The 72,089-nt window shown below is 44.4% G+C and overlaps 1 protein-coding gene across 1 annotated transcript; it reads left to right on the forward strand.

The window, feature by feature from the left end:
- The first annotated feature begins 16,602 nt into the window (after positions 1–16,602).
- LOC123411637 (PTI1-like tyrosine-protein kinase 3) lies at positions 16,603–20,799 on the forward strand. Its single transcript, XM_045104600.1, has 9 exons — positions 16,603–16,925; positions 17,025–17,155; positions 18,017–18,252; positions 18,353–18,479; positions 18,620–18,893; positions 19,144–19,276; positions 19,714–19,800; positions 20,226–20,417; positions 20,523–20,799. Exons 2-8 carry the CDS (start codon positions 17,068–17,070, stop codon positions 20,367–20,369), a joined length of 1,089 nt encoding a protein of 362 aa, XP_044960535.1. The 5' UTR covers positions 16,603–16,925; positions 17,025–17,067; the 3' UTR covers positions 20,370–20,417; positions 20,523–20,799.
- The last annotated feature ends 51,290 nt before the right edge of the window (positions 20,800–72,089 follow it).

The following is a 72,089-nucleotide window of genomic DNA, read 5'->3' on the forward strand; positions in this document are numbered from 1 at the left end:
CTTGCACCCAATGCTATGAAGAGGTTGTCAATCACTTATCGATTTTTTGCAAAGTGAGAATTGAAAGCAAAAAGTAAACAAAGCAAAGTAAAAGTGAAAGCTGAGATGATAGTTGTGAATAGACCCGGGGGCCGTAGTGTTCACTAGTGGCTTCTCTCATGAAAGCAAGTAGACGGTGGGTGAACGAATTACTGTCGAGCAATTGATAGAACCGCGGAAAGTCATGACGTTATCTATGGCAATGATCATATCTATAGGCATCACGTCCAAAACAAGTAGACCGATACTTTCTGCATCTACTACTATTACTCCACACGTCGACCGCTATCCACCATGCATCTAGTGTATTGAGTTCATAAGAACAGAGTAACGCCTTAAGCAAGATGACATGATGTAGATGGACAATCTCAAATTTATGATGAAAGCCCATCTTGTTACCCTTGATGGCAACAACATGATGCATGCCTTGCTGCCCCTTCTGTCACTGGGAAAGGTCACCGCATGGTATGAACCCAAAACCAAGCACTTCTCCCATTGCAAGAATCATAGATCTAGTTGGCCAAACAAAACCCAAGACTCGGAGAGACTTACAAGTATATCAAATCATGCATATAAGAAATCAGCAAAGACTCAAATATAATTCATAGATAATCTTATCACAAATCCACGATTCATCGGATCTCGACAAACACACCGCCAAAGAGGATTACATCTGATAGATCTCCATGAAGATCATGGAGAACTTTGTATTGAAGATCCAAGAGAGAGAAGAAGCCATCTAGCTACTAACTACGGACCCGTAGGTCTGAAGTGGACTACTCACGAGTCATTGGAGAGGCAATGATGTTGATGTAGAAGCCCTCCAACTCCAAAGTCCCCTCCGGCAGGGCACCGGGAAGGGTCTCCAGATGAGATCTCGCGGAAACGGAAGCTTGCGGCGGCGGAAAAGTGGTTTCATGGACGCCTTGATTTTTCTGGGATTTTAGGGAATTTATAGGCCAAAGAGCTAGGGCAGGGGAGCGCCAGGGAGGCCACAAGCCTGGTCGCCGCGGGCCCCCTGGTCGCGGCGTCAGGGCTTGTGGGCTCCCTGTGAGCCTCCTGCCTTGGCCCTCAAGTCCCCCGATCTTCTTCTGTTCTGGAAAAATTTATTTTGGGGATTTTATTCCGTTTGGACTCCGTTCCAAAATCAGATCTGAAAAGAGTCAAAAACACAGAAAAAACAGGAACTCGCACTTGGCACTGAGTTAATAAGTTAGTCCCAATAAATATATAAAAGGTATATAAAACATCCAAAGTTGACAAGATAACAACATGAAACCATCAAAAATTATAGATACGTTTGAGACGTATCAGTTGACACCCACTGAAATTTCTCTGCAAATGGCCGACAAATCAACTGCTTTCCCTGTTGGCATTTGCGAGGATGTGCCTATTGTGGTTGCTAACGTTACTATCTTGACAGACTTTGTTATCCTGGATATTCCTGAGGATGATGCCATGGCGATCATTCTTGGAAGACCATTGTTAAACACCGCAAGGGCTGTTATAGATTGCAGCAAAGGCAATGTCACCTTCCATGTCAACGGTAATGAGCATACAGTGGACTTTCCGTAGAAACGATATCAAGTACATTGCATCAATGCTATCGAAAAACTTCATCGATTCTTATTGGGAGCTTTGAATGCCCTAGTCCTCGTGTTAAGATGAAGTATGATTTGCTTGTTGGGGAGATTCATATCCCCATTGAGGTGACTTAGTGGCTATTCGACAATTCTCCGTTTCCTTTTGCGATTTGAAGAAGTTTTGTTGAGGGGATTTAATCAACCCCATTGACGGATTTCTTTCGATGACCATGAAATGGATGAATCAAGGAGTCACATACCTCTGTTTTAAGCTTTCACTTTCTGTTGCTTAGAAGGAAAATGATAGATTTAGTTTAGTTTATCCTGTTTTCTGTTTTAGCGTCCCAGAGAAAAGTACCCCAAAAATAAAAGTTCTCCGATGGTCCTGAAAATCAAATATGATTTTTTCTGGATTTTTTTTTAAAGATACTGGGACTGAGAGCTGGCCTGGGGGCCACACAAGTGGGCCACAAGCCCTGTAGCCGCGGCCTCCCCCCTGGCCGCGGCTACCAAGCTTGTGGGGCCCACAGGGACCCCCTCCACTCATTACAGCTCCCATCCTCTTTTTCTACCTCCAGAAAAAATCGTTTCGCAGCTCAAACCCGTGTTCTTGCTCATTTGGCTGTGATTTTCGATCTCCTTGCTCAAAGCACCATTCTCCGAACCGTTTTGGGGAAATTACTCCTTGGTAAGTGACTCCTCCATTGGTCTAATTAGTTTCTACTCTAGTGCTTTATCCTTCGCTTATTTTTGCTACCTTGGTGACCCTGTTCTTGAGCTTGAAATGTTGATTTTAGCTGGTCCCAAGTAGTTTTAGCGCGTGATACGGTCTCTAGGCACTAGTAGGAGTAGTTGCTACGAGTTGGGTTAATCCTTACTCACTTTTCTTTCGAAGTCTCTAAAAATTTCGGAATTTTTCAGAGTTAGAAAAGGGAAAAGATGAGGAGGTTCTTGAGAGGCTCTTCAAGCCGTAACCCCAAGGAGGATGAGAAAAACCACCCCAAATACGTGGTTCCTCGAGTCACAGAAGTTTGAGCGTGTGAGTGGCCAAGTGATGAATTTTTCGCGCCGCTGGGCTTTATGAAGACTTTTATTACTTGGTGGAGAACGCAGGTCTTACCGCGTTCATTGAAGATAAGTGCCCACAATACCTCCTTCTCACCAATATTTTCGTTCAAAGCTTCAACTTGTATCCGAGGAAGAATCCTCCTATGGTTGAGTTCATGTTATACGATATCCCCCAGCACATGACGCTACAGGATTTTTGCAATGTTTGCAAATTACCTTATGTTGGGAATATTCATGATCCTCGTCCACGGGACCTCGAGGCTTTCATAGATACTATTGCTGTTGGAGAGGAGAGAGGAGTGTCTCACGCTCGAATTGCTAGCATACATTTTCCTGTGCTTCGGTACTTCTCATTATTTGTGGGAAAATGTTTGATTGGCCGTGGGGAGGCTGGATCACTTAGCTCTCCCGACCTTGCGGTTTTGCGCGAAGGCCTTTATAACAATAAGAATTATAGCCTAGGTGCTATAGTAGCTCAGCGATTGAACACAAACTGTTCCAAAGGTGTCGTCTATGGAGGTATCTATGCTACCCGTCTTGCCAGACACCTTGAGATACCCGTTAGACTGGAGGAGGAAGAAGAGATGCTTCTTCCTGAGAAATATATGGATTATGACAGCATGGTTCGCCATGATTTTCTAGATAGAGATGCTAGTAGACGGATGATTTATAACCTGTTATTTAGTCAGGGTACTCGAGAGACTATTACTTTGCCTGCTCCTTCTTTGTTCGATCTTTATGCAGGCAGGTACATTATTATGCCCTCGGACATCTACGCGTATTGGGGCTTGGCCCAACCACAGGTGCCCGTGCCCGAGCCGCTAGTTGAGTACCAGACGCCAGTTTATCAGTGGGAGCCAGAGGACCTCACAAAGCACTGGCATCCATAGTCCGCTTCGGAGTATCCCGGAGCTGGTTATTACCCTCCTTGGAAGTAAACCAAGCTAGGCCAAAAGCCTAAGCTTGGGGGAGTACGTGTTTGCACCAACTTTACATTCATGCTTATGCTTTCACTTTGTTAGTCGGTGTTTATACTTTGCCACTGTATTATCCATGCTAGTTTATTTTCGTTTTCTTGTTTTCCTGTTTTGTGTCCTTTTGAGAAAACCCAAAAATATTTTCCTTTCTTCTTTTGCTTGTTGGGAGATTTCCCGTGTAAATAGTTTTGTTTTTCTTTGAGTCGAGGTAGAAGACCATGGTTACAATGTTTAGTGGCTCTCGCATGTATACCTGTTCATTTGTTAAAGAGCCATATTACTATGTCTTCTCCTTTGTGTTTGCCTGCAGATTCAGCTTAGTCCAATGCACGAGCACTCTTATTATTGTTCACATCGTTCGATCGTGCAAGTGAAAGGCAATAATGATGATATATGATGAAGTGACTGAGACTGGAAAAGCTGGTATGAACTATATCTATTTTGTTTTTGTAAATATGACTAGCTTGTCGTCCCAGGTTCAGCTTTGTTGGGAGAGAACCATTTTTGCAATGACAACTTAGAGATCATAGTTTCTGATGCCATTCTTAATTAGCTAGGAGCTTATAATGGTTTGTCTTGAATGCCAACATAGATTTTGATATGACTATGATGTAGTATGATAGGATGGTATTCTCCTTTCAATGATTCAAGTGGCTTGACTTGGCGCATGTTCATGCATGTAGTGGAAACAAAATCAACATAGCCTCTATGATGTTCGTGTTCATGGTGATTTATATCCTACTCATGCTTGCACTCCATGTTAGTCAAACTCTTTGCATCTTGATGACTGTTGTCGCTCTCTAGTTGGTCACTTCCCAGTCTTTTGCTAGCCTTCACTTGTACTAAGCGGAATACTGCTTGTGCATCCACTTCCATAAACCCAAGAGTTTTTCCATGAGAGTCCACCATACCTACCTATTTGCGGTATATACCTGCCGTTCCAAGTAAATTTGCATGTGCCATTCTCTAAACCTTCAAGAAATAATCTGTTTTGCATGCCCGAACCGCTCATGTGGTGACGGGGGGCTATTGGTATCTTCCATGTTAGGCGTGTTATCCTCGACATGTGTTTATTCACTGTCATTCACGAGAAAGGGGCCGGTAATTGGAATGCCCAGTTCCACGCTTAAATCGAAAACATAACTGTAAAACAAGACTCCCCCCGGATTGATGTTAGTATGGACGGTACCCGAGGATTCGGCTAGCCGTGGAGTGTGATTGATTAGTGGTGGGGGAGTTAAAACTTTACTTTTCTGTTTGGGAACCGCCTATAGCACGAGTAGCATGGAAGATATTGAGAACTCTTGGTCATTGCGTTGACAATGAAAGCATGCCACCCAAAATTATTATCTCTGTTTTCAAAGCTTGAGCTCTGGCACCTCTGCAAATCAATGCTTCCCTCTGCGAAGGGCCTGTCTATTTATTTTCCTGTTGAGTCATCCTCTTCTTATATAAGCACCAATTAGAGAGCACCTCTATCATTTTTATGCTTTGCTTTTGATTGATATTAAGTATGACTACGACTGGATCTTCGTTGCTATGAATTACAATGTTTAGTCAGCCCTTGATCTTTGAAAGTGCTCTGCATTTATGTCTTGCGGTCTTAGAAAGATCTAGCGAGATACCACCTATTCATATTGCTGCATGCTTGTTTTGATTGAATTGTTGGTATTTGAAACTCATTATTATTTGCTCGCTAGCTGATTATGCCATTGATATTAGTTTACCGTGAGACCTATGTGTCACTTGTTTATGTGGTTAACTTGTGATCTTGCTGAAATTCTGGTTATGAGTTAGACATAGTTGCAACAACAAGATCAAACAGAGTTTGTCAAAGTTTTTCTTTATCTCTCAGTTTGTCAACTGAGTTGCTTGAGGACAAGCAAGGTTTTAAGCTTGGGGGAGTTGATACGTCTCCATCGTATATACTTTTCCAAACTCTTTTGCCCTTGTTTTGGACTCTAATTTGCATGATTTGAATGGAACTAACCCGGACTGACGCTGTTTTCAGCAGAATTGCCATGGTGTTGTTTTTGTGCAGAAATTAAAGTTCTCGGAACGTCCTGAAAATTTACGGAGAATATTTCTGGAAAATATGAAAAATACCTGCGCAAAGATCCACCGGAGGGGACGGGCCAGTGGGCCACAAGCCCTGTAGCCGTGGCCTCCCCCCTGGCCGGGGCTACCAAGCTTGTGGGGCCCACATGGCTCTGCCGCCCCCAATTCCAGCGCTATTTATTCCCTTTCGTCCCGGAAAAAATCAAGAGAGAAGAGTTCATCGTGTTTCACGATCCAGAGGCGCCGCCACATCCTATTCTTGCCCTGGAGGGCAGATCTGGAGTCCGTTTTGGCCTCCGGATCAAGGAGATCGTCGCCATTGTCATCATCAACCTTCTTCCCTCTCCGTTCGTAGGCTCGCTGGGCGATGATGAGTAGGATGATATCTATCATGTAATCGAGTTAGTTTTGACGGGAATTGATCCCTAGTATCCACTATGTTCTGAGATTGATGTTGCTACTACTTTGCCATGCTTAATGCTTGTCACTAGGGCCTGAGTGCCATGATTTCAGATCTGAAATTATTATGTTGTCACCAATATATGTGTGTTTTAGATCCGATCTTGCAAGTTGTAGTTACCTACTATGCGTTATGATCCGGCAACCCCGGAGTGACAATAACCGGAACCACTCCCGGTGATGACCATAGTTTGAGGAGTTCATGTGTTCACCAAGTGCTAATGCGTTGGTCCGGTTCTTTATTAAAAGGAGAATCTTAATATCCCGAAGTATCCATTTGGACCCCGCTGCCATGGGAGGGATGGACAATAGATGTCATACAAGTTCTTTTCCCTAAGCACATATGACTACACACGGAATGCATGCCTACATCACATTTGACGAATGGGAGCTAGCCACATATCTCTCCGTGTTATAATTGTTGCATGATGAATGTCATCCAACAAATCACCGATCCATTGCCTACGAGTTTTTCCCAGTGCTACTGTTACTTCATGCCACTGTTACTTGCTCTGCTGTTACTACTATTACTGCTATTGTTACTTGTTGCTGCTGTAACTTGCTTTGCTCTCCTGCTGTTACTACTGTTGCTGCTACTGTTACTTGCTGCTACTGTTACTTGCTTTGTCCTGTTGTTGTTGCCACTACTGTTACTTGATGTTGTTGTTACTTGCTACTGATGCTACTTGCTACTGCTGTCACTATTGTTGTTCCTTGCCACTGTTGTTACTCGTTACACTGCTACTACCTGCTACAACACTTTTCTGGCGCCATTGATACTTCAGTTAGGAATAATCTGCCGTCAACAGATTCTTTCCTAGCACCGTTGCTATCATACTACCTTTGCTGCTTATATCCTGCTTGCAAATACTAATATTTCAGGTGTGGTTGAGCCGACAACTCAACTACTAATACTAGAGAATATCCTTTCACTCCCATCGTGTCGAACCAACAAATTTGGGTTGAATACTCTACCCTGGAATACTGCCGCGATCCCACACGCTAGTGGGCCATTGCAAGACAATTGCTAATTGCCAGGGGACTGCCAGCAAGGGCCTCTTGGGCTGTCCCACCAGCACCCCTAAGGCCTATGGGCTTCCCCCGGGTGGGCTGCCCCGCCCCCCCCCCCCCCCCCGGTGAACATCCGGAACCCATTCATCACTCCCGGTACATTCCCAGTAATGTCTGAAAACTTTCCAGTAATCAAATGAGGTCATCCTATATATCAATCTTCGTTTCCGAACCATTCTGGAAACCCTTGTGATGTCCATGATCTCATCCGGGACTCCGAACAACATTCGGTAACTGACCATATAACTCAAATATGCATAACACATTGTCGAACCTTAAGTGCGCAGACCCTGCGGGTTCGAGAACTATGTAGACATGACCCGAGAGACTCCTCGGTCAATATCCAATAGCGGGACCTGGATGCCCATATTGGATCCTACATATTCTCTGAAGATCTTATCGGTTGAACCTCAGTGTCAAGGATTCATATAATCCCGTATGTCATTCCCTTTGTCCTTCGGTATGTTACTTGCCCGAGATTCGATCGTCGGTATCCGCATACCTATTTCAATCTCGTTTACCGGCAAGTCTCTTTACTCGTTCCGTAATACAAGATCTCGTGACATACACTAAGTCACATTGCTTGCAAGGCTTGTGTGTGATGTTGTATTACCGAGTGGGCCCCGAGATACCTCTCCGTCACACGGAGTGACAAATCCCAGTCTTGATCCATACTAACTCAACGGACACCTTCGGAGATACCTGTAGAGCATCTTTATAGTCACCCAGTTATCCCTCTGGTATTCCTCCGGTGCCAGTGAGTTATATGATCTCATGGTCATAGGAACAAATACTTGACACGCAGAAAACTATAGCAATAAAACGACATGATCAATATGCTACGTTCATAGTTTGGGTCTTGTCCATCACATGATACTCCTAATGATGTGATCCCGTTATCAAGTAACAACACTTGCCTATGGTCAGGAAACCTTGACCATCTTTGATCAACGAGCTAGTCAACTAGAGGCTTACTAGGGACAGTGTTTTGTCTATGTATCCACACAAGTATTGTGTTTCCAATCAATACAATTATAGCATGGATAATAAACGATTATCATGAACAAAGAAATATAATAATAACTAATTTATTATTGCCTCTAAGGCATATTTCCAACAGTCTCCCACTTGCACTAGAGTCAATAATCTAGTCCACATCACTATGTGATTCTAACGAATCCAACACCCTTACAGTTCTGGGGTTTGATCACGTCTTTCTTGTGACAGTGGTTTTAGTCGACGGTTCTGAACCCTTTCATATCCGAGTGAGATTTGCAAATCTTTATGTCATCTTATAAATGCTGCTACTACGTGCTATTCCAAAATACTCCAAATATCTACTCTACTATATGAATCCATTTCACTACTCATAGTTATTCGGATTAGTGTCAAAGCTTGCATCAACGTAACCCTTTACGACGAACTCTTTAACCACCTCCATAATCGAGAAAAATTCCTTAGTCCATTTAGTTACTAAGGATAACTTTGACGGCTGATCAGTGATTCAATCCTGGATCACTTTGTGTACCTCTTAACAGACTTGTTAGAAGGCACACATCAGGTGCGGTACTCAGCATGGCATACTTTAGAGTCTACTGCCGAGGCATAGAAGATGACCTTCGTCTATTCTCTTTATTCTGTCGTGGTCGGGTTTTGAGTCCTACTCAAATTCACACCTTACAACACAGTCAAGAACTCCTTTTTTGATCTATTTTGAACTCCTTCAAAAAATTGTCAAGGCATGCATCTTGTTGAAACTTCTATTAAGTGTTTCGATCCATCTCCATAGATCTTGATGCTCAATGTTCAAGTAGCTCAATCTAGGTATTCCTTTGAAAAACTCCTTTCAAACAACCTTTTATGCTTCACAGAATTTCTACATTACTTCTGATCAAAAATATGTCAACCACATATACTTATGAGAAATTCTATAGTGCTCCCACTCACTTCTTTGGAAATACAAGTTTCTCATAAACCTTGTACATACCCAAAAATCTTTGATCATCTCATCAAAGTGTATATTCCAACTCCGAGATGCTTGCACCAGTCCATTGAAGGATCGTTGGAGCTTGCATACTTGTTAGTATCCTTAGGATCGACAAAACATTCTGATTGTATCACATACAATCTTTCCTCAAGGAAACCGTCGAGGAAACAATGTTTTGACTTCCTATGTGCAATATTTCACAAATAATGCAGCAACTACTAACATAATTCCAACAGACTTTTAGCATCGCTACGAGTGAGAAAGTCACATCATAGTCAACTCTTTGATCTTGTAGAAAACATCTTTGCGACAAGTCGAGCTTTTCTTAATAGTGACTTATCACCATCATCGTCTGTCTTCCTTTTAAAGATCCATCTTTACTTAATAGTCTTACTACCATCAAGCAATTCTTTCAAAGTCTACACTTTGTTTTATACATGGATTATCTCTCGGATTTCATGGCCTCCAGCCATTTGTCGGAATCTGGGCCCACCATTGCTTCTCCATAACTCGTAGGTTCATTGTTGTTCAACAACATGACCTCCAAGACAGGGTTACCGTACCACTCTCTAGTAGTACGCGACCTTGTCGACCTACGAGGTCTGTAGTAACTTGATCTGATGCTCAATGATCACTATCATCAGCTTCCACTTCAATTGGTGTAGGCGCCACAGGAACAACTTCCTGCGCCCTGCTACACACTAGTTGAAGTGATGGTTCAATAACCTCTTCAAGTTCTATCACCCTCCCACTCAATTCTTTCGAGAGAAACCTTTCCTCGAGAAAAGACCCATTTCTAGAAACAAACACTTTGCTTCCGGATCTGAGATAGGAGATGTACCCAACTGTTTTGGATATCCTATGAAGATGCATTTATCCGCTTTGGGTTCGAGCTTATCAGACTCAAACTTTTTCACATAAGTGTCGCAGCCCCAAACTTTCAAGAAACGACAGCTTAGATTTCTCTAAACCTCAGTCTATACTGTGTCATCTCAACGGAATTACGCGGTGCCCTATTTAAAGTGAATGCGATTGTCTCTAATGCACAACCCATAAATGATAGTGCTAATTCAATAAGAGAAATCATAGCATGCACCATATCAAATAGGTCGCGGCTATGACACCATCATACCATGGTGTTCTTGGTGGCATGAATTGCGAAACAACTTCCACATTGTCTTAACTGTGTACCAAAACTCGCAACTCAGATATTCATCTCTATGATCATATCGTAGACAGTTTATCCTCTTGTTACGACGAACTTCACTCTGAAACAGAATTGACCTTTTTCAACATTTCAGACTTGTGATTCATTAAGTAAATACTCTTGTATCTACTCAAATCATCATTGAAGTAAGAACATAATGATATCCACTGCGTGCCTCAGCACCCATTGGACTGCATACATCAAAATGTATTACTTCCAACAAGTTACTATCTTGTCTCATCTCAATGAAAACAAGGCCTTGCTCATGTGGTATGATTTGCATGTCACAAGTGATTCAAAATCAAGTGAGTATAAAGATCCATCAGTATAGAGCCTCTTCATGCAATTTATACCAACACGACTCAAGCGGCAGTGCCACAAGTAAGTGGTACTATCATCATTACCTTGTATCTTTTGGCACCAATATCATGAACATGTGTAACACTACGATCGAGATTCAATAAACCATTGAAGGTGATTATTCAAGCAAATAGAGTAACCATTATTCTTTTTAAATGAATAATCGTATTGCACTAAACACGATCCAATCATGTTCATGCTTAACGCAAGAACCAAATAACAATTATTTAGGTTTAACACCAATCCCGATGGTAGAGGGAGCGTGCGACGTTTGATCATATCAACCTTGGAAACACTTCCAACACGTATTGTCACCTCGCCTTTAGCTAGTCTCCGTTTATTCCGTAGCTTTCATTTCGTGTTACTAATCACTTAGTAACCGAACCGGTATCCAATACCCTCGCGCTACTAGGAGTACTAGTAAAGTACACATCAACATCATGTATATCAAATATACTTCTGTCGACTTTGCCAACCTTCTTATCTACCAAGCATCTAGGGTAGCTCCACCTCAGTGACCATTCCCCTCATAACAGAAGCACTTAGTCTCGGGTTTGGGTTTAATCTTGGGTTTCTTCATTAGTGCAGCAACTGTTTTGCCGTTTCACGAAGTATCCCTTCTACCCCTTGCCTTTGTTGAAACTTAGTGGTTTCACTAACCATCAACTATTGATGCTCCTTCTTGATTTCTACTTTCGCAGTGTCAAACATCGCGAATCGCTCAAGGATCATTGTATCTATCCTTGATATGTTATAGTTCATCACGAAGCTCTAGCAGCTTAGTGGCAGTGACTTTGGAGAACCATCACTATCTCGTCTCGAAGATTAACTCCCACTTGATTCAAGTGATTGTCGTACTTAGACAATCTGAGCACACGCTCAATGATTGAGCTTTTGTCCTTTACTTCGTGGACAAAGAATCTTGTCGGAGGTCTCATACCTCTTAACAAGAGCACAAGCATGAAATCACAATTTCATCTTTTTAGAACATCTCTTATGTTCCGTGACGTTTCAAAACGTCTTCGGTGCCTTGCTTCTAAGCCATTAAGTATTTTGCACTGAACTATCGCGTAGTCATCAGAAATGTGTATGTCGGTATGTTCACAACATCCACAGACGACGCTCGAGGTGCAGCCCACCGAGTGGTGCATTAAGGACATAAGCCTTTTGCGCAGCAACGAGGACAATCCTCAGTTTTACAGACTTAGTCCGCAAAGTTTGCTACTATCAACTTTCAACTAAATTTTCTCTAGGAACATATAAAAACAGTAGAGCTATAGCGCAAGCTACATCGTAATTCGCAAAGACCATTAGACTATGTTCATGACAATTAGTTCAAATAATCATATTACTTAAGAACTCCCACTCAAAAAGTACATCTCTCTAGTCATTTGAGTGGTATATGATCCAAATCCATTATCTCAAGTCCGATCATCATGTGAGTCAAGAATAGTTATAGTGGTAAGCATCTCTATGCTAATCATATCAACTATATGATTCATGCTCGACCTTTCGGTCTCTTGTGTTCCGAGGCCACGTCTGCACATGCTATGCTCGTCAAGTTTAACCCGAGTGTTCCGCGCGTGCAACTGTTTTGCACCCGTTGTATGTGAATGTTGAGTCTATCACACCCGATCATCACGTGGTGTCTCGAAACGATGAACTGTAGCAACGGTGCACAGTCGGGGAGAACATAATTTCGTCTTGAAATTTTAGAGAGAGATCACCTCATAATGCTACCGTCGTTCTAAGCAAAATAAGGTGCATAAAAGGATTAACATCACATGCAATTCATAAGTGACATGATATGACCATCATCATGTGCTTCTTGATCTCCATCCCCAAAGCACCGACATGATCTTCTTGTCACCGGCGCCACACCATGATCTCCATCAACGTGTCGCCATCGGGGTTGTCGTGCTACTTATGCTATTACTACTAAAGCTACTTCCCAGCAATATAGTAAACACATCTGCAAACACAAACGTTAGTTTAAAGACAACCCTATGGCTCCTGCCGGTTGTCGTACCATCGACGTGCAAGTCGATATTAACTATTACAACATGGTCATCTCATACATCCAATATATCACATCACTTCGTTGGCCATATCACATCACAAGCATACCCTGCAAAAACAAGGTAGACGTCCTCTAATTGTTGTTGCATGTTTTACGTGGTTGCCATGGGTATCTAGTAGGATCGCATCTTACTTATGCAAACACCACAACGGAGATGTATGAATTGCTATTTAACCTCTCTCCAAGGACCTCCTCGGTCAAATCCGATTCAACTAAAGTTGGAGAAACCGACACTCGCCAGTCATCTTTGAGCAACGGGGTTGCTCGTAGCGATGAAACCAGTCTCTCGTAAGCGTACGAGTAATGTCGGTCCGAGCCGCTTCGATCCAACAATACCGCGGAATCAAGAAAAGACTAAGGAGGGCAGCAAATCGCACATCACCGCCCACAAAAGCTTTTGTGTTCTACTCGAGATAACATCTACGCATGAACCTAGCTCATGATGCCACTGTTGGGGAACGTCGCATGGGAAACAAAAAAATTCCTATGCGCACGAAGACCTATCATGGTGATGTCCATCTATGAGAGGAGATTTGGATCTACGTACCCTTGTAGATCGCACGGCAGGAAGTGTTAAGAAACGCGGTTGATGTAGTGGAACGTCCTCACGTCCCTCGATCAGCCCCGCGAACCGTCCCACGAACCGTCCCGCGATCCGTCCCACGATCCGTCCCACGATCCGTCCCGCGATCCGTCCCACGAACCGTCTCGCGATCCGTCCCACGAACCGTCTTGCGATCCATCTCACGATCCGTTCCGATCTAGTGCCGAACGGATGACACCTCCGCGTTCAGCACACGTACAGCTCGACGATGATCTCGACCTTCTTGATCCAACAAGAGAGACGGAGAGGTAGATGAGTTCCCCGGCAGCGTGACAGCGCTCCAGAGGTTGGTGGTGATCTATCCCAGCAGGGCTCCGCCCGAGCTTCGCAGAAATACGATCTAGAGGAAAAACCGTGTAGGTATGTGGTCGGGCTGTCGTGGCAAAGTTGTCTCAAATCAGCCCTAATACCTCAGTATATATAGCAGGGAGGGGGAGGGGCCTGCCTTGAGGCTCAAGAGAGCCCCAAGGGGTCGGCCGAACTAGGGGTGGAGGAGTCCACCTCCAATCCTAGTCCAACTAGGATTGGAAGGTGGAGTCCTTCCCTTCCTTCCCACTTCCCCCCTTTTTTCTTTCTCCTTGATTTCTTTATCTCCTGCGCATAGGGCCTCTTGGGCTGTCCCACAAGCCCACTAAGGGCTGGTGCGGTACCCCTAAGGCCTATGGGATTTCCCCGGGTGGGCTGCCCCCCCCGGTGAACATCCGGAACCCATTCGTCACTCCCAGTACATTCCCGGTAATGTCCGAAAACTTTCCGGCAATCAAATGAGGTCATCCTATATATCAATCTTCGTTTCCGGACCATTCCGGAAACCCTCGCGACGTCCGTGATCTCATCCGGGACTCCGAACAACATTCAATAACCAACCATATAACTCAAATATGCATAAAACATCGTCGAACCTTAAGTGTGCACACCCTGCGGGTTCGAGAACTATGTAGACATGACCCGAGAGACTCCTCGGTCAATATCCAATAGCGGGACCTGGATGCCCATATTGGATCCTACATACTCTCCGAAGATCTTATTGGTTGAACCTCAGTGTCAAGGATTCATATAATCCCGTATGTCATTCCCTTTGTCCTTCGGTATGTTATTTGCCCGAGATTCAATCGTCGGTATCCGCATACCTATTTCAATCTCATTTACCGGCAAGTCTCTTTACTCGTTCCGTAATACAAGATCCCGTGACATACACTAAGTCACATTGCTTGCAAGGCTTGTGTGTGATGTTGTATTACCCAGTGGGCCCCGAACACCTCTCCGTCACATGGAGTGACAAATCCCAGTTTTGATCCATACTAACTCAACGGACACCTTCGGAGATACCTGTAGAGCATCTTTATAGTCACCCAGTTACGTTGTGACGTTTGATACACATAAGGTATTCCTCTGGTGCGAGTGATTTATATGATCTCATGGTCATAGGAACAAATACTTGACACGCAGAAAACTATAGCAATAAAACAACACGATCAATATGCTACGTTCATAGTTTGGGTCTTGTCCATCACATGATTCTCCTAATGATGTGATTCCGTTATTAAGTAACAACACTTGCCTATGGTCAGGAAATCTTGACCATCTTTGATCAACGAGCTAGTCAACTAGAGGCTTACCAGGGACAGTGTTTTGTCTATGTATCCACACAAGTATTGTGTTTCCAATCAATACAATTATAGCATGGATAATAAACGATTATCATGAACAAAGAAATATAATAATAACTAATTTATTATTGCCTCTAGGACATATTTCCAACAGAAACATGTCGACATGGCATCTAGTTTTGAAGATCTCGTCGCGAAAAAATCAGTGGTGAAAACGGATCATTGATTGAGATAACGTTTTGAAAGATAAATCTTTTTTAAAATGCAACGCTGCTAAGCAAGCTCTTCCGACTTACGCCTATCAGCCGCTGCATGGGAAAGCAACAGTGCATTGTGTGCAGTTTAGATTTTCCCTTTTTACATTCACATTGACATTCTTCTAACAGTAATTCATTTTTATACCTTTTTTTATTTTTTTTCATTCTTAAACTTGTATTTTCTTCCCATTAGTTTTAGGTATTTTTAAGAACTTTTATGCATTCTTTTAGGAAAAGTCTATCCCTCAACCGGCAGATCGAGCAGAGGACATCCGTCACCTTCTTTGATCGACACATGGGCATGTGTCAGGCGTTCCTCGCAGCTCCGGAACCGCGGCATCCTCTACCACCTCCTTCACCTCGGCTTCCACCGGAGCGGGCGCCTCCTCGGCGGCGACTAAGATGCGCCAGTTGCGGGGCGCGGGCGCGGTGAAGGAGAGGGAGGTGCTCGCAGGGAGGAAGGCGGCGGCTTGGAGGAGTGGGGTTCTGGAGGGGAGGAGGCGGAGAGGGAGCGTGGCCGCTCGGCCGCGACGCCGGCTGGCCATCCGGCCGCCGCCAGCCGCCCCTGCCGCCCATGAACGTTGCAAAAAAAATCTGCAACTTGACCTTTTGTTGCAAAAAAAATCCTGAAACATGACCTTTGTTGTAAAAAATTCTCCCGCAAAAGTACCTATGTTGCAGAAAGACGAAGAAAAAAAAATCCTGCAACAAGCAAATTGTTTCTGAAACTCGACCATTGTTTCAGGAATTAACGGGTCCAAAGTTTATTTCTTGCAACAAAGCGAAAGTTTTTACAACTCAGCCATCGTTTCAGAAATTATGGGGTGCCTGGTCGGAGCAGATCGGACGGCTACGCGTAGATCGGATGACCCTCCAAGTGATGGATGTTTAGTAAACATCCACCGGTGAATGCGTAGACGCCCTATTCTTTTATTCTTTTAGAAGTTTTTCACAACATCGTGTCGAGGCATCATCTAATTTTTTATGATTACGTGGATGGTGACTAGTTCAGTTAGATGATTTGTGCCACCAAAGGACCGCGATCCCATTATTTGATTCCTACCCCCAACAAGAGCACCGAAATTTTGTTTGGGAACTGACTGGACACTAGCGGTACCTGGCCAAGTGGAGAATCACCGCCAACCGTCACGCAACCAAATCCAAAGCGTAGACAATCAATCGACAGCAATGATGAACCAATTAAATCAATTAAATGATCATCACCGAACACGTTAGGCAAAATCAATCCGGACGGCGGCGAGCTGGAAAGCAGGAGGAGCCGAGCTGGAATAAAACCAGGCGGCGACCGACGACAGGAGGATTACAGAGGGAAAACTCGTTTTGGGCTTTAAAGAAATCCAAGCCAGTAAGTAGCTCGCTTTTCCATCATCGTCGCCACCACCTCCCCTTCTTCCCTTTCCCTCCTCGCCGCCGTCCCAGATAGGCAGATTGCTCTGCTCAGCTCAGTTCAGCTCAGGGTCTCCTCCTCTCCCAAGAGGCCAGGATCATCCGCGCCACTATCCCCGCCTGGTTCTTGCTCCGCCGCGCCGTCGCGCGCAGCTGAGGTGAGGCTTCTCTGGCTCCGCCATTTGTGTATGCCTCCGCCGTGTATTGGCATGACCGTTTGTGCTAATGTCAAATCTTGGTTTCGCTTGTTGAGGCAGGGACAAGAAGCGAGCAAAAGGAGAAGTGGATCGATTGGTCATTATGCGGCGGTGGTTTTGCTGCGCACATGTTGACACACCGTATGAGGAAAATGGGGATGAGTTTCCACACAGTCCTGAAAGGGCAAATGGTACGTCTGTTCTTTACTTGATGTGAGCATGCCCCTGCTTCTTCAGTCTGAACATATAAATGACCTTCTGACAGACTGACACATCATGTTTCTACCCTTGTCCATGTTCAGTTGACATTTTTAACAGGACTAGTGTAAATGACAGTTTGTACTATTAGGAATTGATAACAAGGAACTGCGTGTAATTCACCTTGCTGGTTGATAGAGCTTTGTACTATTACTCCAGATGGGAGTAGCATTTCCAGTGCAATGGGCATACTTGTCTCACTTGCAATCGGTTTTGAGGTCATTGACCAATTACAGTACAACTTTGTTTCCCTCCGACCATCACGATGGAAAACCACTTTTATATAGTTCGTATAATATAGCGATACACAACTTTGCTGGGTACATGCATTGCTAGCTGTATTTAGCAGATAGTTGACTGAAACAGCCAAACTGTACTGTCACATGATCTAGACTAGTCTAACTGATACAATTATTCAGTTATCAATGCGAAGTTTGTAGTTCCTTCCTTCAGGGCTATGTGATTACATTAGACTGTCTTTTTTGTTGAACAAATGACAGTCTATTTATGCAAGGTCTTCGAGGAAACTTGTCTGGTACAGTTGAACGGCATTTATTAGTTGTTGGTTTTTGCTGATTCAACTATTGCAAGGTTCAGTTACCTTCTTTTTTGTTCTATATCTGTTTTATCCAGTAGTTCATGATAGTTATAGAAAGAAGTAGTTCATATCATATATCTTTTTCTCAAGCGCAGGTATATCATATATCAACGCATTCTGCATAATATCTCTCTGTATCTCTGCATTCTATGTTTCTGCTGCTGACACCATATCCATTTTAACATATGGGTTTCAGGTAATGGTTTTACTCAAATTGGTGATCAGGGAAAAGCACCTCCCTCCATTCAAGTACCTGAATTGTCATTTGATGAACTGAAAGAAAAAACAGATGATTTTGGGTCAAAAGCTTTGGTTGGTGAGGGTTCATACGGAAGAGTGTATTACGCTGTTCTAGAGAACGGGACACATGTGGCTGTGAAAAAGCTTGATACTTCAGCAGACCCTGAGCCTGACAATGAATTTATCGCGCAGGTATGGTTGCCAGGTATATAGCTATATGCAAATGTAACTCCAATTTATCTACAGATTTTATTGACCAATTGTTATGGACCTTTTACTTCTTTGGATATAGGTCTCCGTTATTTCTAGATTAAAACATGAACATTTTGTTGACTTGCTTGGGTACTGTCTGGAAGGAGATCAACGCTTACTGGCCTACGAATTTGCTACTATGGGCTCTCTACATGATATTTTGCATGGTATTTATCTAGCAGACACATAAGAGTTATCATAGAGCTAATTCAAGGTTTTATGTATGTCCATTCCATGCACGCTGCCGTCAAAGCTACACATATATAACATCATGCGTATTCTTTCTGAAAATTTGCTCTTTCAACAGGGAGAAAGGGTGTTGCTGGTGCACAGCCTGGCCCTGCACTTGACTGGATGCAAAGGATCAACATTGCTGTTGATGCTGCAAAAGGGCTTGAGTATCTTCACGAGAAGGTCCAGCCTTCTGTAGTCCATCGAGACATACGGTCGAGCAATGTACTTTTATTTGAGGACTACAAAGCTAAAATTGCAGATTTCAACCTTTCAAATCAATCCCCTGATATGGCTGCTCGTCTACATTCGACTCGTGTGCTTGGAACCTTTGGATATCATGCTCCCGAGTAATTATTCGACTTATATATCTGAAATATTTTCCATAGTCCTGTATAATATATTTTCGATTGTGGTTCTGAGTAATAATCTGTTGGGGTTTCACCAAATCATGAATGTAAGAAAGCATTCTAATGAACTTCAGTTTTGTGTTTTGCAACTGAACTTCCTTTAACTCTTAATATTTAGGTACTGAATATATATGGCAAACTATAATAATCACCTGATTTCAGCATATAAGAGGTATCTTACGCCATGCAGGTATGCCATGACTGGCCAACTGACGCAAAAAAGTGATGTGTATAGCTTTGGGGTTGTTCTTTTAGAGCTCCTAACTGGAAGGAAACCAGTAGATCACACGATGCCAAGGGGACAGCAGAGTCTTGTTACCTGGGTATGTATCCATTCACATCTTTTGTTCACCCTATTATTCAACAAGATTCTGCCCTCAAAGGGGAAGAGCTGCCATTTCTTTGTCTGTGGTATTGTCCTGATGGGGGTTGATTTATAGAGGCTATAATAGACTCAATAGGGCTGAGACTAACAGCCCCATTTTCACAGGACATAAGCTGTAACATACGTATGCTCAATTTCAAACCCCTTTGTTTTTTCTGGAACTAGATGCAATAATGCATGCTTCTATAATTCCATATAACATATTTGTTCTGGATTATGTGTAAGCAGTTCTGTACATATCTGATAACTTTGTTGTTTGGCACGTCAGTAAAGTTTTTGCAATGTTTCGTCTAATTTATTACCAAAAAAGGTAGCTGGATGTAGTACTTTCTAGGTTTAATTTATAGACTGATTTGTTGTTCATCTTCTAACCAGGCAACACCAAGGCTTGGTGAGGACAAGGTAAAACAATGTGTTGATCCAAGATTAAATGGAGAGTACCCTCCAAAAGGAGTTGCCAAGGTATATCTTTCGCCCTCCTCCATAATGCCGATATGCTCTTCTGAAGCACCATTTTTAGTACACATCCATATGTGTATCATTTTGTGCTTAAAAGGGAAGTTATAGATAGCCAACAATTATAAAGCCACTCAAAGTGGCTGCAACCTGATGAGAACAACACTATGTACATGCTTAATATATCCAAAGATGGTTTTTATTTAGGAAGTGAATGGACATTTCTTAGCTTTGCTAAAATATTCTTCAAGTTACTTTGTGTTGCTAGGGAAAAACTGCATTGCTAGCTCTAGTTTTTCTTTCCTTTAGGAATGAATGGGCATTTCTCAGCTTTGATACAATCTTCAAGTTGCTATGAATTGTTAGGGAAAATCCGCTAGATTTGTGAAATTCTAACATATCAACTGTTGTTTTATTTGCTATCTGTGCAGCTCGCGGCAGTGGCAGCTCTCTGTGTGCAATACGAGTCTGAGTTTAGACCTAGCATGAGCATTGTAGTCAAAGCATTGTCTCCCCTTCTTATAAATAAACCACAACAGCAACCGGGAGCTCCAGACACACCTTCAGATACATGACAACATGTGCAATGCGAGGTTCATGTAAAGTGATAGCAATTTTCCTTGGTACGTCCTTTTGATTCAACTTTGCCACATGTTTTTTGTGTTGTCTTGATCAGATTGTATATCTGAGAGAAATAAAATAACGCATTCTTATGGATCACCTTGTAGGTTACCCTGGCAGGTACTGCTTGCCCGTATTTCTTGTGGTCATCGAGGACTACTGCAGTTAATTTGTTATTTTGTGTCTTTTTCACTCATATACTTCGTTTTTTTTGTTCTGTGTTATGTGTTCTTCGGGCAGTACTTGATGCTTCCTTTCACCTTGTAATTGGGTTTCTCATACTTCGATCTCAGTGGTTAATAATGCCTTTATTCTTTGAGTTTGTATTCTAGTGTTTATAGAACATAGATAAAAATGCCACAGGTGCTAGTGCATGTTTGTTGAGTTCTTTTTGTAGAGCTTAGATTCTGTGCCCATGGAATGTTCTCTTCAGTAAGCTTTTCTTGTCTATGTTCACTTATAATTACTAGTCTTAGGCCCTGTTCGGATCCTCTCCGCTCCACAACCGCAGCTCCCGGAGCGGAGGGAGCGACAGCACAATTGCACGGAGTTGCTCAAACCTATCTTCTCGTGTGGACCGGAGTTGTGAGACCTGAAGAAATTTTGAACAGGCACTTGGTAGTCAAAAAAATTCTTTGTGAGAAATTTGGTAAATTCAAACATGAATCACAGGACTTAAACATAGAGCAGCATGCTCTTATTTCCACCGTGTTTCATTGAGCCCACTGGTGTCCATGAACATAATCTTGTATTGTCGCTCCATATTTTTCGCAAACACCCCTCTCCAGGGAATCTCAACTTCTCATCTTCAATTGCCACCTTGTGCACGTTATACGCCATCTTGCACTCTCTTCCATGGGCATGACCTCCATCCACTTGATTCCTTATCTTGCTTCCTTTACCGAAAAAGACTTTCGTCCCGATTTACGTATAAACCAACGATCATCAACAACTCAGTACAAACACACGCTACCACAACACATGCACACACCTTCTTGCTTCCATTTATTCTCCATCTCTTTGTTGTAGTCATCGACTGGTCCGTCGTGGTTTGGAACACAACATCGTCTTCATTATTTTCTTCTCTTGCTTCCTCCTTGGAGGCCTCTTTTTGTGGGAATCTCCAAGCTTGGAGTTGGACTTTGACCATCCTTGTCCTCATCTTACTCATTGACTTGTTCACTGTCAAACTCTTCTTTGTGGGAACGTTGTACCCGGTTCAGGGCCACGGTTGCATGTTATATAGACAGGGGTGCGACTCCCTGATAGCGTACAATGGTTGGGATTGAGACTTGGAGTACAATGGATAGACTAGAGATAGAGAAGTTGTTACAGAAAATAAAACCGAATCAAAACAACCTATCTATCCTAGCTGCTACGCTTGGAGAGTCCTGCACCATGTTGCACCTTTGTACAACCATATGTCACGGTATTTAACACCATCCCTTAATCTCAACTTGGATAAGTTAAGCGTACAATGGTTGGGATTGAGACTTGGAGTACAATGGATAGACTAGAGATAGAGAAGTTGTTACAGAAAATAAAACCGAATCAAAACAACCTATCTATCCTAGCTGCTACGCTTGGAGAGTCCTGCACCATGTTGCAGCCTTTGTACAACCATATGTCACGGTATTTAACACCATCCCTTAATCTCAACTTGGATAAGTTAAGATTACGCTTGAATTCTTCAAAACTCTTTGTGAGCATGCTTTGGTGAAGCCATCTGCAACCTGGTCTTGTGGATGCACAAAACGAATCTCAAATTGCCCATTTCTAACTCTTTCTCTGACAAAGTGGAAATTTGTTTCAATATGTTTTGTTCTTGCATGAAACACTGGATTAGCAGACAGATAAGTGGCACCTAGGTTGTCACACCATAAACATGGGGTCTTAGTGTGCTTCACACCAAGCTCACATATTGAAGCACACTAAGGCCCCAAGTCTTGTTAAGGTCACATATTGAAGTGCCCCTACTAGACTTTTGTACCTAATACAACACCTAGGATATCACGTCTTGTTAAAATCACATATTAAAGTGCCCCTACTAGACTTTTGTACCTAGTACTGTCCTCTTGATTCAAGAGATCTCCATGTGCAAGTGACAATTTTTCTGTGCTGAATAAGGGAGTTAATGAGGGTTTACACCCCTAGGCCAACTCTCCTTACCAAATCAGTAGCATATTTTTCCTGAGAGAGATGAAGTCCATATTCAGTTTTCTTGACCTCAATACCTAGGAAGAAATGCAAGTCTCCCAAGTCTTTAAAAGCAATCTCAACATTTTAGATCTTTTAGCAAGCATGTCACTGCTTCATCATATGAACTTGTGACAATAATATCATCAACATAAATAAGCACAAATATGGATGTATTTGACTTATTATAAATGAACAAAGATGTATCAAACTTAGAGGGAACAAAACCATGTGCTTGCAATTTATGACTGAGACGTGAGTACCATGCCCTGGGAGCTTGCTTCAGTCCATATAGAGCTTTATCAAGCTTGCACACATGAAATGGTTTGCTTTTGTTCTCAAAACCATGAGGTTGTTTCATATACACCTCTTCAGAATACCATGAAGAAACGCATTTTGCACATCTAATTGTCTAAGGCTCCATCCCCTGAAAATAGTAGTGGATAGTACAACGAATAGTTGCAGCTTTAACAACAGGGCTAAAAGTATCCTTGTAATCTATGACATATCGTTGTTTGAAACCTTTAGCAACAAGTTTGGCTTTGTAACGATCTATGGTGCCATTAGCCTTTTTCTTGATTCTGTAGACCCACTTACAATCAATTAGGTTTTTATCTTGTCGTGGAGGAACAAGATGCCACATATTATTTTTTTAAAGCGTCATGTATTCCTCTTCCATAGCCTTCTTTCACCGTTTGTCACGGAATGGATCCTCAACAATGTTGGGTTCACCTGTAGAGCATGCTAGACCAAACTTGGTTATTTGCTTATAATTTAACTGTTAAATGCCTCCTTTTTGTAGTTGTGTACGCAAAGGAGTGGGTGAATCATCTCTGTTGTGCGCCATAGAAGATCCAGCCCTTGGACCTGGCGATCCTGAGGCAGATTCTGGCGTATGAGACACGCCTACCGCTATTGCACCGGGGTTTTCTGTGGCGTTGGGTGAAGCATGGCTCGTTGCGGTGGGCGTAGAAGGGGGTGTTTGTTTCCAGGGACATTTTGTGTAGGGACTAAAAAAGTCCCAAAAAGTCCCATGTGAAACAAACATGAGGGATTTTTAGGGACTAAAAGGGGGTATTTGGGACTATTTGGAGAAGTCCCTATGGGAGGGTCTTTTTGGGACTTTTTTGCACTTTTTCCAACAATGCCCCTACTTTTAGCATGTCATTTAATAACTAGTACTACATTACTAAGGGTAACATGGTCTTTTTGCATGTCATTTAATGACCTCTAGTCCCTATTTAGTCCCTGGAAACAAACGGGTAGGGACTAGGGACTTTTAAGTTGGGACTAAAAAAGTCCCGGGACTTCTAAAACAAACAGGGCCGAAGACCCCGAGCCGCGCGTGGAATCTGCAGCCGACAGCGTTGGCATGGGCCTGGCCGGGTTTGTGCTGGATCGTGCGCCTGCAGTGGGCCGAGGCGAATCGGCATCGGATCATGTGCCGCATGTTGCCTGCCTCGAGAGGACACAATCGATTGGGTTTTTTTTCCACTGTTTTGACCTTTCTTTCAAACATGAGCACAAATTGAACCCGGTTTAAAAAGATTTCACAACCTGACCCTTTTAGAAACGCCACAAGCCGTGGCGTTGCTGCCCCACTACACAACGCCAGTCTACCATGCCGTTGCTGCCCTACTGTGACATGCCAGTCTCCCGTGACGTTTATTCTTCTTTGCAACGCCAGTCCAATGTGGCGTTGCTGTCCCACTATGAAACGCCAACAACACTGGCGTTGCTGTCTATGGGTGAAACGCCAATAACACTGGCGTGCATGCATGCATCATTGTCACACCAAAAAACAGGGCATATGCAGTTGCTGCCATCTCTCGCGCTCAGTGTACCAGGCTCAGAAACGCCAGCGTCTATGGCGTTGGCATATAGTCCAAAAACGCAAAAGGCATTGGCGTTTCGACCTGGGCTCCAACGCGAGGTAGACTGACGTTTGAATGTGGAGCCGAAACGTCACGTTAGACTGGCGTTTTTATGTGTAGCAGCAACGCCACGGGCTCTAACGTTTTTAAAAGGGTTAGATTGTGAAATACTTTCAGATTGAGTTCATTCTGTGAATTCTTCTCGTCTCGTGGGTCAGAACAGTGAAAAAACTCATCGATTGGCGATGCTCGTAGTGGCGGGGTCCACCCACGGGCCAGCGCGCTTCGTGCTGCCGCATGGCACTGGCGGGTTGGTGCAGGCCGGTCACCGAGTCCGACCCATCCAGAGCGCGCTGTGTGGTCGCTACTGGTTCGTTGCCGCCGCACCTGGTAGATGGAGACACGGGATCTCGCGCGCTGCCATCCTGCCGTGGCATGGATCCAGCAGCAGATTCGCTACAGCGCAGCTGCTCCAGTCCTGGGGCGAATCTGTCCCCCTTCCCATTGGGACACATAAAATGGGTTTTTTTTACTGTTCTGACCCACATGATGTAAAAATTCACAGAACAAACTCAATCTAAAAGTATTTCCGGATCTGGCCCTTTTAGAAACGTCAGAGCCCGTGGCGTTGCCGCTTCACGTAGAAACGCCAGTTTACCGTGGCGTTTCTGGTCCACATTCAAACGTTACTTTACGGACGCGTTGCAGTCCACGTAGAAACGCCATAGCTGCTGGCGTTGCTGCCCAGGCTAGAAACACCATGGGAGCTGGCGTTTCGGCGGGGAAAACCAACCCGCTGTGCGTGTGTGTGTTTCTGGTCAGAGCCGTTAACTCCATCCATCTCAACTCGCGAGTCACGAGCAATGAATCCACCTGCCTGGCCCGCCCGCAGCAAAGAAAGGGTCGCGTCTTCCCAAGCTAGGCACTAGGCAGCAGCCGGTGCGCATGCATGCATGCATATAGTGGCTACCTTCCTAGCCTAGGTAGCAGTACGTAGGGGTCAGCCCATCTACGATATCTAGCTAGCTCACGCAGCAGCAGCAGCAGCCCAAGTCAACAAGCTGGGTGCGTTGCAAGGGGAGGGGTATGCGGCTCAACGGGGTCCTCCAGGCGAGTTACTGCCGCTCTTTTCGGCACCGCGCCTCACCTCGCAGGCCTGCGGCAGTGAGCTCAACGGTTGGGCTGGCCTCTTCAATGCTGATGCGCCTCATGCCTACTGGGCGAGCAAGTGCCAACTAACCAGTGCTGGCTCTCGCTGCTACGAGTTGCCGCCGCTACCTCCATCGCTGGAGTCGCAGGTCTGGGATTGGCCGGCTCTTCAGCAGCCGTCGCTGGTGCAACGAGGATGGCCGCCGGTTCTCGGGAAGGGCACGTACTGGCTGCCAGGTTGGGATGCAGCCAGTCTGCCAGTGTCACGGGCTGAGCCTTATTGGGCGGCTACCCCGGAAGAAGTTTTTGGGCCTGGGGCAGGAATCAGCTACGTTCCCATCATCGAACCTCCAGTTCAATCAGAGGAAGAGAAGCGTGCAAGACGTGCCCTGGCGGACGCAAACCTTACTTGCCCTGGTCTCGTGGCTGCTATCACGCAGAGGATGGCCACTCTGCAGATTGATGAGCAGCGGGCTTTCATTGGAAAGATTTCTTCCCTGCTGTCGGCATCCATTCTCAGCTCGCCGCCACGGGCCATTTCGTCACGTCAAAAGATGAAGAAGAAGTTGCTCGGCGCACTCAAAGCACCAAGGCAGAGTGCGCGCCTCTCTCGGATGCAGTCAAGCTTTTCATCTTCAAGGAGGTCTCAGGCGGCCATCTGTGTTCAGCTAGGGCTCATCAAGCGCGAAGCTGATTTCAATGACAGCACGCTTCACGCCTACGTCGACTTCTTTCGCGAGCCCATGCCACCGGAGAACGTGGCAAAACTCACACAGATTGCGGGGCTTTCCTCTCCAGCCCAGCTTCGCCTGCCAGAATCAGAGCTCCAAGCAATTCTGGAGGAGCTCTCTGTCAGAGCTGCCTGACGCCTGATAGGGCTGTATCACTGTTGCATTTCCAGTTTCCATGATTAGCTGCTATTCTGAATATCGGTTTGTAATGTTGGATGCACGTCTTTGTTGCGCCGCTCGTACCAGACTTTGTATCCGTCCGTGGTTAGTTAAGTCGGCTGCGCGTCCTTGTCGCGCCATGTACCCAAACTTAGGCTGCCCCTGCTGGTGGGGCGCCCGGCACTATGCGAAAGTTTCGTCAGGCAGTACTACCTTGTTATCAAATGAATGACAACCTTGCTATTTTTAGTTGGAACGTGAGGGGTCTGAATGACAAAGCTAGACGGGCCGCGTCTAGGGCAACCATTGACAGTCTTGCCTGCTCTATTATTTGTCTGCAGGAGACTAAGCTGTCCGCTTGCTCCGATGCTGACCGCACAGAAATTGTAGGTCATAGGTTTGATCAACACGCGTCGCGAGACGTCGTTGGCTCGCGTGGGGGTATCCTTATGTGCTGGTGCTCAGACAAGTTATCTGCCAGTGCGGTTGTGGCGCGGCCTTTTTCGGTCACGGTGTGCTTCTCGCCGGTGGGAGGAGGTCCGGCATGGTCCTTGACCACGGTATATGGCCCCCATGATGATCAGCGAAAGAGTGACTTCCTGGCGGAGCTAGCTGAGATTCATAACTCCATGACCGGTCCGTGGCTTATCATCGGTGATTTCAATCTAATAACGGATCCACGAGATAAAAGCAATAGTAGGGTGTGCCGCCGATGGATGCTGAAATTCCGGCGTACACTGAACTCCTCTAATCTTCGTGAGATACCGCTTATTGGGCAAAAATTTACATGGAGTAATGAAGAGGCTGTACCAACTCTGGTTCGCCTGGACCGTGCTTTTTGCAATACAGATTGGGAGTTGATCTTCACTGCAGCCAAACTGCTTCCACAATCATCAGCGATTTCCGATCATTGCCCTTTGCTTCTCCTGAACGATAAGATTGTCAAAACCAACAGGAGGTTCCGTTTTGAATCCTACTGGCAATTTGTACACGGCTTCAAGGAGGTAGTGTAGCGGTCCTGGGCAGCATATGCTGGCAATGCATGCCCTATCACCACGTTAAACCACAAGTTGTGGCGGTTGAGTAAGGATCTGCGCTCGTGGAGTAAAAACATTGTGGGCGATTTGCAAAGAAAGTTTCATATTGTCACAGAAATCATACTGCAGCTAGACAAGGCGCAGGATTATCGAGTTCTATCCCAGGAGGATAGTGATCTGCGATCAAGGTTAAAAGCTCGCACCCTAGGGCTTGCGGTTCTTCTTAAGATCAAGTGGCGGCAGAGAAGTAGAATACTTTGGCTTAAGGCGGGCGACGCCAACACGAAGTTCTTCCAACGGAAAGCAAATGCCAGGCACAATAAAAATACTATTCATGCGCTACAGGGTCCTGCTGGAATGATCTCTTCTTTGGACGGCATGGTCGAAATGGCGCACAACCATTTCACGCAGATATTTGGATGCCTCAAGCACAGATCGGCAGCACTAAACTGGGATGTCTTAGATCTCGAGCATGTGGATCTCACAGGACTGGAGCAAGACCTTTCGATGGAAGAGATCAAGAGCGCCATTACTGCGATTCCGACAGATAAGGTGCCAGGACCAGATGGTTTCTCAGGCGGTTTCTATAAAGCTTGTTGGGACACAGTCAAACTTGATCTACTGGCAGCGCTGAATCAGTTATTCCGGATGGACAGTCGCGGGCTAGACAGAGTGAACCATGCTTTGCTCGTTCTCCTCCCTAAGAGAATGGGAGCAAATGCACTGCAAGATTTCAGGCCAATTTCACTGCTCCATAGCGTGATTAAAATCTTCTAAAAAATACTAGCCTCCAGGCTGGCCCCAAAACTCCCTTTGCTAGTCGATCAATGCCAGAGCGCCTTCATCAGATCCCGTAGTATTCAAGAAAACTTCTTGCTAGTTCAAAACACAGTTAGATTTTTTCACAAATCCAAGAAGCCGTCAGTCCTGCTAAAGCTTGACATTACGAAGGCCTTTGATTCAGTATCATGGACTTACCTGCTGGACATGTTGCAAGCCAGGGGTTTTGGATGGCGTTGGAGGGAATGGATTTCCATGCTGCTGAGAACTTCTGCTTCACGGGCCCTGATTAATGGGCAAATGTCGGAGATCATTCATCACAAGTGTGGTCTTAGGCAGGGAGACCCGTTGTCGCCATTCCTTTTCATTCTGGCCATGGACCCGCTGCAAAGGATGATGTCAGTTGCGACAGAACAAGGGGTGTTGTCCAAGCTGCCTGGACGAAGTAGGGTACCTCGATGCTAGTTCTACGCGGACGACGTGACGCTATTCATGAATCCATCCGAGCACGATGCTAGGATGATCAAGCTGATCCTAACATGCTTTGGCTCGGCCTCTGGCCTATTTACTAATGCTGCTAAGAGCTCGGCTCTATCGATTCGCTATGGTGCATTGGATCTTACGCATGTCTTGGCGCATCTGGGCTTCCCTATACAATCTTTCCCTACATCCTACCTCGGAATGCCTTTGTCAACTCGCAACCTCAAAAAGTTAGAACTGGATCCGCTGGTCTCCAAGTTCGGGAACAAAGCGGCTGGCTGGAAGGGTAGGTTAATGGCCAAGAGCGGTAGACTGGTGTTACTTAAATCGGGTCTGTCCTCGCTTGCGATCTACATGATGACGATCCACAAACTGCCAGCCTGGGTGTTGAAGCGATTAACTCAGATATGCCACTCATGGCTGTGGAATGGAGACACGGTGTGCAATGGTGGGAACTGCAGAGTTGCATGGAAGCTGATCTGTAGACCGAAGCACCTAGGGGGGCTAGGGGTACTCGGCCCGTTAAAGTTTGGGAGGGCGCTCAGGCTGCGATGGCTGTGGTTGGCGTGGAAACATCCGGACCGCCCTTGGGTGAAATCTCCATTGCCATGTTGTAACGAGGAGAAGGAATTGTTCGCGATGGCCACGGAGATTACGGTGGGTGACGGCAGGGCAACCAATTTCTGGCAGGATCGCTGGCTCGAGGGTCTCTGCCCAAAGTGGATTGCACCGTCTCTCTTCAGAATCGCGGCACGGAAAAATAGATCGGTCTGGGAAGCGATTAAGGATGATAAGTGGCTGCATGACTTGTCTAGGGGGCTACGAGATGACATGCTCGACGAGCTATATGCACTGGCTTCTAGGTTGGAGCATGTGCGACTGCATGAGGGGCAGTACGACTCCATCATCTGGCGTTTCTCACAGGACGGAGCATATACTGCGCGCTCGGCATACAGGCTGCAGTTCGAGGGTGCGGTGCAAATGGCCGGGTACAAGCTAGTCTGGCGAGGTTGGGCGCCAGGCAAGTGTAGATTCCTAGTCTGGATGATAATGCTGGATAAGATACTGACGGCAGATGCCCTTTTGCGAAGGGGATGGGATAATTATTATTTCCGCCCTCTATGTCAGCGGAACCTAGAAACGCCGTCGCACATATTCGTTGAATGCCCCTGGTCAAGGAACATCTGGAACTACAATGCAACACTAGTGGATATGCCTTCCCTATGTCCGGCTAGCTGGAAGATGGACTTAAAATACTCAACATGGTTTAACAGTACATGTGCTCAGACTGCAAAAGAGAAGAAAAAGGGACCGATCTCCCTGGTGCACTTGATCACTTGGGAAATTTGGCGGGAGAGGAACAGAAGGGTCTTTCAACGAGAACTAATGTCGATGGAAGGCTTCCGGTGCAGGATCTCTGAAGAAATTAGGCTTTCGAACTGCGCAGGAGCTGGGATTCCCTTTGATCCTGGTTGAGGCGTTTCCTTCTTCTTAGATCTTCTTGCTGTTGTATTTCTTTCTTTCTTTTGCTTGGTTCTTCATTTTCGGTTTTCTGTCTCCCCTACTTTCTTTCTCCCCGTGCCAGTCCTGCTTGGGACCGGACCATGTACATTGTTTCCCCCCTCTGATCAACAAATTTGGCAATGGCCAACATTCAAAAAAAAAACAAGCTGGGTGCGTGCATGTGCCCCGCACAGCCCCACGAAGCTTCCCGGTCGTTTCCTCTTGAGGCATAGCGATACGATACATAGTACAGTAGTAGTAGTATATGTAGATATGCAGGCACAAGTCACTCACTGCCAGCTTTGTTGACTTTGGCTGAAACGTCAGAAAGTGTGGCGTTTCACCCTTGGACAGGAACGCCAGCCGCTGTGGCGTTTCTGCCTAGGCAGCAACGCGAGCTAGTTAGGCGTATGAGTGTAGAGCAGAAACGTCAGCTAGCATGGCGTTTTTTTATTGACCTATAACGCCACAGTTTATGGCGTTTCTAAAAGGGTCAAAACGTGAAATCTTTTCAAAACGAGTTTGTTCTGTGAATTCTTTACACAACGTGGGTCAGAACAGTGAATTTGTCCCATAAAATGTGACTTATTTGGGCAGATTTGCACACCATTTTCTGCGCCTTTTTTCACCTGTTTCATCTGCATCAACACAAGGCTCGAGTGCACGATTATGAGGATTAGTCAATATTTGATCATCACTATTATTTCCCCCTTGATCAACACCGATAAGGCTAGGAGGTAAAAGAAGGATTTCTTGGCGAAGTAGCGCACCAACATTAGGATGAAGAGTTGCAAAGGGAAACTTAGTTTCATCAAAGATAACGCCACGAGAAATATAAACGCGACCAATTGAGACATCAAGGCACGTGGCACTTCTGTGTTGAGCACTATAGCCAATGAACACACATTGTTTATATCTAAAACTGAGTTTACAATCATTGTAAGGACGAAGATTTGGCTAATAGGCACAACCAAACACACGAAGTGATGTGTAGTGTGCTTTGTGTGGAGAAGTCGCTCAGTGGGAGTTTCATGGTTAATCACACGACTGGGTAACATATTAGTGATATGAACCGCAGTGAGGAGGACCATCCCAAAACTTGAGGGGCATGGAGGCACCAGTGAGAAGGCAAAGCCAGCTTTGACAATGTGTCTGTGTTTGCGCTCATCAAAACCATTCTGTTGATGAGCATGAGGGCAAGACACATGATGAGAGATGCCAAGTTTTTGAAAAAATGAGTTTAACTTCTCATATTCACCAACCCGATAAGATTGGAGGGCTATAATTTTAGAATCAAATTTTCATTCAACAAGTGCTTGAAAATTGAGAAAAACTTGGCACACGTCAGATCTTTTCTTAAGAAGATAGACCCGGGTAAATTTGTTGTAGTCATCAATGAAACTCACATAATATGAATGTCTACCAACAAAGGAGGGAGCAGGCCCCCACACATCGGAAAAAATAAGTTGCAAGGGTTTCGTAGAAATACTAGTAAGAACATGATAAGGTAAATGATGACTATTAGCTCTTTGGAAAGAATCACAGATAGTTTCAGCATCACGCTCTCCAACATATGGGAGCTTATTTTTCCTAAGCAACCGCTCAACTAAAGAAAACGAAGCATGCCCTAATTGATCATGTCACCATGTCGATGTGACTTTGATGGCATTATAAACTTGTTTGTTGAATCTTCTAATCTCCGCAATCAAGGGATAATGATAGAGGCGAAGTTGTCCCTATCTTTCTATGAGATGGTGGCTATCGTTTTTGGTGGAGTAGACTTTGACGATCCGACTAAGAACGTGCGAACACGTCGCGCCTTAGCAATCGCTAAACCAACTCGGAGAGGTTATTGACCATGCCGGAGAACGATCAACCTGAACACAAGGGTCTGTTTCTTGCACACAAACGAAGAACAAGCAACAAACTGAAATTGCAATATGAATATTGCAAATATAGGAGGAAAGCTTTACTGATGAAAGTGGGGTTCTGTGACGTCTTGGTCAGGTCGTAGAACACAAACGAAGAACGTGAAGTTGTAGCTATGGCGAACTTGTAATCTAAACATAACCCGAGTCTAAACGGTACCCTAAGGGTTGTATATATGAGGGAATAGAGAGGGATTTTCGTGACCCTTGGAGGAGGGGTCTGAAAACGACCCTAAACTCAGTTTCCCCACACGTACGAACTCTAAAAACAGCCTATGGGTAGTATTTCGAAATTACATGGGTCTGGCCCAAAAATAAGGTGACATGGCACCTATAATAGCCTATGGACGGAATTTATGAAGCGACATCTTGCATATTTCGTCCAAGCCTTCATGATTTCCTTATGGTGGCTTCAAAGTCCGAAAATAACCACCGAGAGCTCCCTTGTTCTTTCCCGCGTGTGCACCTTCCCCTCCATGCTTGATCCCGCTCCGATGGCTATCCTCCTTGTCCATGCTAGGTCCTTCATTCATAAGCAGAACAAACGTATCTAATTTTGGCAGCTTCATATGTTCATGAACATTAGAAGGATTTCCAAGAAATGAAAGTACATGGTAATTCAATTGGCGTGCATGAGCTCTAGTAACTGGTCCAATAGGTATAGCAGGTGTAACAATGGTATCAGTGTCCTCATCATCCTCCCCTTCTTGAATTGAAGTTGTCCTCGACGAAAGCTCATCTTCCTCACCCATATAAGGCTTCAAATCTGCAGCGTCAAAAGTGGGACTAACCCCAAACTCTGCACGCAGCTCAAGTTTATATGCATTATCATTTATTTTCTCTAACACCTTAAAAGGACCATCAACACGTGCCATTAGCTTTGACTTGCACAAATCAGGAAATCTACCCTTACGCAAATGCAACCAAACAAGATCTCCAGGTGCAAGGACAACATGTTTTCTACCCTTATCCCCAACAAGTTTGTATTTAGCATTCATACGCTCAGTGTTTTCCTTAGTTACCTCATGCATTTTTAATATCAATTCAACACGTTGTTTAGCATCAAAATTAATCTTCTCTGAAGATGGAAGAGGCAACAAATCAATAGGTGCACGAGGTATGAAACCATACACAATTTTAAAAGGGCACATCTTAGTAGTAGAATGCAATGAACGATTATAGGCAAATTCAATATGAGGCAAGCCTTCTTCCCACATTTTCAAGTTAGTCTTCAAAACAACCCTAAGCATAGTAGACAATGATCTATTGACTACTTCAGTTTGTCCATCAGTTTGGGGGTGACATGTAGTACTAAAAAGTAATTTAGTCCCCAACTTAGCCCATAAACATCACCAAAACTGGCTAAGAAATTTAACATCACGATATGAAACAATTGTATTTGGCACACCATGCAAGCGAATAATTTCACAAAAGAACAAATCAACACCATTAACAACACAATCACTTTCATGACATGGTATGAAGTGTGCCATCTTTGAAAATCTATCCACGACAACAAATATGCTATCCTTCCCCTTCTTTGTTCGAGGTAAACCTAAAACAAAGTCCATAGATATATCCTCCCAAGGAACACTAGGTATAGGCAAAGGCATATATACACCATGAGGATTGAGTCGTGACTTAGCTTTTTGACTTATAGTGCAACGAGCAACAAAACACTCAACATCCCGTCTCATCTTTGGACAAAAGAAATGTGTAGCAAGTACGTCTTCCGTCTTCTTCACACCAAATTGCCCCATTAATGCTCCTCAGTGCGCCTCCTGCAACAACAAAAAATGAACATAGCTAGCTGGAATGCATAGCTTGTTAGCACGGAACACAAATCCATCATTAAAGACGAACTTGTTCCATGTGCTCCCTTCTTTACAATTCTGCAACACATCTTTAAATTCCACATCATGCACATATTGATCTTTGATGGTCTTCAAATCAAATATTTTAAAGTCAAGTTGTGAAAGCATAGTATAGCGACGAGACAATGCATCAGCAATAACATTTTCTGTTCCCTTCTTGTGTTTTATGAAATAAGGAAAAGTTTCAATGAATTAAACCCACTAAGCATGTCTACGGTTCAGTTTTGCTTGACTTTTAATATGTTTCAAAGATTCATGATCAGAATGTATACCAAATTCTTTGGGCCATAAATAATGTTGCCATGTTTCCAAAGTTTGAACAAGAGCATATAATTCCTTATCATAAGTAGAATAATTCAGACTAGGCCCACTCAATTTTTCTGAAAAGTATGCAATAAGTTTACCTGTTTGTAATAACACACCTCCTAATCCAATTCCACTAGCATCACATTCAAGCTCAAAAGTCTTATTAAAATCAGGAAGCTGGAGTAAAGGAGCATGTGTTAACTTATCTTTCAATACCGTGAAGGCTTCTTCCTGTGTGGTACCCCAAGCAAAAGGCACATCCTTCTTTGTAAGCTCATTGAGAGCTGCATCAATGGTGCTGAAATCACTCACAAAACGCCTATAGAAACCAGCGAGGCCAAGAAAACTCCTCACTTGTGTGACCGTTTTGGGATGCGGCCAACTCTCAATAGCATCAATCTTGGCTTTATCAACTTCAATTCCCTGTGGAGTAACAACATAGCCAAGAAAAGAGTCTCGGTCCATGCAAAATGTGCACCTCCCAAGGCTACCAAACAAACGTGCATCATGTAGAGTAATAAAAATAGCATGCAAATGTTCCAAGTGTTCCTCCAATGATCTATTATAAATCAGTATATCATCAAAATAGACTACCACAAATCGTCCAATGAAAGCACGTAAAACCTCGTTCATTAATCTCATGAAAGTACTAGGTGCATTAGTTAACCCAAAAGGCATGACTAACCACTCATATAATCCAAACTTAGTTTTAAATGTTGTTTTCCATTCATCTCCCAGTTTCATACAAATTTGATGGTATCTACTACGCAAATCAACTTTGGAGAAAATTGTAGAGACACTTAATTCATCAAGCATATCATCTAGCCTAGGAATAGGATGACGATAACGAATAGTAATATTATTAATGCCCCTACAAGCAACACACATACGCGATGTACCATCCTTTTTTGGCACTAGGATAATAGGAACAACACAAGGACTAAGGGATTCACGTATATAACCTTTGTCGAGCACCTCTTGTACCTGACGCATAATCTCCTTCGTTTCCTCTGGATTGGTACGGTAAGTCACACGGTTGGGTAGCGATGCACCAGGAATAAAGTCAATCTCATGCTCAATCCCTCTAATAGGTGGTAATCCTAGTGGCACGTCTTGCGGAAAGACGTCAGCGAACTCTTGCAAAATGTTAATGACAACAGGAGGCAAAGAGGGAGGCATGTCCTTGAATGAAAACAATACCTATTTGCATAAGAAAGCATAGCAAGCAACTGTAGTAACATCCAAATCAGTAATATTAGATTTAGTGGGAAGTAAACAACCACTCTTCAGTTTTATTTCAGATGCAACACTAGATGATGGTTTATTAGGCTTATTGTGTTGCTCAAATTCCTTTGCCGCAATCTACTTTTCACTCTCACTTTGCTCCTATTTTGCTTTACTAGCTCTAGAATTAAGCAATGTCATCTTTCATAATATGTTCAGGAGACATAGGAAGCAAAGTTATATTTTTATCCTTGTAAACAAGAGTATACTGATTTGTCCTACCATGGTGTACATAATTTTTATCAAATTTCCATGGTCTACCAAGTAAAACGGAGCATTCTTGCATGGGTACCACATCACAATCAGCACAATCGGAATATGTAGCAATGCTAAAGTGCACACGAATAGTACGTGTTACCTTAACCTTCCCACTGTCATTGAAACATTGGATGTAATATGGATGAGGATGTGGTCTGGTGGTTAGAGACAGCTTCTACACCATTTCCATGCTAGACAAGTTGTTGTAACTCCCTCCATCGATGATTATGCGAATAGAACATTCCTTCACTACTCCCTTTGTATGGAACAAGTTGTGCCTCTGATTTTGCTCAGTCTGTGTTACCTGCACACTTAAAACACATTGGGAAACTAAACTTTCATACCTGTCGGCTTAGTCAGCAACCATGTAGTGTGTCTCTTGTTCAGTCTCATCGACACCATGTTCCTTACTTACAATAAGAGCCAGAGTCTTCACATCATAATCACTAGAGGAGTCATATGCACCATCGTCATTAACAATCATGACACGCTTGGACGGGCAGTCTCTCGCAGATTGACCTTCACCCTGGCAACAACGACAGATAACCTCATGTGTTCACCCTATTGATGCAACGGATGAAGAAGAGCTTTGTGCAGACCCGGAAGGTGTGCTCTTAGCGGAGGGTGGGGTAGGTGCTTGTTTCCTGGTATCTGTGTTGGAGTTGGTGGCTGAAGTAGGTGGTGCTGAAGTAGGACGTGTGGAAGTAGATGAAGTACGTGGCGTCCATGATGAAGTGCGACCTGCAGAAAAATTAGTTTTGGCTAATGCTTGTCGATCCTGCACTTCACGTTGAGCTTTGCAAGCAAGATGGAATAAACGAGTGATAATGTTATACTCCTTATACTCTAAAATACTCTGGATATCTCTATTTAATCCACCCATAAAATGTGAAGCATAGCTTCATTGTCCTCAACAATACCACATCTAATCATGCCAGTTTGTAATTCCTGATAATATTCTTCTACAGAATTGTTTCCTTGTCTTAAACACTGATTTTTTTAATTAATCCATGTTGATAATATGGAGGAAGCCAACAAGTACGCATAGCAGTTTTCAAAGTAGCCCAAGTAGTTGGAATATTAGCATGATGTATTCTACAATGTTAAGACCACCAAACACAAGCAAAACTAGTGAATGAACAAACATCAGCAGTAACACGTCTATCCTAAGGAAATCGTAAGCATGTAAAACGTTGCTCTTCTAACTCCCAAGTAAGATATATATCAGGAACATATCTACCATCAAATGTAGGAATATTCAATTTAAGTTTAGGGAGATGGTCATGATCACGTACTTGAGTGGGTGGTGTAGCCCTACCATTGCGATTGTATCCATGTGGACGACCCGGTGCTTGTGGTGGTGGTTGTTGTCCATGGTGCTAAATTGGAGCAACCTCTACCTCGTCATCATAATCACCATCATAATCCTCATTCTGCTCAGCCGCAGAAACCTCAGTAGTAGCAGTAGGAGCAACAACACTAGAATTCCGGCCTTGGCCGGAAATCACACGTCGCGCTCGTCCCACCAAATTCGGGCCTCGTTGATGTCGCTATTGTTTTTGTTGGAGAGGCACGGGAGCTGCAACTGGTGGTGGTAGTGTTGGGGAACGTGGTACGGGAAACAAAAAATTTCCTACGCACATGCAATACCTATCATGGTGATGTCCATCTACGAGAGGGGATTTCCAATCTACGTACCCTTGTAGATCGCACAGCGGTAAGCGTTAAGAAACGCGGACGATGTAGTGGAATAGCTTGCGTGATTCAAATCACTGTAGTCGTACTCTTCGTCCCACGATCCGATCTAGCGCCGAACGGACGACACCTCCGCGTTCAGCACACGTACAGTGCGGCGATGATCTCGGCCTTCTTGATCCAGCAAGAGAGACGGAGAAGTAGATGAGTTCTCCGGCAGCGTGACGGCGCTCCGGAGGTTGGTGGTGATCTATTCCAGCAGGGCTCCGCCCGAGCTCCACAAAAACACGATCTAGAGGAAAAACCGTGGAGGTATGTGGTCGGACTGCCGTGGCAAAGTTGTCTCAAATCAGCCCTAATACCTCAGTATATATAGGAGGGAGGGGGAGGGACTTGCCTTGAGGCTCAAGAGAGCCCCAAGGGGTCGGCCGAACCAAGGGGAGGAGTCCTCCTCCTCCAATCCTAGTCCAACTAGGATTGTAAAGTGGAGTCCTTCTCCACCTTCCCACTTCCCCTTTTTTTCTTTTTCTCTTTGATTTCTTTATCTCCTGCGCATAGGGCCTCTTGGGCTGTCCCACCAGCCCACTCAGGGCTGGTGTGGCACCCCTAAGGCCTATGGGTTTCCCCCGGGTGGGCTGCCCCCCCGGTGAACATCCCGAATCCATTCGTCACTCCCGGTACATTCCCGGTAATGCCCGAAAACTTTCCGGTAATCAAATGAGGTCATCCTATATATCAATCTTCGTCTCCGGACCATTCCGTAAACCCTCGTGACGTCCGTGATCTCATCCGGGACTCCGAACAACATTCGGTAACCAACCATATAACTCAAATACGCATAAAACATCGCCGAACCTTAAGTGTGCAGACCCTGCAGGTTCGAGAACTATGTAGACATGACCCGAGGGACTCCTCGGTCAATATCCAATAGCGGGACCTGGACGCCCATATTGGATCCTACATATTCTATGAAGATCTTATAGATTTAACCTCAGTGCCAAGGATTCATATAATCCGTTATGTCATTCCCTTTGTCCTTCGGTATGTTACTTGCCCGAGATTCGATCGTCAGTATCCGCATACCTATTTCAATCTCGTTTACCGGCAAGTCTCTTTACTCATTCCGTAATACAAGATCCCGTGACTTACACTAAGTCACATTGCTTGCAAGGCTTGTGTGTGATGTTGTATTACCGAGTGGGCCCCAAGATACCTCTATGTCACACGGAGTGACAAATCCCAGTCTTGATCCATACTAACTCAACGGACACCTTCGGAGATACCTGTAGAGCATCTTTATAGTCACCCAGTTACGTTGTGACGTTTGATACACACAAGGCATTCCTCCGGTGCCAGTGAGTTATATGATCTCATGGTCATAGGAATAAATACTTGACACGCAGAAAACAGTAGCAACAGAATGACACGATCAACATGCTACGTTCATTAGTTTGGGTCTAGTCCATCACATGAGTCACTCAATGATGTGATCCAGTCATCAAGCAATAACATCTTGTACATAGTCAGAAGACCTTAAATATCCTTTATCAACTCGCTAGCCAACTAGAGGCTTGCTAGGGATAGTGTTTTGTCTATGTATCCACACATGTATCCAAGTCTTCATTCAATACAATTATAGCATGGATAATAAACGATTATCTTGATACAGGAATTATAATAATAACTTATTTATCATTGCCTCTAGGGCATAATTCCAACAGTCTCCCACTTGCACTAGAGTCAATAATCTAGTCCTCACATCGTCATGCGAATTACATTGTAATAAATCTAACACCCATACAGTTCTGGTGTTGATCATGATTTTCCCGTGGAAGAGGTTTAGTCAGCGGGTCTGCCACATTCAGATCTGTGTGCACTTTGCAGATATTCACGTCCTCCTCCTCGGCGTAGTCGCGGATGAGGTTGAAGCGTCGTTTGATGTGTCTGGTCTTCTTGTGAAACCGTGGTTCCTTTGCTAAGGCAATGGCACCCGTGTTGTCACAAAATAGGTTATTGGATTCAGTGTGCTCGTCACCACTCCAAGATCCGTCATGAACTGCTTCATCCAGACACCCTCCTTAGCTGCCTCCGAGGCGGCCATGTACTCCGCTTCACATGTAGAATCAGCCACGACGCTTTGCTTGGAACTGCACCAGCTTACCGCACCTCCATTAAGAATAAATACGTATCCGGTCTGCGACTTAGAGTCGTCCGGATCTGTGTCAAAGCTTGCATCGATGTAACCTTTTACGGCGAGCTCTTTGTCACCTCCATATACGAGAAACATCTCCTTAGTCCTTTTCAGGTACTTCAGGATATTCTTGACCGCCGTCCAGTGATTCACTCCTCGATTACTTTGGAATCTGCCTGCCATACTTATGGCCAGGCTAACGTCCGGTCTAGTGCACAACATTGCATCAAAGTTTTAAATAGCCGGCTATAGCTGGGCTATAGCCGGGCTATAGCCTCCCAGGAATCCTTCCGCTGCAGCTAGGGCCTTCGAACGCTAAAACGAGGATAGCCGCTATTATCACCATTAAACCGCTATTAGCGCTAAAATGGGGCCCAAATTTTAGCCGCTAAGCTTCGCGCTCGGGAGATAAAAAATTTGACCCAAAATTTTGTTTGTGCGGCCCAATATATACAACAAAACGACCCTGACGAGCCTAATCCTAGCCAAATTTCCCTTTCTCCTTATCTCCTCGAAAAGAAAACGAGCAGCAACCATGGCGGCGTGAGCGACCCATCCGGGCTAGCTCCTGCTGCCGACCGCGCTTGCTCCCGCTCCCTGCCCGCCCTAACTCCCGCTCACTGGTCGCGCTAGATCCTACTACCGACCGCGCTAGGTCCCGCTCGATGGCGACCCATGCCGCACTCCTCCCTGACTGCTGCTGCTACCCCTGACTGCCTCTTCGATCTGCTGCTGCTCCCGGCAACAATGTGAGGCATGACTCTAACATACTCTCTAATATGTGGTAGTTGCCTCTCAAAACGATGACTGGGAGATGACGTGAATAATGGATCTGTTTGAGTTCATGGTGCCTTACATGTACGTATAGGATAAGTGCTGATGATTACAGTCTGAGTTCATGTTGCCTTACATGTACGTATAGGATAAGTGCTGATGTTGGTCTCATGGTCTGTAATTTGTGGACAGAACTATGTCCTCAACTAGCTGTTGCTACATGCTACTTGCTTTTGTTGGTTATGTAATATTTGGACAGAAGTATGTCCAGAACTCGTGGTTATTCATGTATGTTATGTGAATTTTTTATGTCCCTGAAAATCATTGATATATATTTGAAGGTATGGGGCCGAAAATTTTGATTTTTTGTCATGATTTATCAGAACCGCTAAATGGGCTTAGCCGACTATAGCTAGGCTATAGCCTTTCGTAGCTGCTGGAAAAGCCGCCGCTAAATGCAGTAGCCGGCTATTTAAAACTTTGCATTGCATACATGATAGAACCTATGGTTGAAGCATAGGGGACGACAATCATATGCTCTCTATCTTTATCAGTTGCTGGGCACTGAGTCTTACTCAATCTCGTACCTTGTAAAACTGGCAAGAAGCCCTTCTTGGACTATTCCATTTTGAACCTCTTCAAAACTTTATCAAGGTACATGCTTTGTGGAAGTCCTATCACGCGTTTTGATCTATCCCTATAGATCTTTATGCCTAGAATGTAAGCAGCTTATCCTAGGTCCTTCATAAAGAAACTTTTATTCAAGTAATCCTTCATGCTCTCCAAAAGCTCCACGCCGTTTCCAATCAGTAATATGTCATCCACATATAGTATTAGGAACGCCACAGAGCTCCCACTCACTTTCTTGTAAATACAGGATTCTCCAACCACCTGTATAAACCCAAATGCTTTGATCACCTCATCAAAGCGTTTATTCCAACTCCGAGATGCTTGCACCAGTCCATAAATGGGTTAGCATTTTAGGATTGACAAAACCTTCGGGTTGCATCATATACAACTCTTCCTTAAGGAAACCGTTAAGGAGCGCCGTTTTGACATCCATCTGCCAGATTTCATAATCGAAAAATGCAGCTATTGCTAACATGATTCAGACGGACTTAAGCATCGCTACGGGTGAGAATGTCTCATCATAGTCAATTCCTTGAACTTGTGAAAAACCCTTTGCCACAAGTCGAGCTTTATAAACGGTCACTTTACCATCAGCGTCCGTCTTCTTCTTAAAGATCCGTTTGTTCTGAATAGCCTTGCGGCCTTCAGGTAGTACTTCCAAAGGCCACACTTTGTTTTCATACATAGATCCTATCTCGGACTCCATGGCCTCCACCATTTGTTGGAATCCGGGCCCACCATTGCTTCTTCATAATTCGCAGGCTCATTGTTGTCCAACAACATAATTGATAAGACGTGATTACCGTACCACTCTCGAGTAGTATGCGGTCTTGTCGACCTGCGAGGTCCGATAGGAACTTGATCCGGAGTTTTATGATCATCATCATTAGCTTCCTCTTCAACCGGCGTCGCAACGACAGGGGTTTCCCCTTGCCCTGCGCCACCATCCAGAGGGATGAGAGGTTCGACAACCTCATCAAGTTCTATCTTCCTCCCACTCAATTCTCTCGAGAGAAACTCCTTCTCGAGAAAAGCTCCGTTCTTAGCAACAAACACTTTGCCCTCGGATTTGAGATAGAAGGTATACCCAACTGTCTCTTTTGGGTAACCTATGAAGACGCACTTTTCCGCTTTGGGTTCCAGCTTTTCAGGCTGAAGCTTTTTGACATAAGCATCACATCCCCAAACTTTAAGAAACGACAATTTTGGTCTTTTGCCATACCACAGCTGATATGGTGTCGTCTCAACGGATTTCGATGGTGCCCTATTTAAAGTGAATGCAGTTGTGTCCAATGCATAGCCCCAAAACGATAATGGCAAATCGGTAAGAGACATCATAGATCGCACCATCTCTAGTAAAGTACGATTACGACGTTCGGACACACCATTACGTTGTGGTGTTTCAGGCGGTGTCAACTATGAAACAATCCCACATTGTCTCAAGTGAGTACCAAACTCGAAACTCAGATACTCACCCCCACGATCAGAACGTAGGAACTTGATCTTCTTGTTACGATGATTTTCCACTTCACTCTGAAATTGCTTGAACTTTTCAAATGTTTCAAACTTGTGCTTCATCAAGTAGACATAGCCATATCTACTCAAATCGTCAGTGAAGGTGAGAAAATAACTATATCCGCCGCGTGCCTCCACACTCATCGGACCACATACGTCGTATGTATAATCTCCAACAAGTCACTTGCACGCTCCATTGTTCCGGAGAACGGAGTCTTAGTCATCTTGCGCATGAGGCATGGTTCGCAAGTGTCAAGTGATTCAAAATCAAGTGACTCCAAAAGCCCATCTGAATGGAGTTTCTTCATGCGCTTTACACCAATATGACCTAAGCGGTAGTGCCATAAAAACATGACGCTATCATTATTAACCCTACATCTTTTGGTCTCAATGTTATGTACATGTGTGTCGGGACCCCGATCCTAAGCCATACAACTCCAGCATGTACACATCATATCACTTTGTGGCCTCACGCACGGTAATCACCCCGGTTGCCACCTTACCTTGGCCGGGACCGTTTGCTTCTTTTGGCTCACGTATATGACTATGTTGCCAGCAATCATATGTCAAAGAACCTGGGTCGACATGGCTAGTTATGAACCCAAGTGGTACATCCGTACACGGACAGGCATACATAACCCAGCAAGGCAGGTGTCGATCATCAGCGCGTGTAGACGAGTCGTAGCAAGCTACAAGGACTCCATTACACTGCGTGACATTTCCCCGAGGGGACAGACACAACAACCAAGAAGGATACATGCCGGTCAATCAATGTGTCCAGAGCAGTAGCAAGCTACCAAGGCTTGGTGGAAGCACAAAGAGGCATTTCCCGGTATGGAGTACTACTCAAGGCACACAACTAGGTGTTGAATCCCACACACATCAATGCATTGCAAGCATACACACAATATGCACGATATGTGTAGATACAACATGGCATCACAACATAACTCTACAACACATCATTTATTTAATAGACTCCGAAGAGCCAACATAGTTTAATGTTACAAACAGAAGGAGTCACATGACCCAACATTTAGAGCATACAAGCATCAAGCGGAAGTTACATGTCTGGGTACAGACATCTACTAAAAGCGGCTGGAAGAGCCTAAAAGCTACAACGACCCTACCATAGGAGCCAGATCACTGTCTGGGTTCCCAAGCTAATCCATCGATGTTAACGTCAAGAGATAACGTAGAGAGAGCGGCGTCTATTCTGTAAAAATGTAAATAAGAAACATTGAGTATGGAGGTACTCAGCAAGTCTTACATTAGTGCTAACTACATATGCCTCAAGTATCAATGAACGAAATTGTGGGGTTTATTGCAGAGAAGCCAGCTTTGACCTTTGGCTAACCTATTCTACAACAAAGTTTTAATATCTACCTTGTCTCCTTACTAGAAAGCGCACACGAGTCCACATAACCATCACATCAATACACCACCATGGATCCTCTCTCGTCATCCTAAGAGATGGCCATCCATAGCACTCACACTTATCTGGACCATTTTAGAGTAACCATTAAAGTTATCTATGAACCATGTAAGTATCCAAGCAGTCCATATCCGAGGACGCGGCTATTCGAATAGATAGTTACCCTGCAGGGGTGTACTTTGTCACACATGCTTCCGCCACTTATCGCCAAGTGCACATAAAACCAGCACCTCGGGAACCTTCAAGCGGAAGCCCAGCGAGGGAGTTGGCCACAGACGTTAACCTACTAAGACTCACGCCCAAGACAGTCGCCTATCTAAGTTGGAACCCATAATGGAAGTCCGGCCGAGGTTTCCAACATGGCCTCAAACGATGTGAGCAGGGCCCCAAGCCGGTCCCGACTGGGTCGTTCATCCACTTAGCAGGCCGTGCCACAACCTATGAACGTTTCGAGAACAGAGTAGTTAATAGGCCAAGAGGGGTCAAGTTACCGGAACCCAATGTGCGGTAGTAGCTAGTCTTGGAACACTAACACAAGATCTCAGGTCCTAAATGCGGCGACAATGAGACAACCCACCATGTACTCCTACATGGCCTCTCATCGCTACCTTTACCAAAACAGTTTCACATCTTTAACTCTCATCAATAGGACATGATCATTCCAATACATCATTCCGATGCTCGGACCAAACTCAACCTAAGCATAACAAGCATAACAGGGTAAATCACATATGACTCAAACATCTACCAGGTATGCTAGGTTGCATTGGTGTAGCTATTTACTGTGATCAAAATCAGGTCATGCAAAAGAATAGGTGCAGCTATCGTAATACAACTATCAATTGAATCATTTTGTCCTAATGAATAGAAATGAGAGCAGGAGCGAGAGAATAGGATTTTGTCGGAATGTTCAAAGGGGTTTTTGCTTGCCTGTTGATCGGAAGAACTCAGCTATTCTTCGATGCCGGTGATAACTACATCTCGCAAGGTTTATTGACAGATCAAACAAAAGAAATTAATCACGGCAAATGCTTCACAATGATGCATGAGCATGGCAAGTTACAATGATGCTGATTTCATCTAATGCAAGTGATCACAGGTTGAAAGAAGTTTATTTGATCTATATAATTCATTTTCAAAATCCAATTATATCCGTTATAAGCCTATTGTGAATTTGTCATATTCAGCAAGGTTAGAATGTCCAAACATGTGTATAAATGCCACCAATGGATTCCTTGCATTTTTCTGATAATTTTTCATATATAAATTATTTTCATTAGAGTTATATTTTAATTTCTATGATTTTTACAATTTTTAGCAATTTTCTGGAATTAAATTAAATCAGAAAAACCTGCGTCAGCAGGTCAACCAGCCGGGTCCAGGTCAACCTGACCAGTGGGGTCCACTGGTCAGTGACCCATAGACTAAACCCGCGCTGACCCGCACTAAGTGAGGTTTGACTCACTACTGGGGCCCTCTATCAGCGTCTCTGGGGGGGGGGTGGGGGGGTTAATTAGCGTGTTAATGGTCGGCCACGTCGACGCCCACCGGAGGGTGGTCGCCGGCGACCAGACCTGCGGCGGAGGCTCGCCAAAGATGGCCTAACCGAGGCTATAGGGCCCTATTTGGCATGCGGTTTGCGGCTACGGGACGCTGGTCAAACGGCCGATCGAGCAGGGGTAGCAGGAGGGGATGGAATCGCCGGAGAAAGAGCCGGCGACGAGCTCTAGCGGCGGCCGGAAGTGGAGCTCGACGGGGAGGTAGCTCTGGAGGTTCATGCGCACGCAAGGAAGAGGGGAGAGACTCGAGGGCTCACGGTGATTCTGTTTCTGGCATCGGCGGTGAAGAAGGGGCGACGGTCCGACCGAATCGACGACGGCGGCTTCCGGTTGCCGAAGGAGGAGGAAGACGTCCATGCGAGGCTGCAGGGGCTCTGGTGCTCGGGCTTGTTGACGGTGAGGAGCTTCTTGCCGAGGCGGAGCTAACGATACGGTCGGGGTGGCGAGAGGTGGCCGGAGACGAGCTAGAGACGAGCTTGAGCAAATCGGCAATGGCGGTGCGAGAGAGAGCCAGAGAGCGAGAGGAGAGAAAGAGAGCAGGGGAGCAGAAGATAAAGGAGAGATAGCCTCGTGCTGGCACGGTGGAGGCAGGAGGGGGCTCCACGCGAGCAGGAGGTGGCGAGGTGACCTGCCGTGCTCACCTTCTCCCCTGCCTTCTGGTAGGAGGAGGAAGACGACAGGGAGAGGCCCTCCTGGTGGGCTGGGCCAGGAGGTGGCGACAGGTAAGCTTGAAAGTGCGTTATATCGACTAGAGGGGGGGTGAATAGGAGATTTTTAGAATTTCATCACTGAGGAAATTCCTTTTGAGGAAATTCCTCACTGATGACTAACTTACAGCGGAAACAGTTAAGGATCAGACGTGCAAACATTCACACCAGCAGTATTACAGAGTGAAGAATGTGAAAACAGATCGCACAGTAAGCAGGCACGCAGAATACAGATGATGATTAACTATTGTGAAGAATTTGGGGTTGAGGAAATTCGGAGAAAGTCTTCAGCAAATTCTTCAAACAGTCACAGTGAAAGTCATCAACACATAATACAGAGAAAGTAAAGAGTTGAGGAATTAGAACCCGATTCTTGGTGAAGACTGTTGTTGATGACCCAGTTCCAACTGCTGTAACAGTCGTACATCTCATTTGAAGAGGCTTGGTATTGAAACCAAAGGACACCCAGTCCCTACCGTATTCTCCTTGAGCTAAGGACACACAGTCCTCGCCCAACACTCGTGGTAAGTCTTCAGGGCAGACTTCCAAACCCTCACAAACTCTGTCACCCGGGATCCACAATTGACTGCTGTATTGCTCTAGACCATGATGCCTAACCGTCTGGAGGATGCACAGTCCTCAAAGGTAAAAGGCCTCAGTCCCACACAGGAACAACTTCTTCAGTGATGCTCAATCACTAGTTTTGGTTTGTGGTTTCGGTGGGTGGTGTATTTCCTCACTGATGATTTTCTTTCGAAGGCTCTGAGGAATTGGGTTGCTCTTATGACAAGTGTCAGTTTCAAACGGAGCAACCAACCAGCTAGTGGTTGTGGGGGGCGGCTATTTATAGCCTGGGAGCATCCCGACATGATTTGACATTAATGCCCTTAAATAATATGACCGTTGGAGTGGATAAGACTAGTGACTTGGCGTGGCTATCGAAACGGTCGGGACCCTCATCTGTGAGAGTCCTCAGGTCACTCATATTCCTCACTTGAGGCTTTTGGTAGGATTTGGCTTGGGTTGAGCATCATGAGGAAATTCATTCCATAGTGTTACTTTGACCCCGTTTAACAGTACGGTGTTCCTATTCATCAAATGCGAAGAAAATAAAACAGAAAACGTAAATCTTCACGCTTCAATTTCTTCGGAATGATTTTCTTCAGGAACCACCGGTCTTCTCAATATTAGTGTCTTCACGAGGAATATCAATTTCATCGCAGATTCCTCGCGATTCATTTCTTCAGCTTCAGACCAATTTCTTCAACTGAAGACATATATTTTTAGGGGTCGATATTCTTCAAATATCTCAAACTCCTCAATGACTTATAGATCCTGTGTATACTCACAAACACATTAGGTACTTAACCTATAAGTCTTCAAACCACCAAAATCACTAAGGGGCACTAGATGCACTTACAATCTCCCCCTTTTTGGTGGTTGATGACAATTAGGTTAAGTCTTCAACAGGGAATAAAAATGTGAAGTGTAAATACTCAATTGAGGAATTTGAAGACAAGATTCACATAGACTCCCCCTGAAGATGTGCATACCTTGAGGATTTTGCTTTTATAGCATATGCACATTGATGATTTATATAATGGAGATCTCCCCCCGAATCTTGTAAATCATGCATACATATAACATATCATATGAAAAAAATGAAGATGCATGATGGCAAATGGTATCTGACGAATTCCAGCATGCGTGCATTAAAACTTGAGGAATGAGCATGCGAAGAAAAACGTTCAAAAGCGTCAGAGTACCATCGGGCTTAAGTTACAACTCATTACATAAAAACTTCAGAAGAGCCAAGAGTTTGTAACTTAATATAGTTTATAAGCCCCAAAAATAAATCCCGTTTGAAGACTAACTCTCAAGTTTCTCCCCCTTTGTCATCAAGTGACAAAAAGGAACAAACTAAGGACTAACGCCCATGAAGACTTCATTTCTTGGCGGTTGATGAAGATCCTTGGCGCTTCTTGGGTGTAGTCTTCTTCCTTGGGCCTGTTGCGGTGTCGAGTTGTTCCTCATCAGACTCGGCGGTGCGGAATGACGAGAAGGAGCTGTCTTCAAGATCTGGCATGGGAGTGGGCCTGAACTTCTTCTTGGGAGGCCACGACCAGTCAAAGTCCTGCTCAAAGTTCAATTCTTCAAGCTCAGTCTGGGTCTTCAGATGTGCAAGGGTAGCCCAGGTGCGATCAAAAACCTCATGCAGATAGTGATGATTAATCTTCATAGAGTTCTGGGTTTCAGTGAGGGTTTTCACAATGGCACCAAACTGGCGTTTGACCCATTTGTGGTTGTGATCCACCTTCTGTTGAAGACTGAGGAGAAGTTCTCTGGTGTTTAGCACGCGAGGAGGAACAGGGCTGGGTGGACGAGTCTCAGTATCGTCCCATGAAGAATAAGCGTCTGGTTCTTTAAACTGTCCATCAAGGGGCCTGCTGCCTTCGTCAATCACAGACTTTCCTTTTTCCTCAATGGGCTCGAAAGTCTTCTTGTTGACCCGGATAGGAGGCATATAACCAACATGGTTTTGGAAATCAGCGTGGAAGTTGATGCCTGTCCTTGTTTTGAGGAATCTCATGATCCATGGTGCATAAATCTTGTGATCATAGGGGCACATTGCATTGTCAGCCAAAGTCCTCAAGAAGAAATCATGGATATTCATAGGAACACCGTGAATGATGTTGAAGAGGATATTCTTCATGAGGCCGACAACATCTTCTTCATCGTCATGGCCTTTGATTGGCGCTAGCACACTACAGAGAATGCGGTAGACAGACCGAGGTGTGTACTTGAGCTCATGGATGAGGAGTGTGGTTCTTGAGGGTTTTCCTGCAGCCAAAGGCTTCATGAGGACCTCCATCATTCCATTTGGCAGCTCACGCTCACCATAAAGCTTCACTGCCCCATCTGAAGGAATTGGTACGGGCAGTTCTCTGAGGAGTTCAGAAGCAGGAGCCTTGTAGTGAGTGTTTTGGGTCATCCAATCAAACACCCAAGTGTTGATGTCATCAGCGTCGCCAGAGATGTGCAGAGTTGCATAGAACTGAAGAATAAGCTCACAGTTCCAGTCTGAGATGTCGGAGCACATAGGGAGCAAACCTGCATCATGAAGAACACTGAGGACTGGTTCCATGCAGGGTATTTCCTCAAGCTCATCATGAGGAATGTGGCGGTGCTGGAATATCTTGTTGCGTCCATAGAGCACAGAAGCATAGTAGTTCATCTGAGTCCTTGTCCAAAACTTCAGATGCCTCATTTGAGACTTGTCATATGGGTTCTCTCCGATGAAATACATGCGTTCCTCAAAGAAATTTTCTTTCTGAAACTTGGGACGCTTGGAGAAGGGCTGGCGCTGAACTGGCTTGATATTGTGCTGAGGAGTGGGAGGGGAAACAACCAGGGCAGTCTCTGGGTTGAGTACAATGAAGTCATTGTCAGGGGAGGGAACATTTTCTTCAGCAGTTTCCTCAAGTTGAGGAATTTCCTCAGCTGGTGCTTCTTGCTCTGGCTGAGCTTCAGGCTGAGGAATTTCTGCTTCCTTCTCAGCTTGAGGAGTTTGGTCAGCCTGTTCAGTGGGAGGAGCCTGCTCAGACTGGACATTTTCTTCAGCTTGGTTTTCATCAGCTGACTTTGTGGCAGAAGAAAATTCATCAGCTGCTGCAGCTGAAGCTTGAGTAGTCTCTGTCTGAGGAACATGAGGTTGAGGAATTTCATCAATCTAGATTTCCTCATCAGTATGCTCCTCAGAGGCAGCATCCTTCATTTCCTCATCTGCCCTTGTAGTTTGGTCACTAATGACGACCATTTCATATGAAGGTGCAACATTTAGAGGCACCGGGTCCAGAGGGGCAGATTCTTCAGTTTCCTTGAGGCGTTTTGCCTCAATCTTTTCTTCTGCTGAGGAAGCTTTTCTCTTCTTCGCTTCCTTCTCAGCAGCTCTTGTCTTTTTCGCGTCTGATGCAGACGGGATTACCTTCTTCACCTTTGAAGTTTTAGGTGAAGGTGTTTTCTCTACAGATTCTTCAGCTGGTAGTGAGGAACCAGCTGGAACAGAGTCATCAGCCTGCTTTGGTGAAGCAGCTGGATCAGGAGTAGTTGCATCAAGGGTTGCAGTTTCATCAGTAGTGGTCTCGGTGATGATTTCTTCAATGGCCGGCTCATCAGCACGACGCTCTTGGTGTTGTTCCTCACCTTGAGGAATTTCCTCCTCATCCGGAGATGCATCTTCTGGCTGCTCAACCAGGGGCTGAGGAGCTGGAGCTGGCAGTCGTAGGCTTCATGACTTTCTTCTGTACTGGTTTTGGAGGTGGAGCTGAGGACTTTGGTGTAGATGAGATGGGTGCTGAGGGTTTTGGCGCTGATGGTTTTGGTGTTGACGGTTTTGGAACCGAGGGTTTTGGAGCTGACGATTTTGTGACAGAAGCCGGTGCAGACTTCTTTTGAGGAATCTCTGAGCCTGCAGTTTCTGCTGCTGAGGAATGAGCAGCACTGGAGGCAGCAGCTGAGGATTCATTAAATTTCTTCACTGCCGTTTCGGCTTGCTTATTGAGCTTGGCCAGATGCCTTTCTTTTTCATCTGGGTAGTCATCAAGTGTCATAAGACTTGAGGGACGAGCTACTTGATGATCCTCAAGTGGAGCCCTTCTGCCAGGAGGCTTCAAAGCGAATTTCTTCGCATATTTTGGAGTCACAAACCTATACTCCTTCCATTCCTTCGCCCATCTGCGTTCAATCTTCTGCAGCCTAATCTTTCTTTTGGCCATTGTCTCAGGTTCTTCATCAGGCGTACAGTAGTCCATGTATATGTCATCAGGAATATCAACAGCTGTGTTCTGCTCCAGTTTCTTTCCTCCCTTCTGTTTCCTTTCTTCCTCCATTTTCTTCAGACGAGGAATTTGCTGATGATTTTGAAATCTTGAAGATTCTGATGAGCCTTGAAGAGTTTCTTCCAGAAACGCTGCAAATGAGTTAACGTGATGAGAACCGAGAGATTCATCAGGTGACATGTGTGTACCTGTGAACAGAGTATAGTTGCGAGGAATTTGGAGAGGTCATATGCGTTCTCAGATTTGAAGAAAATGAAAAAGTTTGACAGTTTGAGGAATATAACCAGTGGTTGAGGAATTTGCTTAAGCATACTGTTCTTGGGTTCCAGAGTTGTACAGATCCGAAAATTCGCACAATTGAGGAATCTCGTGAAGATCTTAGATGCTTAGCTAGTTCATCAATGATTGTGGTGATGGATAGTGTTTGAGGAATCATGTGCGCATCGTATCTTGAGGAAAAACAGATTTCACATGGGAGAGGTAAAATTTCAGATCTGAGCTGCTGTAAAAATGGAGTATATTTACCCTAGAAGGTGCGAGCGAAGAACACAAAAGGTGGTGTTGGAGAGGCTCTTCGGTCAAGTGTCCAATGCACCATAACTTGGCAGCAGAGGACGTCTACGGCGGCGGTGGACGTAGATGTTCCGACTCCGGCGTGGTCCTGGCGGCGAAAAGGTTGAGGCAGTGAAGCTCTTCCTTGCCGGCGACAAGACAACCAGCGGTGGCGCTAGGGTTCGATGGAGAGTGTGATGGCAGGAGAGCGATGAGGCGAAGAAGAAGATACCGAGGGGGATAAGGACCTATTTATAGTCCGAAAGTTACTGTTTGGTGCGAAAGTTTCGGACCGAATAGCCCTTGCCTCTACGTCTCCGCAGGACACTTGTAGCTCCCGTACGATGCGGTGGAGATAATGGAGATCGTGGTTATCCGATCGTGGGAAGTGGGGTTCAGTTACTGTTCTTTTTAAAGAAAACAATTTTTGAAGATTTGAGGATTTTTGTTACAAAATCATCAGCTGACAAGGATGCAGTGAGGATTTTGAACAAAGTTTCAAGTAGAACGCATATGAAGAATTGAATAGACTGGATAAGTATAGCATAGAGGGAAAGTCGGGTCCAATCACATTCACTTAGCAGAAACATCAACTTGAAGAAATAGCAATAAGTGAATGCTGTTGAGGACTAGAAATCACAGTCTACCTAGGCAAATGAAAGTCATCAAGTGTTTTTGAAGATTTTGTAATAGATCATCACAATGAAGAATAACTGTTTTGAAGAAAATGCATTGTGAGGAAATTGATCATTTGAAGAAAATCAACTTGAGGAATTTCACATTGGGCGGTGGCGTTACCCACCATATAAGAATGTTGATTACAGACGCCGCGTACAATTGTCGTAGGGCCCTGAGAATCAATTTCTTCATTAATTTCTTCACATTCAGAGTGACTTTCTTCATTGGTTGAAGAAAATCGTTTCATCATGTGTTGCACATCTAAGTCATCAACTTTGCATAGGTGTTAGGATGTGTGCATGTTTTTACAAAACATTTGAAGACTCTAAGATATTTAGCTCACACCGCAACTTGCAAAACCTTTTCTCATCCAAGGGCTTAGTGAAGATATCAGCCAGTTGATCATCAGTCTTCACATGGTCGATGAGGATATTGCCCTTGAGGACATGGTCCCGAAGGAAATGATGACGAATCTGGATGTGCTTGGTCTTCGAGTGCTGCACTGGGTTGTAGGCAATCTTGATAGCACTCTCATTGTCACAGTAGAGAGGCACATTCTTCATGTTGATGCCGTAGTCCTTGAGGGTTTGCTTCATCCATAGCAATTGAGCACAGCAAGAACCAGCAGCAATGTTCTCAACTTCGGCAGTGGAGAGTGATACGCATTTCTGCTTCTTTGAGGACCAGCAAACTAGTGATCTTCCGAGGAAATGGCATGTGCCAGAAGTTGACTTGCGATCCACACGGTCACCAGCATAGTCTGAATCAGAATACCCTACCAGATGAAGATTGGAGCCCTTGGGATACCATAATCCTAGTGTTGGTGAGTGAGCTAAGTATCGAAGAATATGTTTCACAACCTTATGGTGTGATTCCTTCGGTTTTGCTTGAAAACGTGCACACATGCAAACACTAAGCATTATATCTGGCCTAGATGCACATAGATACAATAAAGAGCCAATCATAGAACGGTATACCTGCTGATCGAAATCTTTACCATTTTCATCAGTGCCGAGGTGACCGTTGGTAGGCATTGGAGTCTTGGCACCTTTGCATTCGTGCATGTCGAATTTCCTCAGAACATCCTTGAGGTATTTCTCGTGTGATATGAAGATTCCATTGCTTTGTTGACGAATTTGAAGACCTAAGAAGAATTTCAGCTCCCCCATCATGGACATCTTATATTCTTCACTCATCATGTAGGCAAATTCATCACTGTATCTTTTGTCAGTACAACCAAATATAATATCATCGACATATATTTGACACACAAATAGCTCATTATCATAGGATTTAGTGAAAAGAGTTGGATCGAGTGAACCAGGTTTGAAGCCTTTCTTCATGAGGAATTCCTTCAATGTATCATACCATGCTCGAGGGGCTTGCTTGAGGCCATAGAGAGCCTTTTTGAGTCTGAAGACTTTGTCTGGATTCTTTGGATCCTCAAAACCTGGGGGCTGAGCAACATATACTTCTTCCTCAAGCTTACCATTGAGGAATGCACTTTTCACATCCATTTGATATAAGATGATGTTATGATGATTAGCATAAGCAAGTAGAATTCGAATAGCTTCAAGTCTAGCAACAGGTGCAAAAGTTTCATCGAAATCTATTCCTTCAACCTGGGTGTAGCCCTGGGCTACAAGTCGTGCCTTGTTCCTCACCACTTGACCGTCCTCATCTTGCTTGTTTCGGAAGATCCACTTGGTGCCGATGATGTTGTGCTTGCGAGGATCTGGTCGTTTGACGAGCTCCCATACATCATTCAGCTTGAATTGAAGAAGTTCGTCTTGCATGGCTTGGATCCACTCCGGTTCCAGAAAAGCCTCAGCTACTTTTGAGGGTTCTGTGATGGATACAAAGGAAAAATGCCCACAAAAGTTAACTAAGTGTGAAGCTTTTGAGCGAGTGAGAGGACCTGGCGCGTTGATGTCGTTGAGGATTTTGTCAAGTTCTACTTCATTTGCAATCCTCGGATGAGCTGGTTGAGGATTTTGTCTGGGCTGAGGAAGTGGTGCTGTTGCAATTTCCTCAGGAGCATCTTCTTGATTTTTATCAGCGATGGGGATCGTTTCTTCATCAATTTCCTCAGTGGGAACAATGTCTTCAATAGGCTTAAGCTTTATTGCTTCCTCAGGAGACAGCTTATCTAGATCAGAAGGCAATTGCTCTCTTTGCGAGCCATTAGTTTCATCGAACCGCACATCTACAGTTTCAACAACTTTGTTGTGATAGTTGTTGAAGACTCTGTAGGTGTGCGAGTCCTTTCCATAACCGAGCATAAAACCTTCATGTGCCTTAGGTGCAAATTTTGAGCTATGATGAGGATCTCTAATCCAGCATTTTGCACCCAAGACTTTGAAATAACTTACATTGGGTTTCTTGTCAGTGAGGAGTTCATATGAGGTTTTCTTGAGGAATTTGTGAAGATATACCCTGTTGATGATATGACATGCAGTGTTGATTGCTTCAGGCCAGAAGCGACGAGGAGTCTGATATTCTTCAAGCATTGTTCTTGCCATTTCAACCAGAGTCCTGTTCTTCCTTTCGACGACACCATTCTGTTGAGGAGTATAAGAAGCAGACAATTCGTGAGTAATACCAAGTTCATCAAGATAATCATCAAGACCAGTGTTTTTGAACTCGGTTCCATTATCACTCCTGATATGTTTGATCTTGATGCCAAAGTTCGTCGAGGCCCTTGAAGAAAATCGTTTGAAGATTTCCCGCACTTCAGTTTTATACACTATGATATGCACCCAAGTGTATCTGGAATAATCATCAACTATGACAAAGCCATATAGAGATGCTGCATTGGTTAGTGTGGCATAGTGAGTAGGTCCAAATAAATCCATATGAAGCAATTCAAATGGACGTGTAGTGGTCATGATGGTTTTAGAAGGATGCTTGGATCTGGTCATTTTCCGAGATTCACAAGCACCGCAGAGATGGTCCTTGAGGAATTTGACTGATTCGATGCCGATGACATGCTTCTTCTTTGCAAGCGTGTGCAAGTTCCTCATGCCTGCATGACCTAGTCTTCGGTGCCACAACCATCCTTCTGAGGTTTTTGCTAGTAAGCAAGTGGCTGGTTGAGGACCTGTAGAGAAATCAACAATGTACAAATCCCCTCTTCTTACACCTTCGAAGACTTTGGATCTGTCAGATTCCATGATGACTACACATCTATATCTACCAAAGATAACAATCATATCAAGATCACAAAGCATCGAGACTGACATGAGGTTAAAACCAAGGGATTCAACAAGCATCACTTTGTCCATATGCCTATCCTTGGAAATAGCTACTTTGCCAAGTCCCAATACCTTGCTTTTACCTTTGTCAGCATATGTGATTTGCTTCAGAGGTGATGGAGTTAGTGGAATATTCATCAGTAGGTTTTTATCACCAGTCATGTGATGTGTGCAGCCACTGTCGAGAACCCACTCAGTATTTTTGGGTTTGTCATCCTGCAGATGAATTAGTACAGCTTACCATCTCATATGCTTCAGATTTGAAGAATATGATACTAATTTCATCAGTTCAGTGATTTCATCATAACAGAAATGTAAGGACGTGTGAAATATTTATATTTCATCAATCATTAGCTTGCGTCCTATCAAGCATTTCCTCAGGTCTCCAGCAAATTCTTCAGATGATGATTTTCATCTGGAGACCTGACCTGCAGAAGTGATTAGTTTGATTTCTTCACCACCCACATCTGAAGGGGTGGCAAAGCGTTCATCATCCTGCGAGCACCATATGAGAAAGGTGGCATTGAAGCTAATGCACTTCTCTTAACAGTTGGGGGGTTAATGTACTCATATGAGTATGCAGAGAACTGGTTTGAGGATTTATGAGCATAATGATTTGAGGAGTAACGCTCATATTCATATTCCTTAAAGTTTCCCTGCATGTTAGGCGCATAAGCACGGGTATGAGCATAGTTTAGACCAGTTGAGGATTTTGATCCTCTTGAAGACTTTGGTCCTCCTGAGGAATTTGATCTGGGGTTCAGATTCTTCAGTGGTGGTGTCATGAGGACATTCACCTGAAGATTTTCAAGACAACTTTTGGGAACCCAGATTTTCCTCAGAGGAGGGCCATTACTGCAGTTAGTTCCAACATATCGAGCAAATACTTCACCAGATTGATTTTTGAACAGTTTATAGTTGGAATCAAATGACTCATCCGAGGAATAGGATAATTCACATGAGAAGCCAGTTAGATTAGATGGATCAAAAGGAGGCCCAGTAGCAGCAACCCATGAGGTTTTGGGATACTGCTCAGGTTTCCAATAAGATCCATCAGCATTTAATTTCTTCTCAAAGGCAATTCCTTGTTTCCTCGGGTTCCTGTTCAAGATCTGCTTTTTGAGCACATCACAAAGGATTTGGTGTCCTTTGAGGCTTTTGTACATGCCTGTCACGTACAATTCCTTCAACCATGCATTTTCATCAGTAACATTTGTGTTTTCCTCAAGTGAGGAAATAGACACAGCAGGTGCAGTTGAAGAATTTGTAGCATTTGATGATTCTGGTGAGGAATTAGCAGTTTCACGTTCAATGCATTTAAGACATGGAGGAATAAATTCAACGTGACTAGCGCTAATATGTTGAGCTAGTAATGAATCATTTTCCATTCGTAGATCATCATGAGACATCCTCAGCTTCTCAAGATCAAGCTTTCTTTGAAGGAATTCGTAGGAAAGCTTCTCATGATCAGTGAGGAGTGTATCATGATGATCCTGAAGATTATCAAATCTAGACTGAAGATTTTTCATGTCATGAGCGAGGATTTGATTAAGATTCATTTCATCATTCAACAGATCATCACTTTTGTCCAGCAGTTTTTGAAGCTTTTCCAGAGTAGTTTGTTGTTTAGTGGCAATGATAGCAAGTTCACTGTAACTGGGTTTCTTATAATCATTAGGTTCGCAGTCACTTGAATCAGAGGAGGAGGCATTATTTGATACCTTTGAACCTTTTGCCATGAAGCAATAGGTTGGAGTGATGTCATCAGCAGAGTCATCAGTATGGATGGTGCACTCATTTTCTTCAAGATTGAAGATTGACTTGGTGACGAATGTGGTAGCTAGTGCAAGACTAGCCTGTCCGGATTCCGAGTCTTCTCCAGAGCCTTCTTCTTCATCACATTCCTCTGATTCTGCCTCGGAGTCCATTTCCTTGCCAATAAGTGCCCGAGCCTTTCTGAAGCTAGTCTTCTTGTGTGAAGAGGACTTTGAAGATGAGGATTTTGAAGATTTCTTCTTCTTCTTCAAGTCATCAGAACTGTCATCCTTGTATTTCTTCTTCTTTGATTCCTTTCCCCAGCGGGGACAATCAGCAATGTAGTGACCTGATTTCTTGCACTTGTGACAGGTCCGTTTCTTGTAGTCCTCAGATGCAGATTCTGATTTCCTCATGTCTCTTCTTGATGATTTACCGAATTGGCCTCGTCGTGTAAATCTCTGGAATTTCCTCACAAGCATTGCAAGCTCCAGACCAAATTCTTCAGGGTCACAACTGCTGTCATCTGTGTCTTCTTCTTGAGATGAGGAAATTGCTCTAGCCTTCAGATCACGTGGTCTGGAATAGCTTTGTCCATATAGATCTCTCTTTTCTTCTAGCTGGAATTCATGAGTATTTAACCTTTCAAGGATATCAGCTGGATCTAGCATCTTGTAGTCTGGTCTTTCTTGAATCATCAGAACTAGAGTGTCAAATGAAGAATCCAAAGATCTCAGCAGTTTCTTCACAACTTCGTGATCAGTGATGTCTCTAGCTCCCATTGCTTGCAGTTCATTTGATATGTCAGTGAGGCGATCAAAGGTGTCTTGGCAGCTTTCATTGTCATGTCTCTTGAAGCGATTGAAGAGATTGCGAAGAAAATCAACACGAGAGTCACGTTGGGTTGATACTCCTTCATTTACCTTGCACAGTCTCTCCCAGATCAGTATTGCAGAGCCTAAGGCACTTACTCTTCCAAACTGGCCAGGGCTCAGATGACCACAGATGATGTTCTTCGCTTGAGAATCGAGTTGCTTGAATTTCTTCACATCAGCTGCAGTGACACTGGCGGAGATGATGGGGACTCCATTTTCCACAATGTACTAGAGATCATTGTCAATAGCTTGTAGATGCATTTGCGTTTTGTTCTTCCAGAAGGGAAAGTTCTTTCCCTCGTAGGTAGGACATGCTGCAGTCACCTTGAACATGCCTGCAGTCGACATAACTAAAACTCCAGGTGGTTAAACCAAAATCACACAGAACAAGGGAGTACCTTGCTCTGATACCAATTGAAAGTGCGTTATATCGACTAGAGGGGGGTGAATAGGAGATTTTTAGAATTTCATCACTGAGGAAATTCCTTTTGAGGAAATTCCTCACTGATGACTAACTTACAGCGGAAACAGTTAAGGATCAGACGTGCAAACGTTCACACCAGCAGTATTACAGAGTGAAGAATGTGAAAACAGATCACACAGTAAGCAGGCACGCAGAATACAGATGATGATTAACTATTGTGAAGAATTTGGGGTTGAGGAAATTCGGAGAAAGTCTTCAGCAAATTCTTCAAACAGTCACAGTGAAAGTCATCAACACATAATACAGAGAAAGTAAAGAGTTGAGGAATTAGAACCCGATTCTTGGTGAAGACTGTTGTTGATGACCCAGTTCCAACTGCTGTGACAGTCGTACATCTGGTTTGGAGCGGCTTGGTATTGAAACCAAAGGACACCCAGTCCCGGGACACACAGTCCCTACCGTGTTCGCCTTGAGCTAAGGACACACAGTCCTCGCCCAACACTCGTGGTAAGTCTTCAGGGCAGACTTCCAAACCCTCACAAACTCGGTCACCCGGCGATCCACAATTGACTGCTGGATTGCTCTAGACCATGACGCCTAACCGTCTGGAGGATGCACAGTCCTCAAAGGTAAAAGGCCTCAGTCCCACATAGGAACAACTTCTTCAGTGATGCTCAATCACTAGTTTTGGTTTGTGGTTTCGGTGGGTGGTGTATTTCCTCACTGATGATTTTCTCTCGAAGGCTCTGAGGAATTGGGTTGCTCTTATGACAAGTGTTAGTTTCAAACGGAGCAGCCAACCAGCTAGTGGTTGTGGGGGGCGGCTATTTATAGCCTGGGAGCATCCCGACATGATTTGACATTAATGCCCTTAAATAATATGACCGTTGGAGTGGATAAGACCAGTGACTTGGCGTGGCTATCGAAACGGTCGGGACCCTCATCTGTGAGAGTCCTCATGTCACTCATATTCCTCACTTGAGGCTTTTGGTAGGATTTGGCTTGGGTTGAGCATCATGAGGAAATTCATTCCATAGTGTTACTTTGACCCCCTTTAACAGTACGGTGTTCCTATTCATCAAATGCGAAGAAAATAAAATAGAAAACGTAAATCTTCACGCTTCAATTTCTTCGGAATGATTTTCTTCAGGAACCACCGGTCTTCTCAATATTAGTGTCTTCACGAGGAATATCAATTTCATCGCAGATTCCTCACGATTCATTTCTTCAGCTTCAGACCAATTTCTTCAACTGAAGACATATATTTTTAGGGGTCGATATTCTTCCAATATCTCAAACTCCTCAATGACTTATAGATCCTGTGTATACTCACAAACACATTAGATACTTAACCTATAAGTCTTGAAACCACCAAAATCACTAAGGGGCACTAGATGCACTTACAAAGCTTCTCTCTGTTTTTTTCATTTCTCTTTAATTTTTTCTGGTATTTACTTTTTGGATTTAAAATAAATTGTTTCACCAAAAATAAAACCCAAAAATGTTATTATGTGATAGAGACAATAATATCCAATGCCACATAAAAGTTTCAACATTTTTGAACCTTTAAAGTAGAAGGAATCAAAATAATTCCATTCCAAATAGCTATTTAGTCAACTCAAAAATCCTTTTCAAAAAGTTCCTATGACCTAGAGGTTTGGTTTGACAAATTTACTTTATGTCACTATTTTTCCAAGTATTTGGAACATTTCCCTCGTTCCTTTTAAGGTATTAATTTTTGTTGCCTTCTTGACAATTTTTCAAAACATTGGGGTTTTGATCACTTCCTATTTAAACATCAAAGTTTTTATAATGCATGCATGAATGCTTGGCAAACAAAAGAAAGCTAGGGCTGTGACAACTCACCCCCACTAAACAAGAATCTCGTCCCGAGATTTAGGCGTAGTCGGGAAGAGTTCGGGGTATTCAAGCCGAAGGCGATCTTCGCGCTCCCAGGTTGCTTCATTCTTGGAATGATGAGACCACTGAACCTTGAGAAACTCGATGTTGCGATGTCGGGTGCTACGCTCGATTTCGTCAAGAATACGAACATGATATTCTCGATATGACAGATCATCTTGGAGATCAAGCGTTTCGTGGTCTACTTCGCTGAAAGGGTCCTTGAAGCAACGCGTGAGTTGAGAAACATGGAACACATCATGAACTTTGGAAAGCTGAGGAGGCAGCTCTAACTGGTAGGCAACCTCTCCTCGTTTAGCGAGAATACAGAAAGGACCAATGTAACGAGGAGCCAATTTTCCTTTGATACCGAAACGATGGGTACCTTTGAGAGGTGAAACCCGAAGGTAAGCCTTCTCGTCAACTTCATAACTTACTTCCTTATGACGGCGGTCATATTGACTCTTTTGACGAGATTGGGCAGTTTTTAAATTCTAACGAATAATGCGAACTTGCTCTTCTGCATCCTGGATCATATCCGGTCCAAAGAACTGTCTTTCACCGGTTTCTGACCAGTTTAATGGTGTTCAGCATCTTCGTCCATACAGAACTTCGAAAGGAGCTTTGCCCAGACTAGACTGGAAACTGTTGTTATAAGCAAATTCGGTGAATGGACGACACTTCTCCCAATTAATTCCGAATGAGATAACACATGCTCTGAGCATATCTTCAAGAATTTGGTTGACTCTTTCTGCTTGACCACTTGACGGAGGGTGATAAGCAGTGCTAAACGAAAGATGAGTTCCCATAGCTTTTTGGAAACTTTCCCAAAATCGAGAAGTGAAAAGACTTCCACGATCTGAATTGATTTCTAGAGGAACACCATGAAGAGAAACTATTCGAGAAATATATAGGTCTGCTAGCTGACTAGCAGTTATACTTTCTTGGACTGGAAGGAAGTGAGCAACTTTCGAAAGGCGATCAATGACGACAAAGATGGCATCATTCCCTTTCTTGGTCTTTGGAAAATGAGTGATAAAATCCATACTAACCTTGTCCCACTTCCACTCGGGAATAGCCAGGGGCTGAAGTGTGCTAGCAGGCCTTTGATGCTCTACCTTAACGCGACGACAAACGTCACAATTAGCAATGAATTGAGCGATTTCTCTCTTCATCCGGGTCCACCAGAACCTCTGGCGTAGGTCCTGATACATTTTAGTGCTACCGGGATGAATTGTGAGAGGCAATTCATGAGCTTCCTTAAGAATCAAATCACGAAGTTGTTGCTTCTTAGGAACCACCAAACGATTCTCAACGAATACAACACCTTTATCATTTACCAAGAAACGACCAACAACTCCTTTGGCGATGTTGCTCTTGATCCGGAAATTCCCGTATGATGTTTCTGGGCTTCTATGATCTGATCCTCAAGAGCCGGTTTCGACACCAAGGTAGAAAGGAATCCTTGAGGAACAAGGTGAAGATTAAGCTTACGAAATTCCTCATGGAGAAGTGGTTGATTTTGTAGCAACATGAGGTTGTTACAATAGGATTTACGACTTAGTGCATTAGCCATGACATTGGCTTTGCCTGGGGTGTAAGATATTCCTAAATCGTAATTCGTAATCAACTCAACCCACCGTCTTTGCCTGAGATTCAAATCCGGTTGGTGAATATATACTTGAGACTCTGGTGATCAGTGTATATTTTGCAACGATTACCCAGGAGGTAATGTCGCCAGGTTAACAGAGCATAAACTACATCGGCAAGTTCCAGATCATGAGTTGGATAATTCTCCTCATGTGGATGCAACTGTCGAGATGCGTATGCAATCACATGACGATCTTGCATAAGAATGCATCCAAGTCCTTGTCGTGAGGCATCACAGTAGATAATAAAGTCCTTTGAGAAATCTGGGGGCACAAGTACCGGGGCAGTAGTCAGTCGTCTTTTCAACTCCTGAAAACTTTCCTGGCACCGTGGGGTCCATTCGAACTTCTTATCTTTCTTGAGAAGTTCAGTTAGAGGTTTGGCAATTTTGGAGAAATTCTCGACGAAGCGGCGGCAATACCTTGCTAAGCCAAGGAAACTCCTAACTTGCTTCACCGATTCAGGTGGAGTCCAATCAAGAACGGCCTGAACTCTCTCGGGATTGACATCAATACCTTTTTCCGAGATTACGCGACCTAGATAGGTCACTTCTGGTAACCAGAATTCACACTTGGAGAATTTGGCGTAAAGGCGGTGCTCTCGAAGTTTCATCAATACCAGCCTAAGATGCTCAGCATGTTCTTCTTCGTTCTTCGAGTAAATCAGAATATCATCGAGGTAAACCACGACGAATTTATCCAAGTACTCCATGAAGATCGAATTCATTAAGCGGGAGAAAGTGGCTGGGGCATTGGTTAGACCGAAGGACATGACGGTGTACTCATATTGGCCATAACGAGTGACAAAGGCCATCTTAGGAATGTCCCCGTTCCTAATTTTGATTTGATGATAACCTAATCTCAAATCCATCTTCGAAAAGACTGCAGATCCAGCAAGCTGATCGTACAGATCGTTGATCCTGGGGAGCGGATATTTGTTCTTTATCGTGACCAGATTAACCAGTCGGTAATCTACAACCATCCATTCCGTACCATCCTTCTTCTTGACGAAGAGGACAGGGCAAGCCCAAGGGGAAGAGCTAGAACGGATGAAACCTTTCTTCAAGGATTCATCAAGTTGGGTTTTAAGCTCAGCTAATTCTTGAGGAGACATCTTATATGGTCTTCTAGCAATTGGAGCAGTTCCTGGGACAAGTTCTATGACAAACTCTACTTCTCTGTCAGGTGGGACACCTGACAGTTCCTCTGGAAAGACATCCGAAAAATCACGGACTACTGGGATGTTTTCAAGGTCTGGAAGAGGATTGGCATTAAGGGCATATGTCTGGCGTTTTGTAACCCCAGATGAGACATTTACTAACTGGCCAGAAGTATGGGTGAACTGAACAGATCTAGAGAAACAATCAATTTTGGCATGATGAGCTGTCAACCAGTCCATCCCCAAAATGATATTGATGTCTGAAGTCTTGAGAGGTATCAAGGAAGCAAGGAATACTAGACCATCAACAAGGATTTGGTTTCCATGACTTACTGCATTAGTTTGCCATTTGGAACCTGGAGCCTGAATTACTAATGGAGTGGGCATATCTACGAAAGCAATGTTATGAAAGGAGGCATAACGTTCGGAGATGAAGGAGTGAGATGCTCCAGAGTCAAAAAGAACTGAAGCTGGATGAGAATTAACAAGGAGCGTCTTAAGCACGACATCATCATCATCTTGAGCTTCTTCTGCAGATACATGGTGCACACATCCACGAGTTAGAGCAACTGACTTTTCCTTGAACTTGTTGGTTGGTGGCTTGCAACGAACAACACCCATTCCTGAAGGAGGTGGAACAAAACCACGAAAAGGACAATCCCTTGAATAGTGTCCTGGCTTGCTACACTTGAAGCACGATCCAAAAATAGGACGGGGGTCTGGGTTAAACGCTTGATTGATGAGATTATCCTGGGGAACACTTGGCATCGGCAGACGAGGCGCCACATAGGTTGGCCTTGGTACATATCTCAGAGTGAAAACAACATTCGGGATCCATATCCTACGCTTTTGGGATATAGAAGTTGAAGATGATCCAACATCACGGTTATGCTTGCGAGATTCCTCGTAGGTCATTCTGCTTGTTTCTGCTTGGATGGCTTTGTTCACAAGGACCTCAAAACTGAGATCATGATGAAGCTTTGGGTTAAGACCTTTCCTGAACCTAGCTTGCTTCTTGACATCCGTGGATACTTTTTCTGGTGCATAACGCGCAAGGCGTCCAAATTCACGACTATAAGCATTTACATCCAACTTGTCTTGAGTCAAATTGCAAAACTCTTCTTGCTTACGATCTATCAGGGCCTACGGAATATGATGTTCACGGAAAGCTTCACAGAACTCCTTCCATGAAGTAACTTGGCCCGAAGGACGCATAGCCTCAAAGTTCTCCCACCATAGACTAGCAGAACCTTCAAGGTGATATGTGGCATAGGTAACCTTGTCTCCTTCAGCCACGTTTGCATAATGTAGCTTGTTATTGATACTTCGGAGCCAATCATCTGCATCTAGTGGCTCAATGGAATGATGGAAGGTGGGTGGATTCAATTTGATGAAGTCTCTCATGGATACTAGCTCATTGCACTGATAGGCTGTATTCCGCTCAATGTGCTCCAACAGGCGGTTGGTGGCATGCTTATTCCTCTCAATTTCTAGCATAACCTCTGTCAACAAAGGCGGTTTAAGAGAATCTTCTCCATCCCTACCATCTCCATGGTTCTGATCACGGCCAGCAGAACTCCGGGTTACTCGCGACATCCTGATGAAACAATCCAGGGTTCACAGACAAAGAACACTAAACACCACAATCCTAGAGAAAATCGGACAGCATAACGGTTGTATAGACATGAAATATGAGGCATCCTTCAAGAGATCTAGGCAATATAACTACTCAATATTATGGATTCGAGGTGCAGCAAGAACAAAGGCATCTCTTCTCACAATTCTGATGAAAGCAGGAATGACACACATAAACCATCCTATAAGTCCATGGTTCAGTAACTCGTCCTCCTAGTAGACAGATAAGAAAACCTAGTCCTTAATCCCCGTAGAAAATAAAAGGTGACTCAGAATAGAGTGACTCGAGGAAAAGAGTAAAAAGAGCCTTACGTTCCCTTCCACAATCAATTCCCTTATATAACTATAGATTTTCTAGACTCAACATAGACCATTTTGACTTGGTAATCCTACAGGAGTCAAGCTCTGATACCAACGCTGTCGGGACCCCGATCCTAAGCCATACAACTCCAACATGTACACATCATATCACTTTGTGGCCTCACGCACGGTAATCACCCCGGTTGCCACCTTACCTTGGCCGGGACCGTTTGCGTCTTTTGGCTCACGTATATGACTATGTTGCCAGTAATCATATGTCAAAGAACCTGGGTCGACATGGCTAGTTATGAACCCAAGTGGCACATCCGTACAGGGACAAGCATACATAACCCAGCAAGGCAGGTGTCGGTCATCAGCGAGTGTAAACGAGTCGTAGCAAGCTACAGGGGCTCCATTACACCACGTGACATTTCCCCGAGTGGACAGATACAACAACTAAGAAGGATACATGCCGGTCAATCAATGTGTCCGGAGCAGTAGCAAGCTACCAAGGCTCGGTGGAAGCACAAAGAGGCATTTCCCGGTATGGAGTACTACTCAAGGCACACAACTAGGTGTCGAATCCCACACACATCAATGCATTGCAAGCATACACACAATATGCACGATATGTGTAGATACAACATGGCATCACAACATAACTCTACAACACATCATTTATTTAATAGACTCCGAAGAGCCAACATAGTTTAATGTTACAAACAGAAGGGGTCACATGACCCAACATTCAGAGCATACAAGCATCAAGCGGAAGTTACATGTCTGGGTACAGACATCTACTAAAAGCGTCTGGAAGAGCCTAAAAGCTACAATGACCCTACCATAGGAGCCAGATCACTGTCTGGGTTCCCAAGCTAATCCATCGATGTAAACATCAAGAGATAACGTAGAGAGAGCGGCGTCTATTCTGTAAAAATGTAAATAAGAAACAGTGAGTATGGAGGTACTCAGCAAGTCTTACATCAGTGCTAACTACATATGCATCAAGTATCAATGAACGAAATTGTGGGGTTTATTGCAGAGAAGCCAGCTTTGACCTTTGGCTAACCTATTCTACAACAAAGTTTTAATATCTCCCTCGTCTCCTTACGAGAAAGCGCACACGAGTCCACATAACCATCACATCAATACACCACCATGGATCCTCTCTCGTCATCCTAAGAGAAGGCCATCCATAGCACTCACACTTATCTGGACCATTTTAGAGTAACCATTAAAGTTATCTATGAACCATGTAAGTATCCAAGCAGTCCATATCCGAGGACGTGGCTATTCGAATAGATAGTTACCTTGCAGGGGTGTACTTCGTCACACATGCTTCCGCCACTTATCGCCAAGTGCACATAAAACCAGCAGCTCGGCAACCTTCAAGCGGAAGCCCAGCGAGGGAGTTGGCCACGAACGTTAACCTACTAAGACTCACGCCCAAGACAGTCGCCTATCTGAGTTGGAACCCATAATGGAAGTCCGACCGAGGTTTCTAACATGGCCTCAAACGATGTGAGCAGGGCCCCAAGCCGGTCCCGACTGGGCCATTCATCCACTTAGCAGGCCGTGCCACAACCTATGAACGTTTCGAACTACTGCGACTTCTGGACTGAGAACAGAGTAGTTAATAGGCCGAGAGGGGTCGAGTTACCGGAACCCAATGTGCGGTAGTAGTTAGTCTTGGAACACCAAGACAAGATCTCAGGTCCTAAATTCGGCGACAATGAGACAACCCACCATGTACTCCTACATGGCCTCTCATCGCTACCTTTACCAAAACAGTTTCACATCTTTAACTCTCATCAATAGGACATGATCATTCCAATACATCATTCTGATGCTCGGACCAAACTCAACCTAAGCATAGCAAGCATAACAGGGTAAATCACATATGACTCAAACATCTACCAGGTATGCTAGGTTGCATTGGTGTAGCTATTTACTGTGATCAAAATCAGGTCATGCAAAAGAATAGGTGCAGCTATCGTAATACAACTATCAATTGAATCATTTTGTCCTAATGAATAGAAATGAGAGCAGGAGCGAGAGAATAGGATTTTGTCGGAATGTTCAAAGGGTTTTTTGCTTGCCTGTTGATCGGAAGAACTCAGCTATTCTTCGGTGCCGGTGATAACTACATCTCGCAAGGTCTATTGACAGATCAAACAAAAGAAATTAATCACGGCAAATGCTTCACAATGATGCATGAGCATGGCAAGTTATCATGATGTTGATTTCATCTAATGCAAGTGATCACAGGTTGAAAGAAGTTTATTTGATCTATATAATTCATTTTCCAAATCCAATTATATCCGTTATAAGCCTATTGTGAATTTGTCATATTCAGCAAGGTTAAGATGTCCAAACATGTGTATAAATGCCACCAATGGATTCCTTGCATTTTTCTGATATTTTTTCATATATAAATTATTTTCATGATAGTTATATTTTAATTTCTATGATTTTTACAAGTTTTAGCAATTTTCTGGAATTAAATTAAATCAGAAAAACTATTCTGCGTCAGGCTGATGTCATCCCTGCGTCAGCAGGTCAACCAGCCGGGTCTAGGTCAACCTGACGAGTGGGGTCCACTATTGAGTGACCCATAGACTAAACCCGCGCTGACCCGCACTAAGTGAGGTTTGACTCACTAGTGGGGCCCTCTGTCAGCGTCTGTGTGTGTGAGGGGGGGGGTTAATTAGCGAGTTAATGGTCGGCCACGTCGACGCCCACCGGAGGGTGTTCCCCGGCGACCAGACCTGCGGCGGAGGCTCACCGGAGATGGCCTAACCGAGGCTACAGGGCCCTATTTGGCATGCGGTTTGCGGCTACGGGACGCTGGTGAAACGGCCGATCGAGCAGGGGTAGCAGGAGGTGCTGGAATCGCCGGAGAAAGAGCCGGCGACGAGCTCTAGAGGCGGCCGAAAGTGGAGCTCGACGGGGAGGTAGCTCTGGAGGTTCATTCACGCGCGAGGAAGAGGGGAGAGACTCGAGGGCTCATGGTGATTCCGTTTCTGGCATCGGCGGCGAAGAAGGGGCGACGGTCCGACCGAATTGACGGCGGCGGCTTCCGGTTGCCGGAGGAGGAGGAAGACGTTGATGCGAGGCAACAGGGGCTCTGGTGCTCGGGCTTGTTGACGGTGAGGAGCTTCTTGCCGAGGCGGAGCTAACGAGACGGTCGGGTGGCGAGAGGTGGCCGGAGACGAGCTAGAGACGAGCTTGAGCAGATCGGCAATGGCGGCGCGAGAGAGAGACAGAGAGCGAGAGGAGAGAAAGAGAGCAGGGGGAGGAGTAAGATAAAGGAGAGACGGCCTCGTGCTGGCACGGTGGAGGCAGGAGGGGGCTCCACGCGAGCAGGAGGTGGCGAGGTGAGCTGCCGTGCTCACCTTCTCCCCTGCCTTCTGGCAGGAGGAGGAAGACGACAGGGAGAGGCCTTCCTGGTGGGCTGGGCCAGGAGGTGGCGACAGGTAAGCTTCTCTCTGTTTTTTTTCATTTCTCTTTTATTTCTTTCTGGTATCTTCAACATTCCAAATAGCTATTTAGTAAACTCAAAAATCCTTTTCAAAAACTTTAAAATATCCAATGCCACATAAAAGTTTCAACATTTTTGAAACTTTAAAATAGAAGGAATCAAAATAATTCCATTCCAAATAGCTATTTAGTAAACTCAAAAATCCTTTTCAAAAACTTCTTGTGACCTAGAATTTTGGTTTGACAAATTTACTTTATGTCACTATTTTGCCAAGTATTTGGAACATTTTCCTGGTTCCTTTTAAGGTATTAATTTTTATTGCCTTCTTGACAATTTTTCAAAACATTGGGGTTTTGATCACTTCCTATTTAAACATCAAAGTTTTTATAATGCATGCATGAATGCTTGGCAAACAAAAGAAAGCTAGGGCTGTGACAGTCTGTATCGTTGCTTTCAAGATTTAGTATGAACAATGCTTTCACATTGGGTGCATGACCATAAAAGATATTACTCATAGAAATAGAACAACCATTATTCTCTGACTTAAACGAGTAACCGTCTCGCAATAAACAAGATCCAGATATTATGTTCATGCTTAACGCAGGCACTAAATAAAAATTATTTAATTTCATAACTAATCCCGATAGTAACTGAAGTGAGACTGTGCCGACGGCGATCGCATCAACCTTGGAACCGTTTCCCACGCGCATCGTCACTTCATCCTTCACCAGCCTTCGCTTATTTCGTGGTTCCTGTTTTGAGTTGCAAATGTGAGCAACAAAACCGGTATCGAATACCCAGGCACTACTACGAGAGCTGGTTAAGTACACATCAATAAGATGTATATCGAATATACCTGATTTTTCCTTGGCCGCCTTCTTATCAGCCAGATACTTGGGGCTGTTGCGCTTCCACTGACCCATACCCTTGCAATAATAACACTCCGTTTCAGGCTTAGGTCCAGCTTTGGGCTTCTTCGTCGGATTGGCAATAGGCTTGCCGCTCTTCTTTGAATTACCCTTCTTTCCTTTGTTGTTTCTCTTGAAACTAGTGGTCTTATTCACCATCAGCACTTGATGCTCTCTACGGAGTTCTGACTCTGCGAATTTCAGCATCGCAAATAACTCGCCGGGTGACTTTTTCAACCCTTGCATGTTATTGAAGAATTCTGTCAGTGATAGCCTCTTGCGGGAGTTCAATCCCCAGCTCAGCTAGACGGTTTGAGTACCCAAACATTTTGAGCACATGTTCACTGACAGACGAGTTCTCCTCCATCTTGCAAGCATATAATTTATCGGAGGTCTCATACCTCTTGATCCGGGCGTTCTTCTGAAAGATAAACTTCAACTCCTGGAACATCTCATATGGTCCATGATGCTCAAAGCGACGTTGAAGTCCCGGCTCTAAGCCATACAAGACTGCACATTGAACTACTGAGTAGTCCTCCTTGCGTGCGAACCAAGCGTTCTTAGCATCTGGGTCAGCCGCGGCGGGTGGTTCATCTCCTAGCACACCATTAAGGACATAATCCATCTTCCCAGCTTAAAGGAGCAACTTAAGATTACGAGCCAAGTCTACAAAGTTGCTTCCATCATCTTTCAACTTAGCTTTCTCTAGGAACGTATTAAAATTCAGGGTGAGTGTCGCGTGAGCCATTGATCTACAACACAAATATATTCAAAGTGGACTTAGACTATGTTCAAGATAATTAGAGTTTAACTAATCAAATTACTTGCTAAACTCCCACTCAAAAAGTACATCTCTCTAGTCATTTGAGTGGTTCATGATCCAATTCCACTAGCTCAAGTCCGATCATCACGTGAGTTGAGGATAGTTTCAGTGGTAAGCATATCTATGCTAATCATATCAACTATATGATTCATGATCGACCTTTCGGTCTCATGTGTTCCGAGGCGATGTCTGCACATGCTAGGCTCGTCAAGCTTAACCCGAGTGTTCCGCGTGTGCAACTGTTTTGCACCCGTTGTATGTGAACATTGAGTCTATCACACCCGATCATCACGTGGTGTCTCGAAACAACGAACTGTAGCAACGGTGCACAGTCGGGAGAACACAATTTCGTCTTGAATTTTTAGTGAGAGATCACCTCATAATGCTACCGCCGTTCTAAGCAAAATAAGGTGCATGAAAGGATTAACATCACATGCAATTCATAAGTGACATGATATGGCCATCATCATGTGCTTCTTCATCTCCATCACCAAAGCACCGGCACGATATTCTTGTCACCGACGCCACACCATGATCTCCATCAACGTGTCGCCATCGGGGTTGTCGTGCTAGTCATGCTATTACTACTAAAGCTACGTCCTATCAATATAGTAAACGCATCTGCAAGCACAAACATTAATTCAAAGACAACCCTATGGCTCCTGCCGGTTGCCGTACCATCGACGTGCAAGTCTATATTAACTATTACAACATGATCATCTCATACATCCAATATATCACATCACGTCACTGGCCATATCACATCACATGCATACCCTGCAAAAACAAGTTAGACATCCTCTAATTGTCGTTGCATGTTTTACGTGGTTGCCATGGGTATCTAGTAGGATCGCATCTTACTTACGCAAACACCACAACGGGGATGTATGAATTTCTATTTAACCTCTCTCCAAGGACCTCCTCGGTCAAATCCGATTCAACTAAAGTTGGAGAAACCGACACTCGCTAGTAATCTTTGAGCAACGAGGTTGCTCATAGCGATGAAACCTGTCTCTCGTAAGCGTACGAGTAATGTCGGTCCGAGCCACTTCGATCCAACAATACCGCGGAATCAAGAAAAGACTAAGGAGGGCAGAAAATTGCACATCACCGCCCACAAAAACTTTTGTGTTCTACTCGAGATGACATCTACGCATGAACCTAGCTCATGATGCCACTGTTGGGGAACGTGGTACGGGAAACAAAAAATTTCCTACGCACACGCAATACCTATCATGGTGATGTCCATCTACGAGAGGGGATTTTCAATCTACGTACCCTTGTAGATCGCACAGCAGTAAGCGTTAAGAAACGCAGACGATGTAGTGGAACAACTTGCGTGATTCAAATCACCGTAGTCGTACTCTTTGTCCCACGAT

The sequence above is a fragment of the Hordeum vulgare genome, chromosome 7H (genome assembly GCF_904849725.1).
Source record: "Hordeum vulgare subsp. vulgare chromosome 7H, MorexV3_pseudomolecules_assembly, whole genome shotgun sequence".
NCBI classification, from domain to species: Eukaryota; Viridiplantae; Streptophyta; class Magnoliopsida; order Poales; family Poaceae; genus Hordeum; species Hordeum vulgare.

Excerpts from the sequence above, each read along its gene's own strand:
- LOC123411637 (XM_045104600.1), top strand. The coding sequence starts at position 17,068 with ATGCGGCGGTGGTTTTGCTGCGCACATGTTGACACACCGTATGAGGAA. Across the intron at positions 18,253-18,352 it reads ACAATGAATTTATCGCGCAG|GTCTCCGTTATTTCTAGATT; the intron begins GTATGGTTGCCA and ends CTTTGGATATAG. Across the intron at positions 18,480-18,619 it reads TCTACATGATATTTTGCATG|GGAGAAAGGGTGTTGCTGGT; the intron begins GTATTTATCTAG and ends CTCTTTCAACAG.